The 72,089-nt window shown below is 39.9% G+C and overlaps 1 long non-coding RNA gene across 6 annotated transcripts; it reads left to right on the top strand.

Annotated features, from left to right (window-relative positions):
* The first annotated feature begins 30,458 nt into the window (after positions 1-30,458).
* Positions 30,459-50,578, top strand: LOC124711299. 6 transcript variants are annotated; one of them, XR_007005457.1, is made up of 6 exons: positions 30,472-30,512; positions 36,100-36,241; positions 36,509-36,620; positions 37,343-37,446; positions 48,285-48,428; positions 48,536-50,578. It is a non-coding gene; the product is annotated as an uncharacterized LOC124711299 (long non-coding RNA). The 6 variants fall into 6 exon arrangements; XR_007005455.1 differs by lacking the exon at positions 30,472-30,512 and adding an exon at positions 30,519-31,075; XR_007005454.1 differs by lacking the exon at positions 30,472-30,512 and having other exon boundaries at positions 32,987-36,241.
* The last annotated feature ends 21,511 nt before the right edge of the window (positions 50,579-72,089 follow it).

The following is a 72,089-nucleotide window of genomic DNA, read 5'->3' as shown; positions in this document are numbered from 1 at the left end:
CAAATAGATACCCTACTCATACAATTATAGTTGGCAGTGACTTCAATCTACTTTCAGTATGTTGACAAAAAGACATTTTCAGACCCTATTGTAGATAGAAAACAACTTCCGTAATTGTTCTAAATGCTTTTTTAAAATTATTTTGAACAATTAGTTCATGAGGCCATTCAAATTGTAAATGGTTACGAAAACACACTTGACATTTTAGCCTGAGCATCACGACGGGTACAAGGATTACAGTCAATTCCGTAACAAAGAAATTCACCAAAACTAAACGCAAAATATACCTATTTATAAAAGCAACTAAAAATTCGTTTGACGTCTTTCTCAGAGACAGTCTCCAATCCTTCCAAACTATGTGAGTGAAGACCATATATGGCTTAAGTTCAAAGAAATAGTATCAACAGCACTCGAGAGATTCATACCAAATAAATTAATAAGAGACGGAACTGATCCCCCTGGTACACAAAACACGACAGAAAGCTGCTGCAGGAGCACCGAAAAAGGCACGTATAATTTAGACGAACGCAAAATCTCCAAGACTGGCGAAGTTTTACTGAGGTTCCAAATTTGCTGCGGATTTCAATGCGAGATGCATTTAATCGTTTCCACAACGAAACTCTGTCTAGAAATGTGGCGGAAAATCCAAAGAGATTATGGTTCTATGTTACGTAAACCAGCGGAAAGGCTCAGTAAGCGATGAGGAGGAGGAGGAGGGAGAGGCAAGGGACCCAACCCTTCGGAGCAGGTAAAATCGTGGCAAATGTCCGCACGCCACTGTGGTCATGCTCTTGCCTCCTTCATAGTTCTACAAAGTGAAGAGCGACCACACTACTCCATAAAAGCAACAAAAGGATATCTCACAAAGTTATACTGACCCTTCTGGATCTCCCATTATGAATCACTAGCGACTAATTGTGCAGACATGCCCGGGGATGTTTATTTTTCGCAAATTACGTTAACATTACATGGGATACAGATATGAGTTGCTAAAAATACAAACGCAAGAAAGCATATAGAAAGATTCTACGTAAATCTCTGCACACTGTTCTACACTGCCTCAGGGGTAACTGACACTATCCTGTACGGCAGCTATAGTGTTCTTCCAGGTAAGGCGACTTTCTCCACAATGAGCGCTGCTCACTTTTCAGTTTACAAACAGGCTGCATCTCCCTAGTATGTCGCGTCCGGTTCACTTATCAACAAACCGGAAGGAATTCACAGAGCTACCTGTAAACTCAAAAGCGAGCAACATTAACTGTTCGCCTTACCCGGAAGAACACTACAGCTGCCGTACAGAATAGTGTCAGGTACCCCGAGGCAGTGAACAGTGTGCAGAGATTTACGTAGAATCTTTCTACATACTTTCTTGCGTTTGTATTATTAGCATCTCATATCTGTATGTAGCGTTAATGCACTTTGTGAAGGCGCTTCAGTCTGGATCCGCGCGACCGCTACGTCACAGGTTCGAATCCTGCCTCGGGCATGGATGTGTGTGATGTCCTTAGGTTAGTTAGGTTTAAGTAGTTCTAAGTTCTAGGGGATTGATGACTCCAGATGTGAAGTCCCATAGTGCTCAGAGCCATTTGAACCATTTTACACTTAGTGAAAAATAAACACTTCCTGGCATGCCTGCATAATTACTCGCCACTGATTCATAAGGAGATCTGCAGAAGGGTCGGTATAGCTTTGTGAGACAACCTGTTGTTGCTTTTTATGACATAGTGGAGAGATCGGGGAATTGGCCTGCTCGCTCTTCACTTTGTAGAACTATGAAGGAGGCAAGTGCACGACCCCATTCCGGCGATCTACCTTCCCTCACACTTCTAACCTCCATCCCCACTTTTCCACCCTGTTGCAACCCACCCCCCTCCCTGTTACACCCCACATCCCACGAATCATGGACCTTGCCGATGGTGGGGAGGCTTGCGTCCCTCAGCGATGCAGACAGTCGTACGGTAGGTGCGGCCACAACGGAGGGGTAGCTGTTGAGAGGCCAGACAAACGTGTGGTTCCTGAAGAGGGGTAGCAGCCTTTCCAGTAGTTTCAAGGGCAGCAGTCTGGATGACTGACTGATCACGCATTTTAACATCAAGCAAAACAGCATTGCTGTGCTGATTCTGCGAACGGATGAAAGCAAGAGCAAACTACAGCTGTAAATTTTTCCGAAGGCATGCAGCATTACTGAATGGTCATATGATGATAGTGTCCTCTTGGGTAAAATATTCAGATCTCCAGGCAGGCACTACTCGGGAAGACGTCGTTATCAGGAGAAAAAAACTGTCATTTTACGGATCGGAGCGTGGAATGTCAGCTCCCTTAATTGGGCAGGTAAGTTAGAAAATTTAAAAAGGGAAATGGATAGGTTAAAGTTAGATATAGTGGGAATTAGTGAAGTTCGGTGACAGGAGGAATAAGACTTCTGGTCAGGTGAATACAGTTACAAATACAAAATCAAATAGGGGTAATGCAGGAGTAGGTTTCATAATGAATAAAAAAGTAGGAACGCGGATAAGCTACGACAACAACGTAATGAACGCATTATTGTAGCCAAGATAGACGCGAAGTCCACGCCTACCACCCCAGTACAAGTGTATATGCCAACCAGCTCCGCAGACGATTAAGAAATTGATGAAATGTGTGATGAGATAAAGTATTCAAATGGTTAAACGAGACGAAAATTTAGTAGTCACGGGGGACTGAATTCGATCGTAGGAAAAGGAAGAGAAAGAAAAGTAGTAGGTGAATATGGACTGGGGTTAGGAATGAATTTTGCACAGAGCATAAACTTATTTTAAGAATAATGAAAGAAGGTTATATACGTGCAAGAGACACCAGAAGGTTTCAGTCTGATTATATAATGTTAAGACAAAGATTTAGGAACCATGTTTTAAATTGTAAGACATTTCCAGGGGCAGATGTAAGACTCTGATCACAATTTATTGGTTATTAACTGTACATTAAAACTGGAGAAAACGCAGAAAGGTAGGGATTTAAGCAGATGGGACCTGGATAAATTGAAAGAACTAAAGGTTGTAGAGAGTTTCAGAGGGAGCACTGACAAGAACAAAGGAAAATAATGCAGTAGAAGAAGAATGGGTAGCTTTCAGAGATGAAATAGTGAAGGCAGCAGAGGATCAAGTAGGTAAGAAAGACGAGGGCTAGTGAAAAATCCTTGGTTAACACAAGGGATATTGAATTTAATTGATGAAAGGAGAAAGTATAAGAAGCAGGCGAAAAGGAATAAAAACGTCTCAAAAATGAGATCGACAGAAAGTGCAAAACGCCTAAGCGGGAATGGCTAGAGGACAAATGTAAGGATGTAGAAGCATATATCACTAGGAGTAAAATAGATGCCGCCTACAGAAAAATTAAATAGACCTGTGGAGAAAAGATAACCACCTGTATATACATCAAGAGCTCAGATGGTAAACCAGTCCTAAGCAAAAAAGGGAAAACCGAAAGGTGGAATGAGTCTATAGAGGATCTATACAAGGGCAATGTACTTGACGGTAATATTACGGAAATGGAAGAGGACGTAGATGAAGATGAGATGGGAGATATGATACTGCATCAAGAATTTGACAGAATACTGAAGGACCGAAGCCGAAATAGGGCACCGGGAGTAGACAACATTCCTTTAGAGCTACTGATAGCCCTCAGAGGGCCAGCTATGACAAAACTCTTCCACCTGGTGGGCAAGCTGTATGAGACGGACGAAATACCTCAAACTTCAAGAAAAATATAATAATTCCAGTTCCAAAGAAAGCAGGTGCTGACAGGTGTGAAAATTACCGAACTATCAGTTTAACGAGTCACGGTTGCAATATACTAACACGAATTCTTTACAGAGGAATGGAAAGACTGGTAGAAGCAAACCTCGGGGAAGATCAGTTTGGAACATGCGAGGCAATACTGGCCCTACGACTTATCTTAGAAGATGGGTTAAGGAAAGGCAAACCTACGTTTCTAGCATCTGTAAACTTAGAGAAAGCTTTTGACGATAATGACTGGAATACTCTCTTTCAAATTCTGCAGGTGGCTGGGTAAAATACAGGGAGCGGAAGGCTATTTACGATTTGCACAGAGCCGGCCGAAGTGGCCGAGCGGTTCTAGGCGCTACAGTCTGGAACCGCGCGACCGCTACGGTCGTAGATTCGAATCCTGCCTCGGGCATGGATGTGTATGTTGTCCTTAGGTTAGTTAGGTTTAAGTAGTTCTAAGTTCTAGGGGACTGATGACCACAGCAGTTAAGTCCCATAGTGCTCAGTCATTTGAACCATTTGATTTGCACAGAAACCAAAAGGCATTTATAAGAGTCGAGGGGCATGAAAGGGAAGCAGTGGTTGAGAAGGGAATGAGACAGGGTTGTAGCCTATCCCCGATGTTGTTCAATCTGTACACTGAACAAGCAGTAAAGGAAACCAAAGAAAAATTTGGATTAGGAATTAAAGTCCAGGGAGAAGAGATATAAACCTTGAGGTTTGCCGATGACATAGTAATTCTGTCAGAGACAGCAAAGGACTTGGAAGAACAGTTGAACGGAATGGACAGTGTCTTGAAAGGAGGATGTAATGTGAACATCAACAAAAGCAAAACGACGATAATGGAATGTAGTCGAATTAAATCGTGTGATGCTGAGGGAATTAGATTAGGAAATGAGACACACAAAGTAGTAGGTGAGTTTTCTATTTGGGCAGCAAAATAACTGAGGATGGTCGAAGTAGAGACGATATAAAATGTAGACTGGGATGATAAGGAAAGCGTTTCTGAAGAAGAGAAATTTGTAAACATCGAGTACAGATTTAAGTGTCAGGAAGTGTTTTCTGAAAGTATTGTATGGCGTGTAGCCATGTGTGGATGTGAAACATGGACGATAAATAGTTTAGACAAGAAGAGAATAGAAGCTTTCGAAATGTGCTTCTACAGAAGAATGCTGAAGATTAGGTGGGTAGATCACGTAACTAATGGGGAGGTGCTGAATAGAATTGGGGAGAAGAGCAATTTGTGGCACAACTTGATTAGAAGAAGGGATCGGTTGGTAGAACGCGTTCTGAGGCATCAAGTGATCACCAATTTAATACTGGAGCGAAGCGTGGAGGGTAAAAATCGTAGGTGGAGACCAAGAGCAGTGGTTGAGAAGGGAATGAGACAGGGTTGTAGCCTATCCCCGATGTTGTTCAATCTGTACACTGAACAAGCAGTAAAGGAAACCAAAGAAAAATTTGGATTAGGAATTAAAGTCCAGATTCACAAGGATGTAGGTTGCAGTAGTTACTCGGAGATGAAGAGGCTTGCATATGATAGAGTACCACAGGGAGCTGCATCAAACCAGTCTTTGGACTGAAGACCACAACAACAACATCCCCAGAACACAATTCTCCCCTTAATACGGTTCTTCTGCACTTATATGTGGTACACACATTTAATATTTGTTCTTAATCCACATCATTTAACAATGAATATGTGGTACACACATTTAATATTTGTTCTTAATCCACATCATTTAACAATGAACGTAAATTTTATGCCATTAAAGCACTATTTTTAATTATCTGTGAGATTTTTCCATCTCCTGCAACAAAGCAACTATTAGTGCTAGAGATAAAATGAATAGTAGATTTTTTTGTAGAAAATTTAATGTAGTTTAATAGTGTATTGGAATACATTTTCTCACGCTGACATCCCACCGTTCAGGACTTTTAGTATGTTGTTCATGACACTCCCCCTTAGTACTGTACAAAAGTATGTTGCTTTGCTACACGACTTTTCTGGTCTTCGTTGACTGGGTTGCCGCCTCTGGTCTTCGCACGGCAGCTGCAGCGCCCCCCCCCCCCCCCCCCCACACACACACACACACGCGCGCACCCCCCCCCCCCCCCCACACACACACACACACACACACACACACGCAGCCCGTTATCGGTCTGCGCTTTGCTGTCGCTTCTAGGAAGACGCTGGGCGCGACACACTGCTGTTTGCGCACCGCCGCTGCGCAGTTTGCCTTTGTCGGCAGGCGCCACGCCGTAGCTCTCCTCACCGATCCATTTCTTAGAACTGTGCCCAAATATATCCACTCCGCCAACTGTCGCAGTTTCTCGGTTCCCACGGTAGCGTTTTCACAACAGCTTTCCCTAACGGCTTGGACTTCGTGCAAGCTAAAGGAAACTTTGACAATATCCGGGGAGGGGTATTAATAATTGCATCGTCTACTTTCGAGCCTATAAAGTTGGCAAAACAGAAGGCCTCTATGTAGTAGAAAATTTGAGTGCAGTCCATGCTGCAGTCAGCGTATTTTTCCTATCGTAACCAAATAGGAGATGGTTTCCTTCCTCCCCCCTCCCCTGACTCTTTTTAAGAACTACCAGGTGTAGAAGTGTGAAACTGGAATTTCCCTATAGATGGTGCTAGCCTAGGGTGACCAAACGTCCCGGAAAACCGGGATTGTCCCGGTTTTCATCACTGTGTGCCGGTGTCCCGAAAATTTGTTTCGCGACGCTCAAAAGTCCCGGAATTCAGTTTTTAAATACATTTCGTGAAACCTTCTCAAATTTTTGGGATTTCGCTATATTAAAGGAAATACAATACAAGAAATTAATATATTTTAGCTTATTTGTCTAAAACCTCCATTGTCCCATACTAGTAATCACAACATCAGTATTGATACACTCAGGCAATAACTTACTTTGAGCGGTACTTTGGCCAACAAGTAGTAAGTTGTATTATTGTTAACAGAGCTATGAAACCGTCCGATTGTCGCGCCACTTACTCACACACTCATTGTCAGAACAGTGTAGTAGTTGATGTTTTGTCAGACAAACTGCAATAGTTTTTTCTCATATTAGTGGTATTATTGCTGCAGTACTGTGAAACGCAATGCCGAAACGTGCCTGCAAGTTCAGTGACTGTTGTTCCAAGGAATGGAATTTCATTAAGAAATGTCGTTTTGATTACGAAGCAGAGTGTTACGTATGTAACTGTTGTAGTAGTTTAAGTCATGGTGGACGTTCCGACATAGTCGATCACATCAGGCCAAAGAAACACATTAACAGATACAGTGCACCGAGCTGCAGTAAAACTCTACAAAATTATTTTGTGAAACATCAGTCAAGTGAAGAGAGGAAAGTTCGAGCAGCCGAGCTTACATTAGCCTACCACACGGTAAAACATCACCAAACTTATAGATCTAGTGATTTTACTAATAAGCTTACCAGCATTATGTTTGATGATTCTGCCATTGCAAAAAAGTTTAGTTCAGCAAGAACTAAAGTGTCAGCCTTAGTGAAAGGAGTTATTGGTCCACAAAGTGTAAAGGAAAGCCTTGAATACATCAAAAAGTCTTCTTTCTACGGGATATCCAGTGATGCCAGCAATCATAAGGCCACTAAAATATTTCCGTTTGTTGTTCAGTTTTTCGATATTAATCAGAGAATTCAGACCAAACTTTTGAACGTGAGTGCCCCCCTACCTAATGAAACATCTGACGAAATTTCAAGATTTTGTATGAATACTGTCGAAATGTTTGATCCTGAGAAAAATAAATGTGTGGCATTTTGTGGAGACAACACCAACACAGACTTTGGTGGTTTAAAAAGACAAGGCAAATGCAACGTATTTACCAAATTAAAGGTTCAAATGGCTCTGAGCACTATGGGACTTAACATCTATGGTCATCAGTCTCCTAGAACTTAGAATTACTTAAACCTAACTAACCTAAGGACAGCACACAACACCCAGCCATCACGAGGCAGAGAAAATCCCTGACCCCGCCGGGAATTTTTTTTTTTGTAACCATATATATTTATTTAAATATTTTAACAACGATACATTTAAAAAAAAGACATTTTATTCTATTAATCTATTATCCTAGTGATGGTTAACATTATTGTCATTTTATATGTTTTCGTTTTTCTCTTATTGTTTGTTCCTTAAACCCTTTTACATGGCCATTTGTCGTCTTTTTTTTGAGGGGGGTAGACATTGCAGGACAGGCATAACAGTTTATATTTGGCATCGTTGCATTGATTTGAGTTTATGTTTCTGTATGTGATGCACTTGTGATGACACAGGCACATTGTGTATCCTGGTTTGATCTCTTCCTCTAGTTACACTGTTTAGTGGGACAGTATGAAGGACCGTCACCATGATAGGTGGAGCAGAAGTGGAAGAAACTTTTTTTTTTTACATATACTACAGAATATACCTAATTGAAGAAGAGAGAAAATTTTGTCATATTACATAAGAGAAGCAGAAAGGATAGTGTGAGTAATCAATAGAATTTTATAGGCACAAAGTAAAGGAAATCAAAATATCTAATAATAATGAGTAGTTGGCACTTTCCACTAAGGAGCACTTTGTGTCACTGATTCCACTAGGAAGAAACACTTTATACTACTATACTTCACTATTTGATGCGAGAAGAGAAAGCTCTTTATCTTTTGTGTTGCACTTGTTCACTATCACTGCACACATTATTCTTGTGGTGAGTGTGGTGAGGTGGCTGGTGGCGGTGCTGAGGGTCACAGGCTGGGGAGGACTCTGGCGATCGCTGTCTGCAGTGGAATCTGCAGGAAGTTTTTGAAGTTCTCGTGGTATCGCCTGTGCTGCTGGGCCGTCTTGTTCTCCTCCCAGAGGTCCATCAGGAAGGCCAGCCGGTCGGTCTGCCTCCGCGCTACGATGGCATGTGCCGTCATGGCGAGGATCCAGAGAGTCGCCAGTCGCTTGGGTCGTGGAAATGGGTTACAGTCTGGGGCGGTGATTTCTTCCACTGTGATGCTTCCCGGCGCCGTTCTGTTGATGTGGGCCACCATCTGCTGGCACGCTTCCCAGATGTTGATGGCATTCCCGCACGTGAATCGGTGTTCGAGGGTGTCAGTCATGCCACATACGTCACACTTGTCACTTGCGACGAGTTTTATCTCTGCCAGTCTTTGGTTGGAATCGAACCCGGGAACCCGGGCGTGGGAAGCGAGAACGCTACCGCACGACCACGAGATGCGGGCACCAAATTAAAGGCAACATTTCATGAAAACATTGAAGGCATAGGGTGCCCTGCACATGTTTTACATAATAGCGTGCAGACATCTGCTGACAGTTTAAGCTGTGATGTTGAAACTATCGTCATGAAGGTATACTCACACTTTTACATATATACTGTTAGAACAGAGAGGCTTAAGGAGTTCTGTGATTATGTGGGAACTCAATATATGAATGTAATGTGTCACTCTGGAAACTGTTACTAAGATGAGAGAACAGCAGTTCATTTCTTTTAATGTTAAATCTGTCCTTAAAAGAGCAGAAGTATCAGAAGCAGCGGAAAGGAGTTTTAGAGAAGAAGTTAACAAGTTTTATGACACTTGTGTAGAATATCTCAGCAAGTGGAGCGCATCATATTTACCCTCATCGCCGGTGTTTGATTGGATGTTACTGAAGAGAGTGCCAAAATGGGAAAGTGTTGGAGAGACAGTTTCTTATTTGAAGAGTAAAGAGATTGAAATCGATGATTCCATTCTCTTTGATCAGTTCGGCATACTGACAAATTTTGTTGAAGGAAGTCTTCACAAGTGGAATGATGAAAAAAAAAACACCATTGGAATGTCATGAGAAGTGGGTGAGTTTTTTTAAAAGCTGTGACTGTCTTCAGCATTACTCTGAGTTGGTAATAATTGCAAGGTATTTATTTGCAATCCCAGCCCATAATGCCAATGTGGAAAGAATATTTTCGTTCATGAATATCCAGTGGACTGATGAAAGAAACAGAATGGAGGTGGACTCTCTTGAAGCAATCCTACAGATCCTGTACAACTACAAAATGGATTGTCCCGAGTTTTATCACTGTGTCTCAAAGAACAAAGACATGATCAAGAAGGTTGGAGGCAGTGAAAAATACCCTTTTCTCCAAGGACAGTCAATTCCATCTACAAGTGCTCAGTAATATTAAAGCTCATGTTAATAGTAATTGATTAAAAGTTGAATGGCTGTAAAATCGTAATACATTTCTTTATTACTGTATACGTTTATTAAATGTCATTAATTATACAGATAATCTAGATTATATCAATCTTTTGTATCCTCTTATTAGCGATAATAATCGGGTTAACAAAATGTATCAACATAACATTAATATTCAAAATTAATAAACCTGGGTACATGTGGAATGAGGTGTCCATTGGCACCCGGGTGAATGTGTCCCGGTTTTCACCGAAAATAATTTAGTCACCCTATGCTAGTCGTCAGTGTAGGGCCCGTGAGACTGCGTCTGCAATTCCATCTGCTTCGTCTACCGGCTGACGACAAATGTCAACACATAGTTCTACAAAGTGAAGAGCGACCACACTACTCCATAAAAGCAACAAAAGGATATCTCACAAAGTTATACTGACCCTTCTGGATCTCCCATTATGAATCACTAGCGACTAATTGTGCAGACATGCCCGGGGATGTTTATTTTTCGCAAATTACGTTAACATTACATGGGATACAGATATGAGTTGCTAAAAATACAAACGCAAGAAAGCATATAGAAAGATTCTACGTAAATCTCTGCACACTGTTCTACACTGCCTCAGGGGTAACTGACACTCTCCTGTACGGCAGCTATAGTGTTCTTCCAGGTAAGGCGACTTTCTCCACAATGAGCGCTGCTCACTTTTCAGTTTACAAACAGGCTGCATCTCCCTAGTATGTCGCGTCCGGTTCACTTATCAACAAACCGGAAGGAATTCACAGAGCTACCTGTAAACTCAAAAGCGAGCAACATTAACTGTTCGCCTTACCCGGAAGAACACTACAGCTGCCGTACAGAATAGTGTCAGGTACCCCGAGGCAGTGAACAGTGTGCAGAGATTTACGTAGAATCTTTCTACATACTTTCTTGCGTTTGTATTATTAGCATCTCATATCTGTATGTAGCGTTAATGCACTTTGTGAAGGCGCTTCAGTCTGGATCCGCGCGACCGCTACGTCACAGGTTCGAATCCTGCCTCGGGCATGGATGTGTGTGATGTCCTTAGGTTAGTTAGGTTTAAGTAGTTCTAAGTTCTAGGGGATTGATGACTCCAGATGTGAAGTCCCATAGTGCTCAGAGCCATTTGAACCATTTTACACTTAGTGAAAAATAAACACTTCCTGGCATGCCTGCATAATTACTCGCCACTGATTCATAAGGAGATCTGCAGAAGGGTCGGTATAGCTTTGTGAGACAACCTGTTGTTGCTTTTTATGACATAGTGGAGAGATCGGGGAATTGGCCTGCTCGCTCTTCACTTTGTAGAACTATGAAGGAGGCAAGTGCACGACCCCATTCCGGCGATCTACCTTCCCTCACACTTCTAACCTCCATCCCCACTTTTCCACCCTGTTGCAACCCACCCCCCCTCCCTGTTACACCCCACATCCCACGAATCATGGACCTTGCCGATGGTGGGGAGGCTTGCGTCCCTCAGCGATGCAGACAGTCGTACGGTAGGTGCGGCCACAACGGAGGGGTAGCTGTTGAGAGGCCAGACAAACGTGTGGTTCCTGAAGAGGGGTAGCAGCCTTTCCAGTAGTTTCAAGGGCAGCAGTCTGGATGACTGACTGATCACGCATTTTAACATCAAGCAAAACAGCATTGCTGTGCTGATTCTGCGAACGGATGAAAGCAAGAGCAAACTACAGCTGTAAATTTTTCCGAGGGCATGCAGCACTACTGAATGGTCATATGATGATAGTGTCCTCTTGGGTAAAATATTCAGATCTCCAGGCAGGCACTACTCGGGAAGACGTCGTTATCAGGAGAAAAAAACTGTCATTTTACGGATCGGAGCGTGGAATGTCAGATCCCTTAATTGGGCAGGTAAGTTAGAAAATTTAAAAAGGGAAATGGATAGGTTAAAGTTAGATATAGTGGGAATTAGTGAAGTTCGGTGACAGGAGGAATAAGACTTCTGGTCAGGTGAATACAGTTACAAATACAAAATCAAATAGGGGTAATGCAGGAGTAGGTTTCATAATGAATAAAAAAGTAGGAACGCGGATAAGCTACGACAACAACGTAATGAACGCATTATTGTAGCCAAGATAGACGCGAAGTCCACGCCTACCACCCCAGTACAAGTGTATATGCCAACCAGCTCCGCAGACGATTAAGAAATTGATGAAATGTGTGATGAGATAAAGTATTCAAATGGTTAAACGAGACGAAAATTTAGTAGTCACGGGGGACTGAATTCGATCGTAGGAAAAGGAAGAGAAAGAAAAGTAGTAGGTGAATATGGACTGGGGTTAGGAATGAATTTTGCACAGAGCATAAACTTATTTTAAGAATAATGAAAGAAGGTTATATACGTGCAAGAGACACCAGAAGGTTTCAGTCTGATTATATAATGTTAAGACAAAGATTTAGGAACCATGTTTTAAATTGTAAGACATTTCCAGGGGCAGATGTAAGACTCTGATCACAATTTATTGGTTATTAACTGTACATTAAAACTGGAGAAAACGCAGAAAGGTAGGGATTTAAGCAGATGGGACCTGGATAAATTGAAAGAACTAAAGGTTGTAGAGAGTTTCAGAGGGAGCACTGACAAGAACAAAGGAAAATAATGCAGTAGAAGAAGAATGGGTAGCTTTCAGAGATGAAATAGTGAAGGCAGCAGAGGATCAAGTAGGTAAGAAAGACGAGGGCTAGTGAAAAATCCTTGGTTAACACAAGGGATATTGAATTTAATTGATGAAAGGAGAAAGTATAAGAAGCAGGCGAAAAGGAATAAAAACGTCTCAAAAATGAGATCGACAGAAAGTGCAAAACGCCTAAGCGGGAATGGCTAGAGGACAAATGTAAGGATGTAGAAGCATATATCACTAGGAGTAAAATAGATGCCGCCTACAGAAAAATTAAATAGACCTGTGGAGAAAAGATAACCACCTGTATATACATCAAGAGCTCAGATGGTAAACCAGTCCTAAGCAAAAAAGGGAAAACCGAAAGGTGGAATGAGTCTATAGAGGATCTATACAAGGGCAATGTACTTGACGGTAATATTACGGAAATGGAAGAGGACGTAGATGAAGATGAGATGGGAGATATGATACTGCATCAAGAATTTGACAGAATACTGAAGGACCGAAGCCGAAATAGGGCACCGGGAGTAGACAACATTCCTTTAGAGCTACTGATAGCCCTCAGAGGGCCAGCTATGACAAAACTCTTCCACCTGGTGGGCAAGCTGTATGAGACGGACGAAATACCTCAAACTTCAAGAAAAATATAATAATTCCAGTTCCAAAGAAAGCAGGTGCTGACAGGTGTGAAAATTACCGAACTATCAGTTTAACGAGTCACGGTTGCAATATACTAACACGAATTCTTTACAGAGGAATGGAAAGACTGGTAGAAGCAAACCTCGGGGAAGATCAGTTTGGAACATGCGAGGCAATACTGGCCCTACGACTTATCTTAGAAGATGGGTTAAGGAAAGGCAAACCTACGTTTCTAGCATCTGTAAACTTAGAGAAAGCTTTTGACGATAATGACTGGAATACTCTCTTTCAAATTCTGCAGGTGGCTGGGTAAAATACAGGGAGCGGAAGGCTATTTACGATTTGCACAGAGCCGGCCGAAGTGGCCGAGCGGTTCTAGGCGCTACAGTCTGGAACCGCGCGACCGCTACGGTCGTAGATTCGAATCCTGCCTCGGGCATGGATGTGTATGTTGTCCTTAGGTTAGTTAGGTTTAAGTAGTTCTAAGTTCTAGGGGACTGATGACCACAGCAGTTAAGTCCCATAGTGCTCAGTCATTTGAACCATTTGATTTGCACAGAAACCAAAAGGCATTTATAAGAGTCGAGGGGCATGAAAGGGAAGCAGTGGTTGAGAAGGGAATGAGACAGGGTTGTAGCCTATCCCCGATGTTGTTCAATCTGTACACTGAACAAGCAGTAAAGGAAACCAAAGAAAAATTTGGATTAGGAATTAAAGTCCAGGGAGAAGAGATATAAACCTTGAGGTTTGCCGATGACATAGTAATTCTGTCAGAGACAGCAAAGGACTTGGAAGAACAGTTGAACGGAATGGACAGTGTCTTGAAAGGAGGATGTAATGTGAACATCAACAAAAGCAAAACGACGATAATGGAATGTAGTCGAATTAAATCGTGTGATGCTGAGGGAATTAGATTAGGAAATGAGACACACAAAGTAGTAGGTGAGTTTTCTATTTGGGCAGCAAAATAACTGAGGATGGTCGAAGTAGAGACGATATAAAATGTAGACTGGGATGATAAGGAAAGCGTTTCTGAAGAAGAGAAATTTGTAAACATCGAGTACAGATTTAAGTGTCAGGAAGTGTTTTCTGAAAGTATTGTATGGCGTGTAGCCATGTGTGGATGTGAAACATGGACGATAAATAGTTTAGACAAGAAGAGAATAGAAGCTTTCGAAATGTGCTTCTACAGAAGAATGCTGAAGATTAGGTGGGTAGATCACGTAACTAATGGGGAGGTGCTGAATAGAATTGGGGAGAAGAGCAATTTGTGGCACAACTTGATTAGAAGAAGGGATCGGTTGGTAGAACGCGTTCTGAGGCATCAAGTGATCACCAATTTAATACTGGAGCGAAGCGTGGAGGGTAAAAATCGTAGGTGGAGACCAAGAGCAGTGGTTGAGAAGGGAATGAGACAGGGTTGTAGCCTATCCCCGATGTTGTTCAATCTGTACACTGAACAAGCAGTAAAGGAAACCAAAGAAAAATTTGGATTAGGAATTAAAGTCCAGATTCACAAGGATGTAGGTTGCAGTAGTTACTCGGAGATGAAGAGGCTTGCATATGATAGAGTACCACAGGGAGCTGCATCAAACCAGTCTTTGGACTGAAGACCACAACAACAACATCCCCAGAACACAATTCTCCCCTTAATACGGTTCTTCTGCACTTATATGTGGTACACACATTTAATATTTGTTCTTAATCCACATCATTTAACAATGAATATGTGGTACACACATTTAATATTTGTTCTTAATCCACATCATTTAACAATGAACGTAAATTTTATGCCATTAAAGCACTATTTTTAATTATCTGTGAGATTTTTCCATCTCCTGCAACAAAGCAACTATTAGTGCTAGAGATAAAATGAATAGTAGATTTTTTTGTAGAAAATTTAATGTAGTTTAATAGTGTATTGGAATACATTTTCTCACGCTGACATCCCACCGTTCAGGACTTTTAGTATGTTGTTCATGACACTCCCCCTTAGTACTGTACAAAAGTATGTTGCTTTGCTACACGACTTTTCTGGTCTTCGTTGACTGGGTTGCCGCCTCTGGTCTTCGCACGGCAGTTGCAGCGCCCCCCCCCCCCCCCCCACACACACACACACACACACACACACGCGCGCACCCCCCCCCCCCCCCACACACACACACACACGCAGCCCGTTATCGGTCTGCGCTTTGCTGTCGCTTCTAGGAAGACGCTGGGCGCGACACACTGCTGTTTGCGCACCGCCGCTGCGCAGTTTGCCTTTGTCGGCAGGCGCCACGCCGTAGCTCTCCTCACCGATCCATTTCTTAGAACTGTGCCCAAATATATCCACTCCGCCAACTGTCGCAGTTTCTCGGTTCCCACGGTAGCGTTTTCACAACAGCTTTCCCTAACGGCTTGGACTTCGTGCAAGCTAAAGGAAACTTTGACAATATCCGGGGAGGGGTATTAATAATTGCATCGTCTACTTTCGAGCCTATAAAGTTGGCAAAACAGAAGGCCTCTATGTAGTAGAAAATTTGAGTGCAGTCCATGCTGCAGTCAGCGTATTTTTCCTATCGTAACCAAATAGGAGATGGTTTCCTTCCTCCCCCCTCCCCTGACTCTTTTTAAGAACTACCAGGTGTAGAAGTGTGAAACTGGAATTTCCCTATAGATGGTGCTAGCCTAGGGTGACCAAACGTCCCGGAAAACCGGGATTGTCCCGGTTTTCATCACTGTGTGCCGGTGTCCCGAAAATTTGTTTCACGACGCTCAAAAGTCCCGGAATTCAGTTTTTAAATACATTTCGTGAAACCTTCTCAAATTTTTGGGATTTCGCTATATTAAAGGAAATACAATACAAGAAATTAATATATTTTAGCTTATTTGTCTAAAACCTCCATTGTCCCATACTAGTAATCACAACATCAGTATTGATACACTCAGGCAATAACTTACTTTGAGCGGTACTTTGGCCAACAAGTAGTAAGTTGTATTATTGTTAACAGAGCTATGAAACCGTCCGATTGTCGCGCCACTTACTCACACACTCATTGTCAGAACAGTGTAGTAGTTGATGTTTTGTCAGACAAACTGCAATAGTTTTTTCTCATATTAGTGGTATTATTGCTGCAGTACTGTGAAACGCAATGCCGAAACGTGCCTGCAAGTTCAGTGACTGTTGTTCCAAGGAATGGAATTTCATTAAGAAATGTCGTTTTGATTACGAAGCAGAGTGTTACGTATGTAACTGTTGTAGTAGTTTAAGTCATGGTGGACGTTCCGACATAGTCGATCACATCAGGCCAAAGAAACACATTAACAGATACAGTGCACCGAGCTGCAGTAAAACTCTACAAAATTATTTTGTGAAACATCAGTCAAGTGAAGAGAGGAAAGTTCGAGCAGCCGAGCTTACATTAGCCTACCACACGGTAAAACATCACCAAACTTATAGATCTAGTGATTTTACTAATAAGCTTACCAGCATTATGTTTGATGATTCTGCCATTGCAAAAAAGTTTAGTTCAGCAAGAACTAAAGTGTCAGCCTTAGTGAAAGGAGTTATTGGTCCACAAAGTGTAAAGGAAAGCCTTGAATACATCAAAAAGTCTTCTTTCTACGGGATATCCAGTGATGCCAGCAATCATAAGGCCACTAAAATATTTCCGTTTGTTGTTCAGTTTTTCGATATTAATCAGAGAATTCAGACCAAACTTTTGAACGTGAGTGCCCCCCTACCTAATGAAACATCTGACGAAATTTCAAGATTTTGTATGAATACTGTCGAAATGTTTGATCCTGAGAAAAATAAATGTGTGGCATTTTGTGGAGACAACACCAACACAGACTTTGGTGGTTTAAAAAGACAAGGCAAATGCAACGTATTTACCAAATTAAAGGTTCAAATGGCTCTGAGCACTATGGGACTTAACATCTATGGTCATCAGTCTCCTAGAACTTAGAATTACTTAAACCTAACTAACCTAAGGACAGCACACAACACCCAGCCATCACGAGGCAGAGAAAATCCCTGACCCCGCCGGGAATTTTTTTTTTTGTAACCATATATATTTATTTAAATATTTTAACAACGATACATTTAAAAAAAAGACATTTTATTCTATTAATCTATTATCCTAGTGATGGTTAACATTATTGTCATTTTATATGTTTTCGTTTTTCTCTTATTGTTTGTTCCTTAAACCCTTTTACATGGCCATTTGTCGTCTTTTTTTTGAGGGGGGTAGACATTGCAGGACAGGCATAACAGTTTATATTTGGCATCGTTGCATTGATTTGAGTTTATGTTTCTGTATGTGATGCACTTGTGATGACACAGGCACATTGTGTATCCTGGTTTGATCTCTTCCTCTAGTTACACTGTTTAGTGGGACAGTATGAAGGACCGTCACCATGATAGGTGGAGCAGAAGTGGAAGAAACTTTTTTTTTTACATATACTACAGAATATACCTAATTGAAGAAGAGAGAAAATTTTGTCATATTACATAAGAGAAGCAGAAAGGATAGTGTGAGTAATCAATAGAATTTTATAGGCACAAAGTAAAGGAAATCAAAATATCTAATAATAATGAGTAGTTGGCACTTTCCACTAAGGAGCACTTTGTGTCACTGATTCCACTAGGAAGAAACACTTTATACTACTATACTTCACTATTTGATGCGAGAAGAGAAAGCTCTTTATCTTTTGTGTTGCACTTGTTCACTATCACTGCACACATTATTCTTGTGGTGAGTGTGGTGAGGTGGCTGGTGGCGGTGCTGAGGGTCACAGGCTGGGGAGGACTCTGGCGATCGCTGTCTGCAGTGGAATCTGCAGGAAGTTTTTGAAGTTCTCGTGGTATCGCCTGTGCTGCTGGGCCGTCTTGTTCTCCTCCCAGAGGTCCATCAGGAAGGCCAGCCGGTCGGTCTGCCTCCGCGCTACGATGGCATGTGCCGTCATGGCGAGGATCCAGAGAGTCGCCAGTCGCTTGGGTCGTGGAAATGGGTTACAGTCTGGGGCGGTGATTTCTTCCACTGTGATGCTTCCCGGCGCCGTTCTGTTGATGTGGGCCACCATCTGCTGGCACGCTTCCCAGATGTTGATGGCATTCCCGCACGTGAATCGGTGTTCGAGGGTGTCAGTCATGCCACATACGTCACACTTGTCACTTGCGACGAGTTTTATCTCTGCCAGTCTTTGGTTGGAATCGAACCCGGGAACCCGGGCGTGGGAAGCGAGAACGCTACCGCACGACCACGAGATGCGGGCACCAAATTAAAGGCAACATTTCATGAAAACATTGAAGGCATAGGGTGCCCTGCACATGTTTTACATAATAGCGTGCAGACATCTGCTGACAGTTTAAGCTGTGATGTTGAAACTATCGTCATGAAGGTATACTCACACTTTTACATATATACTGTTAGAACAGAGAGGCTTAAGGAGTTCTGTGATTATGTGGGAACTCAATATATGAATGTAATGTGTCACTCTGGAAACTGTTACTAAGATGAGAGAACAGCAGTTCATTTCTTTTAATGTTAAATCTGTCCTTAAAAGAGCAGAAGTATCAGAAGCAGCGGAAAGGAGTTTTAGAGAAGAAGTTAACAAGTTTTATGACACTTGTGTAGAATATCTCAGCAAGTGCAGCGCCTCATATTTACCCTCATCGTCGGTGTTTGATTGGATGTTACTGAAGAGAGTGCCAAAATGGGAAAGTGTTGAAGAGACAGTTTCTTATTTGAAGAGTAAAGAGATTGAAATCGATGATTCCATTCTCTTTGATCAGTTCGGCATACTGACAAATTTTGTTGAAGGAAGTCTTCACAAGTGGAATGATGAAAAAAAAAACACCATTGGAATGTCATGAGAAGTGGGTGAGTTTTTTTAAAAGCTGTGACTGTCTTCAGCATTACTCTGAGTTGGTAATAATTGCAAGGTATTTATTTGCAATCCCAGCCCATAATGCCAATGTGGAAAGAATATTTTCGTTCATGAATATCCAGTGGACTGATGAAAGAAACAGAATGGAGGTGGACTCTCTTGAAGCAATCCTACAGATCCTGTACAACTACAAAATGGATTGTCCCGAGTTTTATCACTGTGTCTCAAAGAACAAAGACATGATCAAGAAGGTTGGAGGCAGTGAAAAATACCCTTTTCTCCAAGGACAGTCAATTCCATCTACAAGTGCTCAGTAATATTAAAGCTCATGTTAATAGTAATTGATTAAAAGTTGAATGGCTGTAAAATCGTAATACATTTCTTTATTACTGTATACGTTTATTAAATGTCATTAATTATACAGATAATCTAGATTATATCAATCTTTTGTATCCTCTTATTAGCGATAATAATCGGGTTAACAAAATGTATCAACATAACATTAATATTCAAAATTAATAAACCTGGGTACATGTGGAATGAGGTGTCCATTGGCACCCGGGTGAATGTGTCCCGGTTTTCACCGAAAATAATTTGGTCACCCTATGCTAGTCGTCAGTGTAGGGCCCGTGAGACTGCGTCTGCAATTCCATCTGCTTCGTCTACCGGCTGACGACAAATGTCAACACACAGTAACCCAAGTTCCATACATCAATCAGTATCTGTTTCAAACCCGTAAACCTGTCGAGTTTTGTGCCTACGAACTACGATTTGCGGACAGCATTGGTTTTCTGTTATCATTTGAAGAACACTGCTACAGAATCGCATCGAATGCTTGTCGAAGCTTCCGGCGAACACGGTCTTGGGAAAACACAGTTTTCAAGTGGTTCAAAAAATTCAGAAGTGGTGATTTTGACATGAGGAACGACGAGCGCGGGAAACCACTGAAAAAGTTCGAAAACAACGAATTGCAGGCCTTACTGGATGAAGATGATACTCAAACTCAACAGGAACTCGCGGAACAATTAAATGTGACGAAGAAAGCCGTTTCTCTCCAGTTCAAAGCTACGGGAAAGGTGCAGAAAGTGGGAAATGGGTTCCGCATGGACTGAATGAAAGACAGCAAGCAGATAGAAAGACCACTTGTGAAAAGCTGCTCGCCAAGTACAAAAGAAAGTCGTTTCTCCATCGAACAGTGACATGTGATGAAAAATGGACATATTTTGAGAATCCTAAGCGTCATAAATCATGGGTGAGTCCAGGCAAACCACCGAGATCCACTGCAAGGCCAAATCGCTTTGGAAAGAAGACAATGCTCTGTGTTTGGTGAGATTAGAAGGGTCTCATCTATTATGAGCTGCTAAAAATTGGCGCAACCGTTAACACTGATCGATTTAAATCGAGCATTATGCGAAAAACTATCTGAGTATGGAAAAAGGCAACACAGAGTCATATTGCTCCATGATAACGCCCCATCATACACAGCAAAACGAGTCAGGGAAACGATCGACGCATTCAGTTGGGAAATATTAGGGCATGCGGCTTATTCTCCAGACTTGGCTCCGTCCGATTATCATCTATGTATATGCATTACTTGGGCACGCTCTCGCTGAAAAACGCTTCTATTCGTATGAAAATGTACGAAAATGGCTCGTTGACTGGTTCACTTCTAACGATGAACTGTTTTCTTGGCGTGACATTCATAACCTGCCGGAGAGGTGGGAGAAATGTATGAACAGCAGTGGACATTATTTCGAATAAAATATTATCAGTTTCAAACGACAGGCGTGTAATTATTGCAACCAAATTCCGGTTTCATACTTTTACACCTAGCATATAAGTTCGTAGCGTTGCTGTTTTGCAAATTGGTATCCCGGTTGTTACGAGTTTATTTATCGACTGTAACTTTTTTTGTAGTTCACTGTTGCTATTTGAGTTTACGTATTGTCATCTTGTCATTTAGAGACAGTAAGGGAAGCTGTGAATGCTAAAAAAAATAGTGCCAAGTGGAGAAATCGGAACCTTTCCGACGTATTCTTCTATTTGAGTTCAATTGGCGCAACCGTTAACACTGATCGATTTAAATCGAGCATTATGCGAAAAACTATCTGAGTATGGAAAAAGGCAACACAGAGTCATATTGCTCCATGATAACGCCCCATCATACACAGCAAAACGAGTCAGGAGGCAGCCCACAAACATTTGCGCCGCGTATGGGGCTACCGCTGGACAGAGCACCGTAAGAAAATGGTTTTCTCGTTTTACGGAGGAACGTTTTGTCATTAGTGGCTCTTCGCGTTCGAAGTTTCGTGAAGATCGTTTAAACGCGTTAATCCACAATGATGCAGCGTACTCGAGAGCTGACAAATGTGATCATTCCATCATCGTGAGACATTTGCAGGCAAAGGGGAGGCTTCAAAAATCGGGTGTATTGGTACCGCACGCTCCAAGTTAAAATCAGTGTGTGGCCAGATGTGCATCTCTGTTTGCTCGTCATCAAATGGCCCTTGAACAACACCGACCATTCGTGTCCTGTGTCGTTGCCAGTGACGAGGAATAGTGTCTTTAAGCTAACAAAAGGAAAAGAAAGGAATGGTTGAGCCCAAAACAAAGCACCAACTCTCCGTACAGAAACCTAAGCGCGTCCTCGAAAGATAATGTTACGCATCTGGCGTAACAGCGACGGTGTGGTGTAGTACGAATTGCTTCCATGAGGTGTAACTCTCACTGTTGACATTTATTGTCGACAACTGAGACGTCTAGCATACGCAGACCATGAGCAACGATCGGAAAGACCATGTGATGTGACGCTACTCGACGATAACGCAGTCTGTTAGACTGACAAAAAACTCTATAGGCCTACAGGAGTTGGACTGTAAAGTCATTCCGCACCCCTCTTGTTCACCTGATCTTGCACCCTCAGATTTCCACCTTTCCCGCTCTCTATCAAACAGCCTTCGAGGATGAAAGCGAGCTCCGAAAATGGCTCAACGAGTTCTTCGCCTCAAACCACGTGATTTCTACAGTCGCTGACTCGAAAAGTTACCTCAGCGTTGGCAGACTGTTGTAAATAGTGATGATTAAAATCTTGGTTATGTATGTCTGTTGTGTTTATGAAACAAATGGAAAAACGCTACGAACTTATGCACCAATCCAATATTTACGAAAGTACTGAGCGAAGTGGCGCAGTACTTAGGACACTGGCTCGTGTTCAGAAGTGCAGTAGTTCAAATTCCCATCCAACCGTCCAGATTTAGGTTGTACGCGATTTCCCGAAATAACTAAAGCGAGTGCTTGGATGGTTCCTTTGAAGGTTGCTGTCGATTTCCAGCCTCATCCTTCTCTAATCGGAACACGTGTTTCATCACTAGTTCAAGATGCACGTGTTGCATCCCTAGTGCGAGTTCTTCGCTGTCAAACTCCAACTCATACTGGTAGACATTCCTCCTTAAACGAAGCATAACACTATCCTCGCACAATCAACCAACATTCGAATGCGATTCTGAATGAAAAACTCACTGTGCAATCTTTTCTTATGTACAGAGTGTAGCTGGCGCTACTCCTACTTCCTTTGTGCGTTTGCGCTGAAATGCTGTAGTGGCTTCGAACCACTTTGACCTTCGTTGCATGGCGCCCTCATCAGGCCTAGAACCTGTAAGCAGTATGATATTGTATGTACGCAGAATACTACAATACACAACTACAACAAAATTTTCTCCTCAAATCAGATTTCAACTTCACACACTTGTAATTCGCACTACGTTTGTAGTATATTGAACAGTATGGTTAATAACTAAAATACGAGAAATTCCTTAAAATTAATTTCCTCTCGAAGGTGTGATTCCTGTCGCAATGATTTAAAAATTAAAGACTGTTTTTCTCTTGGAGTAGCTCTTTGTTCCATGAACAGGTCCGTTGCCAAATGTTCAAATGGTTCAAATGGCTCTAAGCACTATGGGACTTAACATCTGAGGCCATCAGTCCCTAGACTTAGAACTACTTAAACCAAACTAACCTAAGGGACATCACACACATCCATGCCCGAGGCAGAATTCGAACCTGCGACCGTAGCAGCAGCGCGGTGCCGGATTGAAGCGCCTAGAATCCCTCGGCCACAGCGACCGGCCGTTGCCAATGTACTTTCCATTTCACCCGTCTTTGTAAAAGGAAAATCTGCTCGTAAAATTTGAGGATCGTTTCTAGATCGAGATCTACGTGATTAGTATGCATTCACAATTAAGTGCCTGACACAGGGTTCATCGAACCATCTTCAAGCTATTTCTCTACCGTTCCATGTAGAACAGCGAGCGGGAAAAATTAACACTTAAATTTTTCTACGCGAGCTCTGGTTTTTATTATTTTGTTGTGATGATCGATCCTCCCTATGTAGGAGGGCGCAAACAAAATATTTCCACTCTCTGGAGAGAAAGTCGGTGACTGAAATTTCATGAGAAGATCCTACCCCAACGAAAAACGCCTTTGTTTTAATGATTGCCACCCCAATTCGCGTATCATATCCGTTGCACTCTCTCCCCTATTTCGAGATAGTACAAAACGCCCTTTTTCGAGATAGTACAAAACGAGCTGCCCTTCTTCGAACATTTTCGACGTCCTCCGTCGATCCTGTCTGATTTGGATCCCACATCGCACAGCGACACTCCAGAAGCGGACGTGCAAGCGTAGTATAGCCTGCCTCTTTAGTAGACCTGTTGCATTTTCTCAGCGTTCTACCGATAAATCGTGGTCATTGATTTGCCTTACCCACAATATTGTCTATGTGATCCTTCCAATTTAATTTATTCGTAATCGTAATCTAATCCCCATGAACCATGGACCTTGCCGTTGGTGGGGAGGCTTACGTGCCTCAGCGATACAGATAGCCGTACCGTAGGTGCAACCACAACGGAGGGGTATCTGTTGAGAGGCCAGACAAACGTGTGGTTCCTGAAGAGGGGCAGCAGCCTTTTCAGTAGTTGCAAGGGCAACAGTCTGGATGATTGACTGATCTGGCCTTGTAACAATAACCAAAACGGCCTTGCTGTGCTGGTACTGCGAACGGCTGAAAGCAAGGGGAAACTACAGCTGTAATTTTTCCCGAGGGCATGCAGCTTTACTGTATGATTACATGATGATGGCGTCCTCTTGGGTAAAATATTCCGGAGGTAAAATAGTCCCCCATTCGGATCTCCGGGCGGGGACTACTCAAGAGGATGTCGTTATCAGGAGAAAGAAAACTGGCGTTCTACGGATCGGAGCGTGGAATGTCAGATCCCTTAATCGGGCAGGTAGGTTAGAAAATTTAAAAAGGGAAATGGATAGGTAGAAGTTAGATATAGTGGGAATTAGTGAAGTTCGGTGGCAGGAGGAACAAGACTTCTGGTCAGGTGACTACAGGGTTATAAACACAAAATCAAATAGGGGTAATGCAGGAGTAGGTTTAATAATGAGTAGGAAAATAGGAATGCGGGTAAGCTACTACAAACAGCATAGTGAACGCATTATTGTGGCCAAGATAGATACGAAGCCCACACCTACTACAGTAGTACAAGTTTATATGCCAACTAGCTCTGCAGATGACGAAGAAATTGAAGAAATGTATGATGAAATAAAAGAAATTATTCAGATTGTGTAGGGAGACGAAAATTTAATAGTCATGGGTGACTGGAATTCAAGTGTAGGAAAAGGGAGAGAAGGAAACATAGTAGGTGAATATGGATTGGGGGACAGAAATGAAAGAGGAAGCCGCCTGGTAGAATTTTGCACAGAGCACAACATAATCATAACTAACACTTGGTTTAAGAATCATGAAAGAAGGTTGTATACATGGAAGAACCCTGGAGATACTAAAAGGTATCAGATAGATTATATAATGGTAAGACAGAGATTTAGGAACCAGGTTTTAAATTGTAAGACATTTCTAGGGGCAGATGTGGACTCTGACCACAATCTATTGGTTATGACCTGTAGATTAAAACTGAAGAAACTGCAAAAAGGTGGGAATTTAAGGAGATGGGACCTGGATAAACTAAAAGAACCAGAGGTTGTACAGAGATTCAGGGAGAGCATAAGGGAGCAATCGACAGGAATGGGGGAAATAAATACAGTAGAAGAAGAATGGGTAGCTTTGAGGGATGAAGTAGTGAAGGCAGCAGAGGATCAAGTAGGTAAAAAGACGAGGGCTAGTAGAAATCCTTGGGTAACAGAAGAAATATTGAATTTAATTGATGAAAGGAGAAAATATAAAAATGCAGTAAGTGAAACAGGCAAAAAGGAATACAAACGTCTCAAAAATGAGATCGACAGGAAGTGCAAAATGGCTAAGCAGGGATGGCTAGAGGACAAATGTAAGGATGTAGAGGCCTATCTCACTAAAGGTAAGATAGATACCGCCTACAGGAAAATTAAAGAGACCTTTGGAGATAAGAGAACGACTTGTATGAATATCAAGAGCTCAGATGGAAACCCAGTTCTAAGCAAAGAAGGGAAAGCAGAAAGGTGGAAGGAGTATATAGAGGGTCTATACAAGGGCGATGTACTTGAGGACAATATTATGGAAATGGAAGAGCATGTAGATGAAGATGAAATGGGAGATATGATACTGCGTGAAGAGTTTGACAGAGCACTGAAAGACCTGAGTCGAAACAAGGCCCCCGGAGTAGACAATATTCCATTGGAACTACTGACGGCCGTGGGAGAGCCAGTCCTGACAAAACTCTACCATCTGGTGAGCAAGATGTATGAAACAGGCGAAATACCCTCAGACTTCAAGAAGAATATAATAATTCCAATCCCTAAGAAAGCAGGTGTTGACAGATGTGAAAATTACCGAACTATCAGTTTAATAAGTCACAGCTGCAAAATACTAACACGAATTCTTTACAGACGAATGGAAAAACTAGTAGAAGCCAACCTCGGGGAAGATCAGTTTGGATTCCGTAGAAACACTGGAACACGTGAGGCAATACTGACCTTACCACTTATCTTAGAAGAAAGATTAAGGAAAGGCAAACCTACGTTTCTAGCATTTGTAGACTTAGAGAAAGCTTTTGGCAATGTTGACTGGAATACTCTCCTTCAAATTCTAAAGGTGGCAGGGGTAAAATACAGGGAGCGAAAGGCTATTTACAATTTGTACAGAAACCAGATGGCAGTTATAAGAGTCGAGGGACATGAAAGGGAAGCAGTGGTTGGGAAGGGAGTAAGACAGGGTTGTAGCCTCTCCCCGATGTTGTTCAATCTGTATATTGAGCAAGCAGTAAAGGAAACAAAAGAAAAATTCGGAGTAGGCATTAAAATTCATGGAGAAGAAATAAAAACTTTGAGGTTCGCCGATGACATTGTAATTCTGTCAGAGACAGCAAAGGACTTGGAAGAGCAGTTGAATGGAATGGACAGTGTCTTGAAAGGAGGATATAAGATGAACATCAACAAAAGCAAAACAAGGATAATGGAATGTAGTCTAATTGAGTCGGGTGATGCTGAGGGAATTAGATTAGGAAATGAGGCACTTAAAGTAGTAAAGGAGTTTTGCTATTTGGGGAGCAAAATAACTGATGATGGTCGAAGTAGAGAGGATATAAAATGTAGGCTGGCAATGGCAAGGAAAGCGTTTCTGAAGAAGAGAAATTTGTTAACATCCAGTATTGATTTAAGTGTCAGGAAGTCGTTTCTGAAAGTATTTGTATGGAGTGTAGCCATGTATGGAAGTGAAACATGGACGATAAATAGTTTGGACAAGAAGAGAATAGAAGCTTCTGAAATGTGGTGCTACAGAAGAATGCTGAAGATTAGATGGGTAGATCACATAACTAATGAGGAAGTATTGAATAGGATTGGGGAGAAGAGAAGTTTGTGGCACAATTTGACCAGAAGAAGGGATCGGTTGGTAGGACATGTTCTGAGGCATCAAGGGATCACCAATTTAGTATTGGAGTGCAGCGTGGAGGGTAAAAATCGTAGAGGGAGACCAAGAGATGAATACACTAAGCAGATTCAGAAGTATGTAGGTTGCAGTAGGTACTGGGAGATGAAAAAGCTTGCACAGGATAGAGTAGCATGGAGAGCTGCATCAAACCAGTCTCAGGACTGAAGACCACAACAACAACAATCTCAAAGTATTTAATTGAATTTACAACTTTTAGATTTGTGTGATTTGTCGTGTAACCGAAGTTTAGAGGGTTCCTTTTGGGCCGGCCGTGGTGGCCGAGCGGTTCTAGGCGCTACAGTCTGGAACTGCGTGACCGCTACGGTCGAAGGTTCGAATCCTGCCTCGGGCATGGATGTGTGTGATGTCCTTAGGTTAGTTAGGTTTAAGTAGTTCTAAGTTCTAGGGGACTGATGTCCTCAGTAGTTAAGGCCCATAGTGCTCAGAGCCATTTGAACCATTCTCTGAGAGGAACCTGATTAGTATTCAATCTGGACCAGAGGTCTTGCCTTTGCTAAGTGATCTGAGCTGCTTTGCTACACTGAGGGTATCTACTTCTCAGTTACTCGTGTTGGCAGTTGTTCTTGGTTTGAATTCCGGAATATTTACTACGCCATCTTTGGTGAAGGAATTTCAGAAAACCGTATTTTGTAACTCTGCTTTAGTGGCACTGTCATCAGTAACATTAGCACTGTTCTCGCACAGTGAAGGTATTGATTGTGTCTTTCCGCTGGTATACTTAATATACGACCAGAATCTCTTTGGATTTTCTTCTAGATTTCGAGGTAGAGTTTCGTTGTGGAAAGTATTAAAAGCATCTCACATTGCCGTTCGCTCTGCATTTCGAGCTTCTGGAAAACTTCGCCAATCTTGACGGTGTCGGGTTCCCTTAAATTTGGCGCGATTTTTTCGTTGCTTCTGCATCAGTGTTCCGACCTCTTTAGTGTACCATGTGGTTTTATCTGCTTTTTATAAACAGATGTATATTGCGTTTATTTTTGGTGGGCTTGGATATTACGGTATTCAGTCTCCCTGCAACCTTGTGGTTACTAATCCCTGTATCCATGTTTCATTATCTGTACAGGGAGGGGTAACCAAGACAGGTCACCCCAAAATATCCAGAATGAATAAATATATCGAAGTGTGGCTTCCAGCATGCTATAGCGCCAGTATGGCGAATTTCATGACGTTCACAAGTAATTTCTATCGCTTATAGTCGCCGAATTACGAAACCGACTTTGGTTTTTTCTAATGGAACTATATACTTCTTTCTGTGGCGTTTGAAACAAGCTTCTAAGAGAAATTCTGTGACATAACATGCATGAAACTTGATCAACTAGTATCAAAATAACAGCGCAGGAAACCATTCTCCCGTCGTCAGGAGAAGAGATTCCATAAACGTCTGCCCCTTTATATCAAATGAAAGCAGAAACGTAACTCAGGTATCGTTCTTCTGTTAACCTGTGCGCTTGAAACCCATCAATCTGCGTTTTGCTGTTGTAGCATCAGATAACTTGCCCGAAAAGCTATTGAGGCATTCATAATGTATGCGACAGTCGTAAAAGTGAATATCGTTTATGGCGAACGTCGACAAACTATCGCGGTTGTATGCTGTAGGGTATCCAGATTGTGCTAAAGCACTCGCACTCTGTCTTTATAAAGATTACAAAAAAATTTCTAGAAACTGGAAGTGTTTAGAATAAAATACGCCAAGAGAAAAGATTAGCAACTGATGAAAGAAATGAAACTAACATTTCTCATCCTATATAAGCACATTTCATTGTCACTGTATTATGGGCTATGTTCGGTAAATAGGACGTCGATTCGATGAACCCTCTGCGAGGCACTTAATTTTGAAATGCAAAGTAATCATGTAGATGTAGGTAGACAACCACGAAAAATAGGGCCAAAAAAAAGAAAAATTTTCAGTAGATGCTCGTCACATCACCTGCAATTGGGGCCTCGCATTCGATCTCCGTCCGATAATCCTGAATAAAGTATTCTGTTTTTTAGGAAATCACTTCATTTGAATGTCGAAATTATTCCCTAAACAAGTCACCGTCGATTTCTTATCCCATCCTTCGACAGTCCCATCCATTATCTCGTCTCCATGATTTCCGTGTCTAACAGGCATTAAACTGTAACTTCTTTTCGTCTTTGCTACCTTCGTGATACGCAAGGGCGCCCATACTGCAGTTTATGGAAGGGGGATGGAGGGGGTGATAAGCCCTGTGGGTATGCAGTATGTTTAATATTGTGGAAGACGAATGGCGACTTGCAAACAAGCGGAATAAATAGTTCTAGTTCTGATCCTGCTAAACCCGTGTAATACCGACTTCTAAATAATTTTCTTAACTAAAATTCACTATATGTTTTCTTTCCCTAAGAGCTAGGGAGGACCACGCCCCCTCGCCCTCCCATCCTTGCCCTCACCCTCCCATCCTTGCCCACGGGTATTAGTGCTCATGTCGAGAGCCGGTTGGCCTCTGTAATAAAAAACTGAGTGGAAGGATCAACCACCGAACTTGAGCAGGATGTCTTGCGACATGCGCAACGACCAAACACAACGATCAATAACGAAAAAAAAAGGTTGGTAGAGCAGTTGCCCGCGAAAGGCAAAGGTCCCGAGTTCGAGTCTCGGTCCGGCACACAGTTTTAATCTGCCACAAAGTTTCAATAGAACTAGACTTTTTCAGGTCGATTCATAAGTACTCTAGATTTTGCTCATTACCGCAGCGAGTGCTAGGATATTGTTTAACCTATGTGATCCAGTGTTGAGTTGTTATACTTGTTCAAAATTTCTACATAGATTTTACAATTTGTAAGATGAAGAAAAATAGGGAGGCTTCTGAAAAGAAACGAAAGAGAGTGGAGTGTTCTTGATTTTAAAGTTCAATGAAATAACCGAACACGTTGGACGGTTCGAAACATTTGCACTGTCGGTGGTGAGAATATCACTAACAAGGGCCTGGCTTTATTTAGTAACCTTGGGCCTGGCTAAACATCTGTTCTGCCATTTGACGTTGACATAAGAAATTCGCTACATTCGGGAAGACTATGAGGCTTTGATGAACACTTCTGAAAACTTCGGTTTATGGTTTATCAGTTTATTCAACCTGACAAATATGAAGGTCTAGATGCGACGAATCGTGACGAGATGTCCATCTACGCTTCGTGGGTGGGATTAAAAAATGCAGTTTGTAAGTGACAGACGCCTTAACACCTTGAAAACTTAAGACAAAGCTTGGTTTGTGCCGATACTTTGTGCTAGAAAGGCTACGCCCGAATATAGATTGGGCCGCGATTTCCTCGAAGTGGGAGCCATCTATCGCTCAAAACTGGATTCATTTCGTATGGGAACAATGTACGGAAGTCTCACGACCTGCCCTATGGCTGGTGCTGCCTTCTGTTGTCGATTTCTAGAAATATTTCTAAAGAACTTGCGAAGTTTAAGAGCTGCTGTCCTGGAAGCGTGAGTCAATATGATCGCATTGGTGTAGTTTCATGCGCGTACTCGTTAAGTCTCGCGTTTTGCTGTAATTCTGCTACAAATATGCCACGTTTGTTGAGTGAACAAGAAATTTTGGAACCTGAAGAGGAATAAGTTATACAATAACTTATCTCGCACTTATTTCTTGGAAGGATAGTTGTACTTTCTGTCATTATTATTTTAAAAAAATAGTGTAACAAAGGACTATAGTAAATATGAAAAATAAATAATGAAGCTTGTCCCTTTTTCAATATGTATTACCCGTGAAGATACATCAGTTACATATGTTCCAGAAATGCTGTAAATAATGACATAAATGACCACTTTCCTAGGTTCGCAATATTCTTCTAAGTGGCCGTTCACAAAAGTCTTAAGTGAAAACAAATCAAGCCCAAAGAGTGCCTTGACTATGGACACTACAAACAAGCAAACAACATTAAAAAATGGAAGATTGTTTAAGTTTTAACACATGCAGCCTTTAACATTGTGTGTAAATCCAACATACACATAAGAATACCTATCCAACACATTTAGTGACTGCAGAAGTAAGTCAACCGGATTTCACACTGGTACACATGTCCAGCATATAACCACAGATGGTTTAAGGCCTAGGTGACACAAGGTGCCACTTAGGGTGCCAAGGTGAGAGGGGAACCAGAGGTGCCATAGTTGTGAGATTGTTTTGTGAGACATATAACAATTAGTAGCGGTTACGTGGGGCGCCAAGCCGAGGACGGTGCCCAATTGCAAGATTTGTATACTGGTACAGTGCATATCACAACTAGTAACGAAATCTGTCACAGGTGAAAGTGTAGGAGGAAAAACGGATGCAGAGTAGGAGGGTGGGAGGAGGAGGAGGGGTGCCAAATAGTAAGCCACTTGTGTGCAAAAATGTTCTCGAACCGACCCTGTCTATCACTGTTTCTAAGAAGGAAAGATGAAACAACCTAACTGAACAAAAAACTCTTATCTTGATTAGAAATCTTACCTACCAACAACCTCTTGTCTTGATGCAAACAAGAATGTTAAAGTGACCAATGAGTGTCCAGCTAATCCCTCGCCGCATAATATCAGTAAAGTTGTGTAGCTACTACTTTTGTATAGCTAGAGGATTTCGCAAGACTATTAGGACATAGTGCAACAGGTGTTGAAAGTTTGATTTTAGACCCAACAACTGCAGTGATTTGGCTGTAAAGTCAACTGTCAATGGTTTGCCTGACCTCGATAGTTAAATGACAACAATAAAATTCACTTACCAGTTAGGTACCAATCATAGAAGAAAACTATTTTGTAGCAGACTCACAAAAAATTACTCAGTCACAGTGTTTAAGCATAATTTATGGGAAGAATGATGAGGAGAAATTTATAAATCAGTGTTAATGGAAGATTTAACTCTTTCTTAAATATAATCCTACAGCAGTTTGAGTCTCGTTTTCCCCCTAAAAAAATAGGGCAAAACTGAACAGAAGCAAGGATAAGGGATGGATAACTTCTTGGATTAAAGTATCTGAGCTAGGAAGAGAGAGCTGTATGTAATTGTCAGAACAAGTACGGTACTGCAGTAGTCAAGAGTTGAAACACTGTTACCACCAGTCATTAAAAAAAGAGTAATTCATGTACTACAGACAAAAAATAACATTGCAGAAATAATGCCAGAACTACTTGGAACAATACTAAACAAACAAACAAAACCTGTAGTCCAAGTGAAACTGATCCTCCACAAAATAGCTCTGGCTGAAATGATGACACTTTCAAATAATTACCTACCAAATTCAATGAGTATTTCCTCACAGTGGCTGCAAACACTGCACCTGGTAATAATCAAACACAAATATGATAATTTATGATCCGGTTGGTCTGCGGTGTAGAAGATATCTCTTAGAGACATTATGTAATAAAATGCAGATTGCTGCTATAGTAGTGTAATGATATATTTATTGTGATGGATCCATTTTGGCTAGGTTACTATCTTCAGACTATGTCCACGTATCATGAGCGCTTGCTGTCATTCTGCATTGTTCATTTATTAGCCATTCAGCACATTTACCACGCAATTGGCTTCATCAAAATACATTTTACATATTTATAAAACTATCATTGTTACTAATTTTACATTATACATTATGCATATATATACATACATATTTTTAGTAGTTAGTATGTTTTACATTTTACACACGTCATCATTTTACATATACATAAATACATATGAATACATAAACTTCTTACTAATCAGAAGATTTCAGTAATAATCATTATACAGTTTACATTCAAGAATTAATTATGCAGCTTTACACATTTGGTTAATGATAGCTACACTATTTCATTGCTTATTTCATTCAAGAATTAATTGTACAGTTTTAAACATTTAGTTACTTATAATTACATTATTTCATTGTTTATACATTCCTTTTAAATAACTTCCAAGATATTCTTCAATTGAGTAGTATGCTTTATTTTTAAACCATGTGTCTAATACCTCCTTAAATTTAAAGAAGGTGAGGGTTTTGACTGATTGTGGCAGTTGGTTATATAACTTTAGACTTAGGTGTTTGTGATTGTTGTGTGTCAGTGACAGCCTAGAATACGGTTGTATTACAACTTGTAGTTTTAGGACTCTTATGCTGTTGTCACTGACAATCTGTGAAATCTGATGATAAAATGCCAAATTATAAAAGTTACAAGAAAGGGCCATTAACAACAGGAGCAAATCAGAAAACAGCTTACAGCATAACAATGCTAAACCTATGCCATGTTGTAATAAAATACAAATTGACACTGACCACTGGGGATTAGACCATGGACCTTTAGCTTGAAACTTATTCTTTCCCTGAGATCCTAGTTGCAAATAAACTTGTACTTAAGCACTTCATGACTAATGAAACTCAAAACTATTAACTTTGTAGCACCCAAAACAGTCTATATTGACATTAATGCCTATTTTTGCCTATTTCAGCTTTAAAATCCTAATAGGTATATATTTCTTTAAGGTAACATTAAATTATTGTGCTATTTGCAAAAGATTAGAAATGTTTGCAAGAACTGAAGGGGATATTTGAAAAAAAAATCTGTAGGTCATAGAATCCTGGCCATAGCTTATTTCCACAAAGAAAGATATTTGTAGGTTTTGAATTGACATCAGATGCACAAAATACATAGACAAGGGGAGAGTTAAAGCTGCCTAGCAATTTTAATAAAAGAACAACTCCTCTCTCCCTGACTGTATGGTTTTCTGTTGATGAAACTACTGACAGTATTGGCAGGCACATTGCAAATCTGATTGTTGGCAAGCTCAACCCAGATGGACCATACAAGGCTTCTTTTATTTGTTCGAAACAACTCCCAAAGACTAATTAGTAAAACAATTGCACACTTTGTCAACAATAGGTTGAAGGGAATACATCCAAATGGAATGGATGAAAACGAGATGCTTTTGACCTTCACAGCTGTCACTGCACATATCATTGCAGCATTTCAGTTGCTTGGTGCTGCATGTAAATTCCATAGCATATGGTATCAAATGTAGAGCAAAGCAAATAAGACTAGAATTTGCTCACAAATAATTACTCTCCATGGTACAGAAAGTTTTTGTTAAGGCACCGTCAAGTATAGGGGCACCCAAAGAACAACTTCCAGATGTCCCATTGACCTCTGAACCTGTTGTTATATGCTGGGGTGCTTGGTTGGCAGTAGGATACTACAGTAAACATCTCCCAGCAGTCCTGAAAGCAACTGAAAGTCTACTGGAGGATACCACCTCTGTAACTTTGACAAAGCAATTACTCAAAGAGCCCTCAGTCCAATGGGACTTGGCTTATATTAACCTGCAGCAAAGAAGATATCTTTTAGAGATTTTATGTAATAATGCTGCTATAATAGTGTAAAGAATTATTTTCCAAATTGTCTCAGTGAAGCTTATCTATGAGAACATTTCTTTACTGGAGAAAGTTAAAAAGAAAATTAATGAATTACCAGGTGAAGTGATAGTAAAAGTACAGATAAAAATGCAATAGGTTTTGCTGAAGAACACTGATGTGAATGACATCCACAAAGCGGCATACTTACTTAGTAGAAAATCCAGCTCCCATGATTACAGCATTCCTATCCAACATGTTCCAAAAGTGAAGTATGCCCCTTTCACATCCATTGATGTAGAATGTTCTTTTTCAGCATATAAATTGATGTTGACTGACAAACATCATAGTTTTTCTCTTGAAAACCTAGAAAATGTTTCGTTTATTTACTGTGAAGTACTGTATGGTCTGAAAGGCTGCTTAGCCGGCATTTACTAAATTACATATTACACATATTTCAACATATTGCTATATGTGTTTTATGCTGTATTTTTATCTTGAATAAACTAATAAGGTCTGGGTTCAGTTTGAATATTACAATAGTATAATGTTTGCTGCATTTTACAGCTGTGCATATTTTCATTTTACTTGTTTTAAATGAATAACAATATGCTCATACATCAACACTGTATATTTTACATTATGTTTAATTTTCTGTATAATATATTTTAGAGCCTCTTTTGGGTTTTATGTAACCTAAATGAGGCACTGAAAGAGCCTATTTTAAGTGCTTGAAATGCACTTTTCATGACCTAAAAATCTGCAGTCTATTTATGATACATGTTCATGGTCTGTAGATGGCAGTGCGACTGAAATGGATCCACCACAATAAATACATCATCAAACTACTATAGCAGCAATCTGTATTTTATTACAGATGTGGTAGATTTATTGTGCAGACACTGCATTCACCACTAATCGACATTAATATAAAAAATTACAACTACTAAAGGGATTATACAATTCATTAGGTCACTAGAAAGTGGCAATTCTGCTGGCTGTGATAGTGTTTTTAGCAGACTGTTATAATCTTGTACTGGCTTGATAAGATTACCCTTAATTATCTTTGTAATCCATCAATGAGTTGGTGTTTATTTCCTGACAGGCTTAAATATGTTGAATAACACCCATCCACAAAACTGGAGATAAAAAAAAAACCACTGCTAATTACAGACTCATATCATTCCTTCCAGTCTTTCCAAAAGTATTTGAGCAAGTGGTCTATGATACATAATGTTTATTTATTAAACATCCACTTCATCAAATCTTTGATTTAGGATAGGGTTTATTTTGTACATTAATACACTGTTTTAAATACAGTGTACATTAGAGTAAAATTAATTCAATACCATTAATAATTTTAAGAATATAGTACAGTACAATAAACAAGTCCACTATAATACCACTACATTAAAATATATAATGTATAGTACTGTGAATAACAAAAGCAATTTTCAATGCCTAAAAGAAAGAGGGAAACAATTTACCTCACAAATGTGTTTTTAGAACCATTTTGAATTTTTGTGTTTATCGTATTGGACATATGTGGAGGGAAGTTTATTGTACAGTTTTCTCCATCTGCAGTGGTCCATTTTGTCTGAGAGTTGTGTTGGTATACCCACTGTGAAGATTCAGTTTTTGCTTCGTGTCATATATGTGGACTAATTGATCTGTAGATACTAAGTTGTTTTTTTTCTGAAATTTTCTTTATGTAGGTAACTACCTCAAGAGTATACAGACATGGCAATGGTAGTATCTGGAGTGCTTTAAATAGGGGTTTGCAAGAGTTTCTGAGTGCTGCATTTTCAGTTGTTCTTATCATCCTCCTTTGTGCTATGAAATAGCTTTTGCTTATTGGTGAGTTAGCCCAAAAAATTACCTCATATTGCAGCAGTGATTCTGCTTGGTCATAATACACATTTTTAATGTTTCTTTTCTTTTGTACACATACCAAGTATATTTATGGCTTAGGATAGCATCTTAGCTTCTTGCTGATATGTGTGCTGCATTTCATATTTTCCTGAATCCGTATTACTAGAAATTTTGTTGAGTTTACATTTTATAGTTGTTTATTAAGAGATGTACAGTGGGAATTAATGGATAGTTGTTTTGTTTGGTATGAAGGTGCATTGCGACAGTTTTCTCAGTGTCAACAACAAGATTATTATTGGTGAATGACTCTGCAATGTGTGAGATGCAATTTTGTGTTTCATGCTGTTCAAGGTGTCCTTTTTAAGTAAGTACGATTTTGCAATAAAAATAAAACAAGTAGACTTTTCTTAGCAATTTTATTATTACATGAAAGCATGTACTTTAATCTACTTTGCTATTTAATTCCCACCATTATTAAGGCACTTACCGTATCATACAACCAGCTCTGAATATCATCCTCATAGAAATATGCCATCTGAGTGTAACTTTCAGTGCCATAATATAGACATTCTGTAACAATTGTGTGAAGCACACCACTTGACTCTTGAGGAAACTCATTACATAACACAGAAATCATAAAGTGTCTGTTATCTCTCACTTTTTCATCAACTTTATGCACCAAATTGTCAGCAATGAATGGAGGCAACCACTTTGTTTCTCATCAGGGACATTCGTACAGCCATCTTTGAAATCTCTCTCTCATTTCCGTATCATCTCATCAGTCACAAGTGTGAAGAAGTGTGCTTTATGCAATTGTTACAGAATGTTTAAAGTATCAAAAGCTATGCTCATGTAACAAATTTCTATGAGGATGGTATTCAAAAGCTGATTGTACGATTCAATAAGAACCTTAATATTGGTGGGAATTATGTAGAACAGTAGAGACTTACATTTAAACCTACTTGTTTTATTTTTATTTCAGAATGGTAGGCCTACTTATTTGAAAAAAATATGCCTTTTAGTTCTGTAGCACTGTTGCCTTTTATTAATAAATTTGTGTCATCCTCTAATTTTATATATTTCCAGGAGTTACTGGATGACTCTAGGTCTTTGATAAATATGAAGAAAGACACTTGGACCAAAATGGAAACTTAGGGCATACTGTACATATCTTCTTTTCTCTTATAATGGTAAGTATACATTATGTTTTCTTCCCGATGTGTGATTTCTAATCCCATTCTCTGCTTTCCAGATATGATGTCACCTATGCATGTGCCAACTTGCTAATTCCTACATATTCCAATTTTTGATGCAGTAAGTTATGATCTATCACATCAAAGGCTATTGTGAGGTCCAGAAATATGGTTGATGCATGTTCCTTCCAGTGTGTTGCAGTCAAGGCATCATCAACAAAAACAAGAATGGCAATTCTTGACAACTTGTGTTATCTGAATCCATGTTGGGTACTTGATGCAAAATTCTTTTCCTCTACAAATGCAATGAATTTCCTGTAAAGCACTTTCACCAATATTTTAAAAGAACCAGACAACAGAGGCATTCTTATAATTGAAATAAATGGCCGTAGCTCCATTATAAGTTGCACTGAGAAGTGTCTATTTTCTATTTCTTGATTGTGACTACTTTTGGACACCTGTGTCCATTTTAAAACAGTCCTACAAAGAAAATTATAGCTGGAATGACAGTTTTATACAAATGAGGCACATGTGTGTAATACAATTATGGTACACTAATATCCGTGTGAGGTATACAAATTTGTCATGGTTCTATTTTACAAGTTGCCTTACTGATTACATACTGTGCTGTTTACAGGGGATAGCCCATGTACAGAAACTGCCTCTGCATTAATCAAAGTGATATATTGCTGACTTAACAACAGCAAAATATACCATGTAGGACATATATTAGAGAGTTGGTGTGCAGAAACACCGGTGGTTACCAGATAGAACTGTAGAGGCCACTAACTGTGACGTGCATTGAAGGTAAAATGTTTACTGACTTAACAATACATTCTTTTCTTTTTATTAACTTAATATAACTTTAACAACCCTACAATGCCAATTTTTTGTTTCTAAGACCACTGGAAATGATGTCATGTAATAATGTAAATCATAGCAGTTTGGTGTAATTTGACCTACTGGAGACCAAGGAGTGGTTTAGAAAAAGAATTTTTGGCATTATAGGATTTTTAAATCTATATTAAGTTAATAAGAAAAGAATGTATTATTTAGTCAGTAAATATTTTATCTTTGACACACACCGCTGTCAGTGGCCTCTTTTACCTGGTAACCACCAGTACCTCTGCACACCAATTTTCTAATGTCCATCCAGTGTGGTGTATTTTGTTGTTGTTAAGTCAGCCATATATCACTTTGGTTATTGCAGGACAGTTTCTGTGCAAGGGCTATTGCCTATATTTGTCATACTTACAGCACAATATGTAGCTAGTAAGGCAAGTTGTAAAATAGAACCATCACAAATTTGTATACCTTACACATATATTAGTGTACTATAACTGTATTACAAATCTGTTCCTCATTTGTATAAAATTTTCATGTCAAGTGTAATATTTTTTTTAGGATGGCTTGAAAATGGACACAGGTGTCCAAAACTAGTCACCATCGAGAAATAAAAAATAGGTGCTTCTCAGTGCAACTTATGACGGAGCTACAACCATTTATTTTCATTTTTCTAGTCTCCGTTCTTGAACAGTGGCCTTATGGCCTTACCATTGCCATTTTTAATTTCCCCTGAAAAAAAAAAAAAAAAAAGAAACACCAGCACACAATGGGGAATTGCAAAGATGATTTGTGAGCTTAGTCAGTACTGTTGCATTTTTTTTTTAATATGTGATCAGGCACATTATCTACACCAGAAGAAAATTTTTATTTTCATTCATTTATAATACTCAATATTTCATTTTCATCTGTTGGAAACAAAAAAAGTTTTTTTTTGTTTTTGCTGTCTTTCTATCACACTGTTCGCTGTTTCTGTGAAACAGACATTAAAAACATCAGTTATTTTACATGGATGAATAAGCAGCAATTTTCATTGAGGGATATCTGGGGAGGGGGCAGGTACAACCCTCAGAGAGGCAGCTTAAATGTCTTGACAACAAACTGGATGCTGAAACAATCATACCGAATCTTGAGAATAAAATGCCTACCTAGGTAAAGCAAATGGTAGTTGCAGCACCTAGAGATAAGGTTGAGGCAGTCATTAATTTCCTGGAAAGAATTCAGAGACTTTAAGCCAACAATGAGTCAAGGAACTGTGGTACATTCAATAGACCTGATGGGAGAGAGCAATATGTAGTAAATGGAATGGGAGTGAATAACAGAAATGATGGGCATAGGATGTCATACAGGTGAGATAACAATTACGGCAGGGGATGGACACAAAATGTGGACAGGAATTTTGGATTGCCTGACAGAAATGAGACACAACTTAAGAAAGCAGGCCAAGGGAACAGGGATTAGCTCCTGCTGGGGCTCGAGCAGGAGCAAGACTGGAGGGAGAACCACAAGAAAATGGAAACTGGGAGGACCATATGGGGAGCAGGATACTGGTTGAAAAGGCAACAGAGATAAAAAGGAGAGTTCTTTTAATTGAAAAAGGGGAGGAGGGATCTGGGTAATTAGAAAATAGGAAAAACTAGATAGCTGAAAGTGTATTTTAGATGAAGGTTGGGAATTCTGATCTTGACAGAGACAGGTGGATGAAATGGAACAAGTTGCTGAAAGCAGCATGCAGGGAGGGGTTGAGGGGGGGGGGGGGGAGGGGAGGGTCAACAGAGGTTTCAATATGACATTAGTTACTTAAAGTAAAATAGAAGGTGCAAAGACGTTGTTGTTGTTGTTGTGGTCTTCAGTCCTGAGACTGGTTTGATGCAGCTCTCCATGCTACTCTATCCTGTGCAAGCTTTTTCATCTCCCAGTACCTACTGCAACCTACATCCTTCTGAATCTGCTTAGTGTATTCATCTCTTGGTCTCCCTCTACGATTTTTACCCTCCACGCTACCCTCCAATACTAAATTGGTGATCCCTTGATGCCTCAGAACATGTCCTACCAACCGATCCCTTCTTCTGGTCAAGTTGTGCCACAAACTTCTCTTCTCCCCAATCCTATTCAATACTTCCTCATTAGTTATGTGATCTACCCATCTAATCTTCAGCATTCTTGTGTAGCACCACATTTCGAAAGCTTCTATTCTCTTCTTGTCCAAACTATTTATCGTCCATGTTTCACTTCCATACATGGCTACACTCCATACGAATACTTTCAGAAATGACTTCCTGACACTTAAATCAATACTGGATGTTAACAAATTTCTCTTCTTCAGAAACGCTTTCCTTGCCATTGCCAGCCTACATTTTATATCCTCTGTACTTCGGCCATCATCAGTTATTTTGCTCCCCAAATAGCAAAACTCCTTTACTACTTTAAGTGCCTCATTTCCTAATCTAATTCCCTCAGCATCACCCGACTTAATTAGACTACATTCCATTATCCTTGTTTTGCTTTTGTTGATGTTCATCTTATATCCTCCTTTCAAGACACTGTCCATTCCATTCAACTGCTCTTCCAAGTCCTTTGCTGTCTCTGACAGAATTACAATGTCATCGGCGAACCTCAAAGTTTTTATTTCTTCTCCATGAATTTTAATACCTACTCCGAATTTTTCTTTTGTTTCCTTTACTGCTTGCTCAATAGACAGATTGAACAACATCGGGGAGAGGCTACAACCCTGTCTTACTCCCTTCCCAACCACTGCTTCCCTTTCATGTCCCTCGACTTTATAACTGCCATCTGGTTTCTGTACAAATTGTAAATAGCCTTTCGCTCCCTGTATTTTACCCCTGTCACCTTTAGAATTTGAAAGAGAGTATTCCAGTCAACATTGTCAAAAGATTTCTCTAAGTCTACAAATGCTAGAAACGTAGGTTTGCCTTTCCTTAATCTTTCTTCTAAGATAAGTGGTAAGGTCAGTATTGCCTCACGTGTTCCAGTGTTTCTACGGAATCCAAACTGATCTTCCCCGAGGTTGGCTTCTACTAGTTTTTCCATTCGTCTGTAAAGAATTCGTGTTAGTATTTTGCAGCTGTGACTTATTAAACTGATAGTTCGGTAATTTTCACATCTGTCAACACCTGCTTTCTTTGGGATTGGAATTATTATATTCTTCTTGAAGTCTGAGGGTATTTCGCCTGTTTCATACATCTTGCTCACCAGATGGTAGAGTTTTGTCAGGACTGGCTCTCCCAAGGCCGTCAGTAGTTCCAATGGAATGTTGTCTACTCCAGGGGCCTTGTTTCGACTCAGGTCTTTCAGTGCTCTGTCAAACTCTTCACGCAGTATCATATCTCCCATTTCATCATCATCTACATCCTCTTCCATTTCCATAATATTGTCCTCATGTACATCACCCTTGTATAGACCCTCTATATACTCCTTCCACCTTTCTGCTTTCCCTTCTTTGCTTAGAACTGGGTTTCCATCTGAGCTCTTGATATTCATACAAGTCGTTCTCTTATCTCCAAAGGTCTCTTTAATTTTCCTATAGGCAGTATCTATCTTACCCCTAATGAGATAGGCCTCTACATCCTTACATTTGTCCTCTAGCCATCCCTGCTTAGCCATTTTGCACTTCCTGTCGATCTCATTTTTGAGACGTTTGTATTCCTTTTTGCCTGCTACATTTACTGCATTTTTATATTTTCTCCTTTCATCAATTAAATTCAATATTTCTTCTGTTACCCAAGGATTTCTACTAGCCCTCATCTTTTTACCCACTTGATCCTCTGCTGCCTTCGCTACTTCATCCCTCAAAGCTACCCATTCTTCTTCTACTGTATTTCTTTCCCCCATTCCTGTCAATTGTTCCCTTATGCTCTCCCTGAAACTCTGTACAACCTCAGGTTCTTTCTGTTTATCCAGGTTCCATCTCCTTAAATTCCCACCTTTTTGCAGTTTCTTCAGTTTTAATCTACAGGTCATAACCAACAGATTGTGGTCAGAGTCCACATCTGCCCCTGGAAATGTCTTACAATTTAAAACCTGGTTCCTAAATCTCTGTCTTACCATTATATAATCTATCTGATACCTTTTAGTATCTCCAGGGTTCTTCCATGTATACAACCTTCTTTCATGATTCTTAAACCAAGTGTTAGTTATGATTATGTTGTGCTCTGTGCAAAATTCTACCAGGCGGCTTCCTCTTTCATTTCTTAGCCCCAATCCATATTCACCTACTATGTTTCCTTCTCTTCCTTTTCCTACACTCGAATTCCAGTCACCCATGACTATTAAATTTTCGTCTCCCTTCACAATCTGAATAATTTCTTTTATTTCATCATACAATTCTTCAATTTCTTCGTCATCTGCAGAGCCAGTTGGCATATAAACTTGTACTACTGTAGTAGGTGTGGGCTTCGTATCTATCTTGGCCACAATAATGCGTTCACTATGCTGTTTGTAGTAGCTTACCCGCATTCCTATTTTCCTATTCATTATTAAACCTACTCCTGCATTACCCCTATTTGATTTTGTGTTTATAACCCTGTAGTGACCTAACCAGAAGTCTTGTTCCTCCTGCCACCGAACTTCACTAATTCCCACTATATCTAACTTCAACCTATCCATTTCCCTTTTTAAATTTTCTAACCTACCTGCCCGATTAAGGGATCTGACATTCCACGCTCCGATCCGTAGAACGCCAGTTTTCTTTCTCCTGATAACGACATCCTCTTGAGTAGTCCCCGCCCGGAGATCCGAATGGGGGACTATTTTACCTCCGGAATATTTTACCCAAGAGGACGCCATCATCATGTAATCATACAGTAAAGCTGCATGCCCTCGGGAAAAATTATGGCTGTAGTTTCCCCTTGCTTTCAGCCGTTCGCAGTACCAGCACAGCAAGGCTGTTTTGGTTATTGTTACAAGGCCAGATCAGTCAATCATCCAGACTGTTGCCCTTGCAACTACTGAAAAGGCTGCTGCCCCTCTTCAGGAACCACACGTTTGTCTGGCCTCTCAACAGATACCCCTCCGTTGTGGTTGCACCTACGGTACGGCTATCTGTATCGCTGAGGCACGCAAGCCTCCCCACCAACGGCAAGGTCCATGGTTCATGGGGGGGGGGGGGGGGGGCAAAGACATTAGTTGGCTGAAATTGGGGTCCAATGAGAACAGAATGGAAGAGTATTTGGACAAGAATATAAGAAGGAAGAGAAGAAGATGTTGGGCAAGGGGGGGGGGGGGGGGGGGGGGAGGAGAGAGTAGGAGGTGTAACACCCCACCCGTCACTTATCTGGTTTTGGTGTGTGTTCACCCCAGGTAATTGACTAACAGATCAACAGAGAGTGCAAAACTGCCGCAATGTCGGATAATGCAAAGAAAGTAAGAAGGCCCTGTGACTCCTGATTGAACTGCGGTGGCAGCGTTGACATTAATTGATTTAGAATTGATCCCTTTTAATTAAAAAGGGGTGTACATTGATGTTATATTCAGCTATTCAACAGCAGATGCAAATGTTGGACATAAGATTAATTAATAAAGTGACGTGGGATTTCAACTACTTGATTGAAAACAGATGCAGTCAATTAGCACAGATTTATTTTAAATCATGACCTTCAGTCATCACATTACATGATTCTCCTAACAGGCAGTGGTAATAAATTACGTTTGCGCGGAGTAAAGTGCAATAAAACAAAAGTAATTCCTATCGACTGACCCAGGCGTAATCCGAAGTGCGAAAAGAATTCTACAATACATGGCCCATGAAACCCTTGTGGGAACTTTGCCGACTTGATCCAACAAATTAATCAGTGGCTGGAGCGGGCGCAATATCACCGAATTCAGTGTGGCGGGGCGACGTCGTTATGCGGACGTCGGCTGACCTCGTGGTGCTGCAAAGCTGCGCTCGTCTGTTCACTTCTAGCTATCTTGCTCAGTACATAGCTGAATGAAAACTTTCTATCTCCAAGCTCAATCGTTCTGTTGCTAAGTCCTTAACTGCAGAGATGCTCACTCTCTCTCAGGCAAGTTGAGTAAAGAATGCTACGTCCACACTCTAGGCAAGCTGGGAACGGAAGACCACTACTGAGACTTCTCCCATTCCGCTCTTCACCTCGGTTTCCCCTCCAGAAAAATCACTTACGCCAATTGCAGTGCAAGTCACGTTAATTATGCGTCACTTCCCAGTGCCGAACAATGCCTGCTCTGGGAAGTGAACGAATTCCCACAAAATTTCCCTTCCTCTCAACTTCTGCTATTTAGCTCCTCCCAGTCCACCCACCAAGGTTAGCATCTGCACAAAACACCAATTTTTCTGGAATTCTGACTCCCAGGAGAGTACTTCAAACTCCTTGGTGTTATGTTCCCATCGGAGGCTGGCGTATTTCATTCTGTCGCTCTTCACCTGATTTACTTCACTCTGCAGACCGTGAATTCAGCATGAAGTTGCTATAGTCATGAACATGCATATTTTGGCCTCTGTTGACCGCTCCACCGTAGCTTTGCGCAGCTTTCTCGCATGTTTCACTGAAAACGGGACGACGGACATTTATCAACAGGCGTACAAGTTCTCCGTCTGCTTCCCGGTACACCAGCATGGGGCCAACCACCCACTCACTGTCACTCATCTTTAGGCAGCTGGAGGCCGCGCCCCGTTACCACTTTCTCAGAGCTTGAGCCGCCCTAAGCTGCCTATTGTCACTTCCCTTCATCGCTCCCCAGCTCGGCACGGTCACTCGAATACTTCCCTGGGATAAACTAGCCTCCAGTAAATTGACGCATTTCCAAAAAGTTTTCATGTTGTGTGAATTACTTTAAAACCATCACCCGACATTAATTATTCCAATACGTCCATACTATACCCTCTATAAGATGCATTGTGCCTTGTCAGTCATTTTTGTTCAGCGCTCCTGTTCGCTCAACGTGAGTTAGGTGATTTTTAATGACTTCTTGCCATCTTACAGAGGAAATGGAAAGTGACAGTGTGATTTTATGCATGAATTTGTTTTTAATGAGGAAAATGGGTTAGTAAGTCTGAATACGCTGATAATGAGTCAGTCCTGGATAAACTAACCGTGGCAGCACAACTAAAACCATGTTGCAAACTGTATCTGTTGGGCAGATAATAGAATCTGTATATGATTCATAAAAGTGGACACGAAGACAAATCGGAAGTACTAGACTGTGGTGTGAGATAGCAGATTAGTGCAAAATTATTAGACAGAGAACAGTTCTTGGATGAAGTAAAAGAAAACCACCCACTCATTTGATTTGGAATAGAGGGTGAACTATGAAGACTTTACTAGACACAGGGAATAGAATTAAGGCTACATCAGATGTTTAGTACAACCACAGCAAAAAGAAAAATGAGACTATATGATTGCCGCCTCAGAGATCGGGACTAGATTAATTCAGTGCTCTTTGGTAGATGTTTTTGTGACAAATATAGTAGTGTATTGGTTTTAGTTTTCTACATTGCCTTCTACTCTCCTGCAATTCTATGTATCTGTCTTCTGCTATCGTTCTACCATAGCATCAGAAAGAAAGAAAGAGCTATATGTTATAGAAGAGCATGAATATGTCAGTGTCTGGCTGGAAAGAAGCCAGTGAAACTGTTCAAGAATTAGAAGACACAGTGCAAGTTGACAGATCTACATGGCATTGAATAGTTTAGATTAATTAGATGTGAAGGCAATATGTGGTGCATAATGTTGGAAGTAACAACTTAATCTTTCAATCTTAAGATTTTTATTTGCCACTTATCACTTCTTTCACCTCGATGAATGTTTGTTGATGTGAAAAGTCCCAAATTGCATCATAGTTCAGAATCAACATTTAACTGTAGGTCCCTCTATAAGCAGCTGGGTAAGTAAACAAATCATTGCAGTTCAGTGATATTGGAGATGCAATCACATCACAGAATATTAACTTCCCATTAGTGTCTTACTTATCTATGTTAATTTCAGTTCTCTTCTGTTAAAAAATAAGAATCTGACATTCTGTAGTAATCCTCCGTCATCTTTCAACCTCACTGCTAGAAGGCTGTATTATTTTGGAATGTGAATTCTGTTGTAAAATAATAATCTTTTTAAATTTATTTACAGTTTTATTTGGTAATGGAGCATATAATCCTATATTCCTGTTAATGAAATATTTTGTAAATATTTTTCAGCCTTTTAAATCAGTTATAAGTTGTCAGTTTTGTGATGCAGTATAAGCACACTATTCTTTCCGTGTTTCAACATTTGTCAGTTGAACCAAGTGTGTATGTTTTTTTATTTTTTTTAAATGAAATCCAGTTGTGATTGCTTTTATAATGTGAACTATTTCCTTGCATTGAAAATTAACAATAACACAGTCTTATGTCACCAAACTTCCTACATTACAATGATGACTTCCGAGCCTGAACTTGGATTTATATGACGAAAGAAGTAATTCCTAATAAAATCAGTGACGCAACAAGAAAATTGTTTGAATTTCAATGCATCATATCTAAATTTTATGACTTTATGCATTCTTTTTCTTTTTGGAAATGTGATATATCTTTCCTTCACCATCATTTTACTTCCTTATTTCAAAAATCAACACAGAAAGGAAGAGGGCACATTACAGTGTCAGCCATCTTCCAGGATGATTTGACAAGTATTCTGTTTATGAAATTTTATTATCATTGTATTGTTATAAACTGCACATATCTGTTTCATGTGCAAGAGAACAATAAACTATTGATGAAAAACAGGTTGAAGCTGAAGAATAATAATCCAAAATGAAGGGAATACTGTCAACAAAGGGAATTATAGGAAATATATGAACTAACACCTAAAATAAAATTTTTGGAAATTAAGTGTTAGCCATCTCCATTATGATGCAACATATAAAGTTATGGACAACATTATTTATTTTTATTTGCCTGTGAATATCATATTTCTTGCCTTTCAAGTCAATTGTTCACAGCCCATTTTCTATTTGTAATTTGGTTGTTAGAATTTTTTGTAATTATTTGTAATTTTCATGAAGTTAAATTGTACAAGATGGTTGACTTAACATCATAAGCATGGAGCATGGCATAATGCTGCTACATTGTTCCAGTGGATTAACATTTTCTCGCTGAGAAGCTCATGTTCACCCGTATTGTTATTTGTATGTTTTATTAAGATAAAATCTGTAATTTACTCAGGTAATTTCAGCCTTATCTTATGCCAGAATGAAATCTGAAACATGTGATGAAGTAGACTCATATCGTCGCTAGGCAATGAAAACCTCATAACTCCATCTGACAATGAAATCCACGTAACTCCATTACCAAATGTAGACAATTATGCCACATAGCCTGTTGAAACCTTCCTTCTTCGAGTTGTATGGTGTCGCCATCTAGCGGCAATAATGAAAAAATCACATCTCCAGCGATATGTAGTTTGTGCTGTAAACCTCGCATCTCCGGTAACCACCATTGTTAGTGTGCAGGGCGGACACATGCTCCAAGATTAAAATGTTTTTTGATGTGATAGTAACCTTTTTGACTGACAGACCCAACACTGCTTTATTGCTACAGGTATGTATTAGTATTTCTAGGTATTTATGTATTGTATTTTAATGTTGTTGTTGTTGTGGTCTTCAGTCCTGAGACTGGTTTGATGCAGCTCTCCATGCTACTCTATCCTGTGCAAGCTTCTTCATCTCCCAGTAACTACTGCAACCTACATCCTTCTGAATCTGCTTAATGTGTTCATCTCTTGGTCTCCCTCTATGATTTTTACCCTCCACGCTGCCCTCCAGTACTAAATTGGTGATCCCTTGATGCCCCAGAACATGTCCTACCAACCAATCCCTTCTTGTATTTTAATATACAGAATTAATAATGACCTCGTTAAATACAATGTTGATTTACGAGTTTTTCATCGCGTTTAAAGCAGACTGCACTTGGTACATACGAGGTTTTAATTTTAGAACTTAACAGAATCCTATACATTCTGCAGTGACTACTTTGTTTTCAGCTATGGGTAAAAAGAGTAAATTCACTCTTCACCTTGTGAAACAAGCCGACAACGGGTCATATCATTTAAAATCACCAGAAGAAGATTCTAGTCAGGTTCCTCCTTGTCCTGCACCAAAAGAAAGAGTAGACCTACAAAATAAAGGTAAACCATAGTTTATACTGTTGTAACTTCAAGTAAGATCCTTGTTTGAAAGTCGAGGTGATTAAATTATTTAAATATTATTGATGACATTATTGTTTGCACTACAGATAATACGGAAAAAGAAGCCAATACAGAGGCGAATTCCACTTCTGAGTTTGAAAGTCTTTTCGAACACAGCAGCAAGGATGATATCTCCAGTGGCAGTAGTGATGTGTATGATCCAGATAAAAACAAAAATGACCATAGCAGTAACAACAGCACAGAAGACGATGACGACAAAGTCGATGTGGGAGTAAAAAGTGCTAAGCAGTGCCATAAAAGGAAAAGCAATCAATCTCTCAATATTTGCAGAAAGAAAAACTTATGAGGGGACAGGATTATTTAGGAATGCAAAAAGATGAGTTTGGCAAAAAGAGACCAACAATGAGCAGAAGTAGGAGGGAAATGAAACCACGATGTACTTGTAGACTTCTTGCTTAAATCAGAACAGGAATTGCAAGGATATTACGGAAGAGCAGAGAGAGCTAATATTTAATCATTTCTGGCAGGATATGTCTTGGGGTGAAAGAAAAATTTTTGTTAGAAGCCTTGTCTACTATGTTCCAGTTAAAAGACGCAGAAATAATTCAGACTCTAATAAATCTCACCGTTCTAACACACTATATTACAATTTTGTAATAGAAGGACAGAGAAAAACTGTCTGCAAGACTATGTTTCTGAATACTTTGTGCTTAGGCGAATGGAGTGTCAGAACATGGGCATCTAGTGCATCAGGAAGAGTGCTTGCAGAAGGGCCTCAAATGCAGGAGAGACCAACGAAAGTTTCAGGTGGACAACAACCAGCATCAGACGTTTACAGTGTTTCCGAAACTGGAATGGCATTACTGTCGTCGTTCTTCCACAAAACTCTACTTGGAACCTAACTGGCAGAGTAAATCAGAACTACATGGGGAATATGTAGAACTTTGCAAGAAAAGAGGACAAATCCCAGCTGCTTACAAACAGTTCTGCAAGGTATTCGATGAAAATAATCTTAACTTATTTACACCTAAAAAGCACCAGTGTGATCTTTGTTGTTCTCACCAGACAGGCAATCTCTCAGACAATGAATACTCTTGGCATATGGCCCGAAAAACTGAATCAAGGGAAGCGAAAAACAGTGATAAATTAGGACCAGCTAGAGTGTTTACTACGGACCTTAAAGCACTTCTGCTTTCTCCCAGACTAAAAGTATCTGCACTGTACTATAAAAGCAAACTAAAGGTCCACAACTTTGCTGTCTATGATTTAAAAAGTAATGATGGTTATTGATACCTTTGGCGCAAGAGTGAAGGTCGACTAACAGCTTCAGAATTTGCCAGTATACTCGTGCATTTATAGAAATGTACGTCCAAAATGATTCAGAAGCTATTTTCTATAGTGACAGATGCATGTACCAGAATCGAAACTCAGTCATGAGTAATGTACTGGCTCATCTCGCCAATCAGAAAGGCATTACAATAGTGCAAAAATTTTATGGAGAAAGGTCACACTCAAATGGAGTGTGATTCTATGCACTCCACCGTAGAAAGGAAGTTAAAAAACAGACACATTTATACTCCTGCTGGCTATGTAGAAGTTTGTACTACCGCAAGACAAAGTCCTAGACCTTATGTTGTCAATTATTTGGACCACACGTTTTTCAAGTCCTATGATAAACTCTTGTTGTATTAGTCTATTCGGCCAGGATCCAAAATTGGGGATCCAACAGTGACTGATATCCGGTGTCTCAAGTATGATCCCTCTGGAAAAATGGAATATAAATTGAAATTCAGCGATACATGGGAACCACTTCCAAGAAGGATGTCAAACATATCCAGCTCATTTACAGTGCCCCCTCTCTACAGTTCACATCTAAAGATCAGTGCAGAAAAGTTTACGCTTTTGAACAACTGAAGCTAGTCCTTCCTAAGGATGTGCATTCATTTTATGACACACTGCCTCACATTTGTAATGAGAGAGCATGTCCGTGCCTAAAAAAATGCAGCCGAAAATAAACTTGTTTAGAGCCACCTATGACTGTGATTGTGATAGTAGCAGTAACAGTAACAATAATAAATGTTAATAAACTGCACAAGTGTTTACAGTATTAAAAGTTTAATTAAAGCTAACAACATTGTTTCTGTGTTTTTTAAACACTGTAATTTATTAACATCCAGATTCCAATATTTTGGTCAATATGAAATTATTCATTTCACTTTATATCTGTAACAATGTATCCTTGCAGATGTTTCATAATACACAAATAATGCAAAGTTTAAGTAAGTATTTTTTAAAACAAATTATTCATTCATTTCAATTCTTAACTGTGAACTCATTACACACCTCTTATCTCCATCACTACCAAAAAAATAACTGTGAAAGCCTCGTAACTCCAAAAACTGGCAGACAGTTTGAAGCAAATAACAAAGTCTTATGTACCAATGACCGGATCCATATTGTGTAGCAGAAACCACTACATTTGAGTAGTCAGGTCCCCATGTGATTTCTATAATTAGTTTTTTGTTTCTCCTGTAAAATTTGACCAATTTGAGTTACGAGGTTTTCATTGCCTAGCGACAATATGTCAAAGCTAGTTAAAACACTGATACAACTACCAAAAATATTGACTCTTCAGCGTGCAAAATGGAGTTGCAGGCTGAGAGCAAAGAGATTATTCCAACAACTAGTCCCACTAAAGACCTGTTTACAGCATTAGAGGCAATGATGAAAGCGAAGTTTGAACACTTATCATTACACCTAAATGAAATGTTGACTAAGCACCATAAAATGTCATCTAAGCAAGATACAATGTCATCTACATTGACAAACTTGTCAATAGATGTAACAAATTTATCATTACAACAATATGAAATGTTGGTTAAATTGACAAATCTGTCTTTGCAGTAGGATGCCAAAACAAATGAAATTTCAGAACTGAAAACTGCATACCAGGACATTTCCGATGCCAAATGAAAATTATCTGATGAACAAATTTGTATCAAACAATCTGTTCGTAAGCTAAGTGCAAAAGTAGATAATTTTACTGCTGAACAAGAGATTAAGATAAGAGAACAGTTTGACGCCAGAGGGGGGGAAAGCTTTTCATAGGATTTTTCGAAGGGTATTTTGCATAAGGACACCCAAATTAATGAAAAATTTGATTCAGAATTACCACATGTTACATAGCACTTTAGAAGAATTAGTTGAACAGAATTAAATCAGATCAAAATTGCTTTAAGTAAAGATTTCCCAAACTGGCATAATAGTGTCGTATCTCAGATTAGTAGTGTGCAACAGGATATGTCCACTGTTAAACAAAGTACACAACATGGCACCCTCTGTTCCTAGGGGAATTGGTGAATGTAATAGTCCTGCATCGTATGACAGAATGTGTAGAGATAAAATAGATCATGCTGGTCTGTCACCTAACCACATGTCATCCATTTTCCTAGAGAAAAGTTTATTGAGGCATCGACAGTTCCAAGTGTTCACACCTGACAAGAAAAAATATTCATCCTGTTGTGTCCATAAAATCTTTTAACAGAGTGTTACCTAGGTCTTGGTCAGAACAACAAAAAATACATTTCACTAAATGTTGCTTTCAAAGGATTAGTCCTTTGAGCGAATGAAATGGTCAAAAACTGTCAAACATATGAGCAGTTTGAGAAAGTGTTCTTGTTAGGAAAGGCTCTGCAAGGAAGTGTTTAACCAGAGTTAACCAGAGCCATTCCACAGTAGACAAACCAGTCTTCAGTAATATTTCAAAAAGTAATTAAGTAAAACCAGATATTGGGATGAACCTAATTCACAAGAGAATACTAAAAGTGAAGTTGCCCCTGGATATAAGAGAAAAATTGGGCCACATTTCAGAGACAAACTTAGAACACTTCATATCAATACTAGATTCTGTCAATTTAATATATGAAGATTCTGAGGTGGATAATAGCAGTAATGATAATGGTGGCATGGGGCTGTCCACTCCACCACACACACAGTTCTGCAATCACAGCAGATTGAAGAACTGTTGTGTCAACTTTGTGGCACAGTTAGCAGCACCTACGCCACACAGAGCTCAGCGTGCTGACTGGGGTCCGCTGAACTATAACAAAAGGAGAAGAGCTGATAACAGGTACCATCCAGGATACTGTAGTAACAGAGAAGGTCAATGACAATACAGCAACAATAATTATAAGTGGTACTCCCACATGGGGAGCCAATTAAGCACAAACATTATTCACCAGCAAAGTGGTACAAAATCATGCTCTTGACATGGGATGGCAATCACAGACTCCAACAGAAAGCAAAGAGTTAGCATTTCTTCAACTGGTACATATTATTTTTCTGACTGGAAAAAAAATATCTCAGGGTGTTCCACAAGGCTCCATATTCGGCCCAGTCTTATTTCTCTTTTATGTTAATGACTTACCATTAAATATCAGCTCTCCGTCAGTTCTGTTCACAGATGATACTTCTGTCTTAGTTGAAGATCAGGACTCAGAAAAAATTCCCAAATCGTTGATCAGTACCCTCAGTACCTTAGAAACTTGGTTTCAGCTAAATGGGTTGAATCTAAACATATCTAAGATTCACGTGATGCAATTCAGAACCAAACAGCCAAAATGTGAGCAGATTAAGATTGTACACAACGACCAAGGTATAGAAGAAGTTGACTCAGTCAAATTCTTCGATTTAAATGTAGATAAAAATTTGAGCTGGCAGGCACACATTGAATACCTGGCAAACAAACTGAGCAGCTTTGCATTTGCATTGCAAATACTGTCAACTGCAACTGACATGGACACACAAAAATGAGCATATACAAGCTACTTCCAATCCATTATTAGGTATGGTATTGTTTTTTCGGGTAACTTGACAAACATAGTGCAGATACTAAAAATACAGAAAAGAATCATACGAAATATGTGCACTTACAAATCACAAAGAACCATGTCGACCATTATTTAGAAAACTTAAAATATTAACTCTGCCATCCTTATACACATATGAGATTATTATATTTTTTTACACCAGACATGAATTATTTGACGGAAACCATTTTGTCCATTCTCATGATACCAGAAACAAAGAAAATTTTATGCTCCCCACCCACCGCCTCAGACTGTATGCCCAGGGACCTCAATACATGGGAATGAAATTTTGTAATAAATTAAAAGGGAACAAGTTGATGCAGATGAATTTAGGTTTGCTTAAAAGAAAGCTATATGAGGTACTGAAGTGTTATTACTCAATGGATGAATTTATGCGGGACAAACTGGAAATTTGAGCTGGGTACAATGTGTTATCCTTATAGTGATGTTATTTATTATAGTGCTATTACTTTAATGTAAAAATCATTGTAATTGTTTCATAAATTTTTGACATGTCTCCTGTACGCAAACCAAATAGATTGCATATGTAAACCATGAGATGAATAAAACACAATTCACAATTTAGTGAGGTGACAGAAGATCTCACCTGGCTACGGCTAGTTCAACAGACAAAATCCAGCCACATTGCACCCTTGGGGGATGGTCATGGGCTGGAGTGGGCATAGAGAACATGATTAAATGAACCTGTTGAGATATAATGAAGACCTGGACATTATAGAAGAGTTAGATACTGAATGCTATAAACCCATGATCAATGTAAAGATATGGTTCAAGCCATTATTAATTTTATTACAGGAAAAGTTATGACTGCAGTTGTTATTGAAACAGATGATACTGTGAACATGATGTCAGTGAATTTATTTAATAAGAAAGTGAGATTACGAGGGTACCTTCTTACCCAGTACACAACTGCAAAATTATTGGAGCAGTCGGTGTCAGGTCATGATACATCAAAGTGCAGATGCAGGTTAAGGTAGTTATAGAAAATGGAACCATAGTTTTCCCATTTCTGATGGTAAGTAGATTGATTGTAGAATGATCCTACTTGCCATATAGCGGAGATGCTGGGTTGCAGATAGGCACAACAAAAAGACTGTCACAAAGAAAGCACACTGTAGTGTGGTTACAGTTGCCTGAGACTGCAATCGTGTATGTGAGTAGCGTTTGTGTGAGTGTGTGTGTGCATGTGTGCCTGTTGTCTATTTTTGATGAAGGCCGTACTGGCCGAAAGCTTTATTTGTGACAGACTTTTTGTTGTGCCTATCTGTGACTCAGCAACTTTCCTTTTCATAACATTGTTACTTTTCATCCTGGATTTTCCATTGTTTGATTGTAGAATGCTTTTTTGACAGGGAATTTCTGAGTGAGAGGGATGCAAAAATAGACTTCTCCCTGGGCAAGCACTATCTGAGTATCAATTGTGAAAATATCAAACAATGGAAAATCAAGGTTGGAATGAAATGATATTATGAAAAGGATAGTTGCTATTTGCCATACAGCGGAGATGTTGAGTTGTAGATAGGCACAACAAAGAGACTGTTAGAAAGAGAGCTTTCAGCCAATAATGCCTCTGTTGAAAATAGACAAAACACACACACACACACACACACACACAAACGGAACTTATACACACATGACCACAGTTTCCGGCAGCTGAAGATTTGATAAAAACAAATGGCATACATGGTAAATACTGCCAAGACTTGAGTTAAGTTTATTAAAACAAAAGCTGCACAAATCAGTAGCCAACCTCCTCATTGTAGTTCAGTGAAGAATGACAATGATCACATAGATGACAGGGTGGCAGATTCTTCAACTATTAACTCCCAGCAGCAGGCCAAATGAGAAGATTTGCTGTTGAAGTACATATACATCTTCAATAAGAAGCCAAGTATCATACACACTTGTCAATACCCCATGAAAGTAATTCCACACGAGGTTTACTGCCAAAACTCATGCTCCATCCCATGGACAGTTACAAAAGAAATCCAGCATATGTTAGAGTGAAAAATTATACAGCCATGACTGTCACCTCATTGCAGCCCTTTATTATCAGTAGGTAAACCCATTGGTAATATCTGCCTACTACAAGATGTGAGGGTTATTAATCAAATGACTTTTTCATTTCATACTAGACCAGAAAATCTGGACAAACAGCTATAAAAAAAATTCATAGTGCTAAGCTCCCTACAAGCACTGACCTGAGACTTTGTATTGGCAAGTGAGCCTCTCAGAAGAATATAGAAAATATACAGCATTCAAATTTGCAGTAATAAGCGATCAATTTTGTGTGTTACCATTTAGATTGAATGTAAGTTCAGGCATCTTTATGACTGCATTCAACACTATATTAGGACCTGACATACTGAACACAGTAACCTCATATTTAGATGAATTACTAATGGCTACCCCTTCTTATAAAGAACGTATTGATTTATTAGAGAAGACATTACAAAAGATTTCCAGTGCAGGAGTCACTGCAAATCTCCAGAAATCAAAGATTGGGGGAGACAAAATCATATTTCTGAGCCCTGTGATTCCACACAAGATTAGTACAATTAAATTTTTTCCAAGTCCAAGAACTAGAAAATAGCTTAAGATATTCCTGGTATAATTTTGATTTTTCAAATGTTTTGTGCCCGATCAGCTTTTAAATAGTATAGCATTATCAAACTTATTAAAGAAAAGTGCACCCTAGAATTAGACAAAGAACTCTCAAGAGGACTTTGATGCAATCAAATATGCTCTAGTGATGAGCCTATTCTGCCACAGAACTGGAAACCTTGCCCATAGTCTGGGCATTTAAAGGGTCTAATTTTTTATTTATGGCAGAAATATTAAAGTTTTCTGTGATCACCAAGCTTTAAGCTTTGATATAAAATGTAAACTGAATGTTGAATGCCTGGACCTTTGATCATTATTCTTACAGGAATACAGTTTTGAAATAGCACATTTTTGTGGAATGAACAATGTAGTAGTAGGGATGCTTTGTCTTGTTTACCACAAGATTTACCACAATTTTGAGAACTGGCAGAACAAACCTCAAATTAAAGATTGATGAAACATAGTAATTACTGACAATATTTCTTGGACATGTGTAGGAATATGACAGCTTTACAGAATGTAGATGATCAGTGAAAGAAAGTTAAAATACTTATTTCACAAAATCTCACTGAAATACTAACCCACCACTACAAAATCTTCAACAATATAGTGTTCTAAAGGCAGAATGTGCAGGCTGACACTTGCATTTTTATTCCCACTGCATGTTAAGACACTTTGATTTCGTTTACATGTCAGGCATTGGGACATTACAATGCAGTAAAATGTTCAAAACAGATAAATCTCTACTGCTATGCTGTCACACAGAACTGCACCCTATGCTGCTAACAAAACCGTTGCAATTTGTATCTATTGATATTGTTGGACCTCTTCCTTCAGCTGGAGATGGAGAAAAAAACTAATAGCATTTAATGATTTTTTTTCAAAATATATCAGATCATGTGCAATAAAATCTACCACAGCAATTCCAATTATCAAAACAATTCTAAATGACTACATACTAACTGTTGGCAAGCCTGCTGCCTCACTCTCTTACAACATACAAAAATTTAAGTACCAATTTCAGTATCATAGCTAAACCACCCCATCTCGAGTATCATTGCTAATGTGGATAGATGACTGTGTAGTATGTCCATTCATTGTTAATTCTCGAACACATACATCATCAAAATATATCAGACAGCGCTCTACATATTTCTAACACCTCGAGCATAGTGCTGAATTTACGATCTGTCTCCATGCTGGTGGGAGACACAGAGCATTCTTGCAGTCTTAGGGTAAAATTAGAGACTGCAAGACCCCCCTCAGACAGACACTGATCAACCCACCCTGCAGCACTGTTATCAATTTAATCTGCAATCGACCAGACGTAGACTACTACATTTCACGTCTCATGAATGGACGGAGCTGCTGATTCCTGGCACACCCAAGTGCACAAGATTTCTTGAGATGTGCCCATGTCGAGGAGGTTAGCACTCCGAATCGATGTATAGCAAGAGATTTGAAAGTGTTGTGATGTAATTGCAGACGGTTAAGAAGATCAAGAAATGGGTGATTTTTATACATGATGGAGCTCCAGATGGATGGAGTTCAAAGCATTTTTACGTAAATCAACCAAGCTATCAATTTTAAAGTGTTATTCCAGAGTCTAGTTTCTGTCGCTGGTTTTGAGTGGTATAATTTTTTTTCTCCAACAGGATAAGACTGATTGTAAGTTTTTGCGAAGTATTGGCGTTCTTGTGCAGTGCTATGCTTGTAACTGTGTAATTAGGGTGGATATTTGTGATTAATTACGTAATTAGGATAGATATTTGCGTAAGTTTGGTGTGGTATTGCGATTTTTTTTCCCCAGCATAAAAACATGAGTTGTATGGTATAGTTAATTTTTGCGATTTTAAGCCGTCCTTGTGCAGCGCTGTGCATATAGTTGTGTAATTAGGACTGATCTTTGTGATTAATTATGTAATTAGGATGGATATTTGTGTCAGTTTCAGGTAGTATTGGGAAATTTTATTTTGCAAGCAGGATAAGGCCAGTTGTATGGTACAGTTGGTTTTTACGATTTTAAGCCATTCTAGTGCAGCGCTATGCATTTCTTTCTTTCTTTCTTGGGGCCTTTGTCCTGCTCCAATGCAGGGTTGGCTTTGCTAGTACGGATTTGGCAGTGTTAATGGCAGAGGGTGGCCGGATGCCCTTCCTGCCACCAACCCTAACCCCCCCGGAATGGAAGTAGTGTACCCAAGCCGTCTGTGTCTAGTGTAAGTCATGAAACAGTGTGAACGTTTTCAAATGTCTGTGAGTCGTGTAACTGAGGCGGAACTTGGGGACCAGCCTGGTATTCACCTAGAGGGATGTGGAAAACCGCCTAAAAACCACATCCAGGCTGGCCAGCATACCGGCCCTCATCGTTAATCCGCCAGGTGGATTCGATCCGGGGCGGGCGCGCCTACCCGAATCCAGGAAGTAGCGCATTAGCGCTCTCGACTATCCTGGCAGGTTAGTGCAGCGCTATGCATATAGTTGTGAAATTAGGAATGAGATTTGTGACTAATTAATTAATGAGGATGAATAATTGAGTCAGTTTCCCAAGCAAAATAAATAAAGTACACTAATTTAACCTTCCTCTACCGCATGTGAAGTTTCCATGTGTTAAGGGGTGGACTTAGGGTTTCCACCCAGTAGATTCAGGGTTCGAGTGGCTGATAAGTTATGTCTTTTTACTTGCACTGAGTTTTTGTGGACTGAATTATTTTTGGTTGTTTAAGCATTGTGAGCATGTCTGAATGCATTATTTCGGTGACCTTCGGGTAGTTTGCACGTCTGCATGGTGTGTACTAGATTATTTGAGTTACTTACGAGTTATATGCATCTCTGCACATCAGCGTAATGCATTATTTAAGAGTAGTTTCCAGGTCTGTAAACTGCATATTGTGGCTCCAAGCACATCAGGGTGTGTGTAATAAATAAATAAATAAATAAGTTGAAATCCATGTCTAAATAAATTGTTCAAAAAATAAATAAAGTACACACCTTCCTCTCTACAGCAGCCCAGAACAGATTGATTCCTTTTTCACACCAATTTTGCTCCTCCAGACTGCTGGCATGGTGAGTGTTTTGTATCAGCGTAATAAAAATAATAGGTGACATCCGTCACTAGATGTATGTAGGAAATGTGGTTGGATGTCCTTGAAAAGTAGTTGAAACTAGGTATTTGAAAGTGTAGCGAACCCCTTTTCTTACCTACATGAAAAACTACAGCTGAATAAGCACTGATAGATCAGCCTCTTGGGGTAACTTTGAACTAAGTCGCTATTGCTGCAGGTAGATAATAAATTTAAACAAATTGTATTCGAACTGAATGAGCAGCCTCTAGTCTGGGCAACACAATACTAACTCCTGTCAGCTGCAGGAGTAAGCTCTTAGAGGAAAATTAATGTCCATTTTCCAAGAGGGTGGTGAACACACTTGATGGTGGTACTGCCTCTAATTGTTTAAATAGAGACTTATGTGTAGAGCTGAATGAGTGCATATAATACAGCTATTAAGATACGAACCACCTACATCTCAGCCTCTTGTGGAGGTAACACGACACTAATGCTGTTGGTAGATAATAAATTTAAACAAATTTAATCAAGTTTCAAAAAAAAATTAAATAATTTTATAGAAATTTAAGCAAATTTAAACAAATTCATAAAAATTATATTCGAATTGAATGAGAAGTCTCTAGTTGGGGCAACACCATACTAGGATGTCGAACACACTTGATGGTGGTACTGGTTCTAATTGTTTAAATAAATACTTATTTCCAGTTCCTAGGATGAGGTGACTTAGGTTAGTAGAGGTAGCCCAAATGCCCTTTCTTTCCTGCCATCTTCTTAGGTTAGTAGAGGTAGCCCAATTGACCTGTCTTCCCACCAAAATTCAAACTTCCCACCAGTTCCTATGAAGAGGTGGGAGTCAGGTGACTTGGGTTAGCGGAGGTAGCCCGCAGTTTTCTTAGGTTAGTGGAGGTAGCCCAAGTGCCCTTTCTTTCCTGCCATTTTCTTAGGTTAGTAGATGTACCCCAATTGAGCTATCTTCCCTCTGAAAATTCAAACTCCCCGCCATCTTGAATGACGTCAATCGCGTCATCAGCTGGCATCATGTGACGTCACATACTTGCATCATGTCCACCATCTTGGATAACAGTACTTTGGGGTGATGCCGCCCCTGGTGTGATGCCGCCCTTCCGCCATCTTGGATAACGGAAGTAACATAAACACACACACTCCCAAGACTACAAGGTTATAGGCTATAATGTTAGATCACTGCAGTTTCTGACCTATCAGTCATGTGGAATGCTGCGCTGTTAACATTCCAATGTAAGAAATATATTTCCAGTGCATGACATACATCCTTCTGCAGGTTTCTGTATGACAAACTATGGTAACAAATTGTAAAATGAAAAAACTACGTTCTCAGAATATTGATTCTGTGTGATAGGTGCACAATGTAGCTTTTCAGAGATGTATAGTGTCCACTGTTCACATCCGATCATGGTTCAGAAATTATACTGTGCTCGCATCAGTCCTATATAAAATGATAATTAGTAACGGAGAATACCTCTTGAAAAGAAACAGATAAACACTTAGCAGCAGTGTTGGACATGTGAGGTTACAAGTCATGCTGCCACTAACTCTGTAAACAGCACATCCTTCAAGCAGATGTATACACGGGGATTGCAGTGTCTCACAAACACCTATTGCTAACTTAATTATGAAAATGAAGTATCTATTTTACTCCCACGATATGGCAGGGGAAAGGAGCACATCACATAAATCTTTGTTCGTTTAGAGGAATGTGTCGAAACAGGACGGTCACATTTCATCACACATAAGATGGAAGTCCCCTGATGAAGGAGAAGTTTGCTGTTAACGATCACATGTAGACAGTGCTCTAAGTCAAATACATAACACGTAGTTGTATACGAGTCAAATGCAGGCTACGTCAAGCGAGTGATGCATCCTGACAGAACAGCAGAAAAAATGGTCAGATGGCCTGCGCCAACATCTCCCTCCCTCTCTAGAATGCATCATCAGTCTACCATTAAATCGTACCTCCTTACAGCTCCGTCTCAGTTGATCACCCCATCGACTCTCTGTTATCTTTTAATGCAGATGGAGGTAAGTTTAGAGGCAGATGGTTCTCTGGTTCCTTAAAACCGTCAAATACAGTAGTCAACTCGTGTGTCTCACTGTTACCTCAATAGACATATAGTAGAATGCTGCCTTGACAGAAAGACATTTTCTCGGATTCCTCCTGCTGTCACATACTTGTCCTCATGTACGAGAATTGTTCTGTGCCAACTGGAAGACATGCAATTACTTCCTCAATTTCCCTGCATTTCAGAGTATTTTCCCTCAATTTATACATATTTTCTATCATTTTTCGCAATTCTGTCGGCTTTTTACCTCACTTCTGCCCACACAATTATGACATAACCTCTCGTTCCATGTTCTAAAACTGCTTGTAAATGTAGTATAGCTGCCAGCACCTAGTGCAAATTCGCTATTTTTCTGATCGGGAGGCATAGTATAGCACTGTACTCGACTGCATCTTGTCACCTCCACCCTCATCTTCCACATTTGCAGTGCGTTTGGTCTTTTCTCTGTATGTATATCTATGTGCAGGTGTCATGGACAGCTCCCAGGACCCAGTCCTCCCACTGATGTACCCAACTTCGAAAACAGAACATGACTTTGGATGTAATGCGTGGTTGGTCCACCTGTGAGCCCCATCCTAGATGTGATGTGTGGTGGACCTGCCTCCAAACATCGGTCTAGATATATAGTGTGCGGCAGATCCACACTTGAATGCTAATTTGGATGTGGTATATAGTGGATCTGCATCCCAACACCCCTACATATATTTTGCGTGGCGGATCCACCTCCAAACCCTGTCCAAAAGTGGCATATTGTGGATCTGCATCCCAACATCGCTCTGGATATAATGCACAGTGGATCCACACTCAAACACTAACTCGGTTCTACTGTTGGTCCTGGGAGTCACCTGCAACACATGCAGATACACATACATAATGAAAAAAGATCAAACGCATTGCATATATAGAATATGTGGATGGTAGCGACTGGAAGCAATCGAGTTCAGCAGTTTTAGAATACGGAACGAGAGGTTATGGCATGATCATATGGGTAGAAGTGACATAACAAATCGATAGAATTGCGAAAAATGATGGAAAATATGTATAAATTGAGGGAAAACACGCTGAAATGGGGAGAAATTGAGGAAGTAATTGTGTGCCTTCTGGTTGGCGCTGAAAAATTCTTGTACATCGAGACACGTATGTGACAGCAGGAGGAATCCAAGAAAACATCGACATGGAAATGAAGGGAACCAGGGAAAAAGTTTTTTTTCTGTCATAGCAGCATTCTATTGTATGTCTATTGAGGTAACAGTGATACACATGAGTTGACTACTGTATTTGACGCTTTTAAGGAAAACACAACCATCTGCCTCTAAGCTTACCTGCATCTGTGTTAAAGGATAACAGAGAGTGGACGGGGTGATTGACTGAGACGGTGCTGTAACGAGGTACGATTTAATAGTAGACTGATGATTTGACCATTTTTTCTGCTGTTCTGTCAGGATGCATCACTCGCTGGACATAGCCTCTGTTCAACTCGTATACAACCACAAAATGGTTCAAATGGCTCTGAGCCCTATGGGACTTAACATCTGAGGTCATCAGTCCCCTAGAACTTAGAACTACTTAAACCTAACTAACCTAAGGACATCACACACATCCATGCCCGAGGCAGGATTCGAACCTGCGACCGTAGCAGTCGCGCAGTTCCGGACTGAGGCGCCTAGAACTGTTCAGCCACCGCAGTCAGCTACAACCACATGTTCTGTCTACTTGTGATTGTTAACGGCAAACCTCTCCATCATCAGAGGACTTCCATCTCATGAGTGTTGAAATGTGACCATCCTGTTTCGACACATTCCTCTAAACGTACGAAGATTTATGTGATTTATTCCATTCCCCTTCCGTATATTGGAGGTAAAATCGATAGCACTTCATTCAGAGGTAATGCCATACGTAGATTTATAAAGCCAGTATACTTGTATGCACCTGTAGAACCAAGACCGCTTGTGGTGGTAATATGGTTGTGTGTGTTTTAACATTTGAGGGTTTGTAACACAATTACACGTCTCTTTCTAAAGTACGGTGGTGGTGCCACTCGCAAGAAAACTTATGACACATGTCCACCCATCGTTGATTTTTGGTGTTTGAGCTTGGCCGTTATTTTCTCCCACGTAAATTGTTTGGTTGGTTGCTTCTGCACATTTCACGCCTTTATTTAGTTGAGGGAACATCGATTGTGGTATGTGCATCTAGCAGGTGAAATACAGGTGGAAGACACATTTGCTGATTTTCTAGACTTGAGAAACACCTTAGTTGACTTTGTAAATTATAGGGATGATTTGGAATCTGTTATATCACCGACATCGGTATTCATGAGTGGAAATATCAGTTTCCTCTATTTTTTTCGAGTTTTCACATAAAGGCCTTGACAGACAGGATAAGTTTCTAGTTACTCAATGGTTTACAGCACGCTCCACTCGCCAAAGTTTTGGGTTTCTAGAGAAATAATTTCCAGTATATATCTTTGGAACTATGTTGCACGAGAGATCGGTAGGATATTGCTATGTGCTTGATACCGAGAAGTATCGCGAAAATGGCATGATATTCAGACAAACCATGCAGAATTACATATGTTCTTGTCATCGCAGAGTCTGGAGATGGATGTAGAAAAGCAAGCAAGGAAGCAGGTCGGGACCAGAAACAGCAACGTTTTTGTGTTAAGGGGAACCGACCCAGCCTTTGTACAACAGTTCTGAGAGTGACTCTGGTCCACTCAGGGCACTCTAGTCATGTGTCTGGAGTGGATAACCGCCCGACCTCGCGGAAAATATCTAGTGCAGCGAGGAATATACCTACGATGCATTTACTTATGCTGTCTGCCTTTGCAGTGTCTGGCAGTCAATAGCTATATGAATGATGTAAAACGGGCGACTTTGTATGGCACAGGATACGAATTGTATGTTTACTACATCGACATGGTAGGCGGAGATATATTGTCGGGTTGGAGATTGTTTTCACACTCTAATATTCAAGCTACAGCCCTCAGTGGCAGAGCGGTGTAATTGAGTATGAGTCCTTCTGTGTTTGTCGATCTGTAGGCCACTTTACAGGGTTTAATTGTCGGTGCAATATGGTGATCTGTACAAAATAGTTCTTTTTGCCGCTGAAAGTCTCGTCTGCAGAAAAAAACAAAAACGCGGACAGTGGTTCCACACCGGCAGTATCAGCAATTTGGCAGATAATTTGAACAAGAGTCAATCATAGTGCTCCATTCATTCACAAGGCATCCTTTGTGATGGGGCATAGGAGTCTCTACAAACCAATTCGAATGAGATGGAGGCAAGGTATCTACAGAGCAAGTGTTCAAAGACAAGTTGAAGCAGACCATCCATCTCTGGTGGAGATGCTGTCACTCATGGCATTAGGACATCTCCCGATCAGTGACTGTAGTATAGTGAATACTCCCGCCATTTTTCTCTTCAGCTGGCTGGAGTGGCCAACTGGTTGTAGGCACTTCAGTCTGGAACCGCGAGACCGCTACGGTCGCAGGTTCGAATCCTGCCTCGGGCATGGATGTGTGTGATGTCTTTAGGTTAGTTAGGTGTAAGTAGTTCTAAGTTCTAGGGGACTAATGACCTCAGATGTTGAGTCCCATAGTGCTCAGACCCATTTGAACCAATTTCTCTTCAATAGGACAGTGCTTCAAATTCTGTTTGTGTAATTGTTCTGATTTCCCCTTGTCTGTGCTTAGACAATGCTCTCTTTCTGAACAACAAGAATTCTTTTATTATTAATGGTGTTTTCATGAGTGCACACAGCCATGATTAAGGCTTTTAGCAGTGAGAATGAGGGAACACGTGATGACTCGTTAGGACCATTGGGAAGAATGCAATCAGTATTAGTCTAGGCTACTTTCGTAAACAGGTCCTGGTCACTGCATGAACATTTCGCGGCAGTGCATCAGCCATTCTGGGCATGTAAGCATGCTTGCACAGCTAGATGTAACTTGCATGTCTCATTAGGATCCCTAGGAACAATGCAGCCTGTGCTATTCTGGAAGGATTTTTGCAGCATCTGCGAGGGTGAGTCGCTCAACAATAAGGTCTTTGCTGAACCGCAGATAGAGAGAGGGATTGCGCCAGCAATGGTGACCATGTGCACACGATCTAGAGGGTGACTTGGCACTTATTTAAACAGACATGTGACATCATTATAACACTTGAACTGTAGATGCGACTTTCACCTGCCATCAACAGTGGCGTGACAGTGCTCACTTGTGTCCATCTGGCCCAGCAAAGCACGTGCCAGCATCGTAACAGGTCACTGTAAGTCGCAGTTGACGATAGTTCGAAAGCGTTTTTCTATGTTCAACGAGTGTTTGTACGCTGCATTATTTTGCCAGTGGCTCTGTAGGCTGAACAACGCATGATTTCGACAGTTGATGATTAGCAAGCGTGTCTGCAGTGCGTTCCACATGCATTATTCTGACAATTTATTAGCTGTTTGCGTCTCTGCACATCAATGTACTGCATTATTTCGGTATTTAAGTGTCTGTATGCTGTGTATTGTGGCCCTAAGCATGTCAAGGCGTGTGTTTTGTCTCAGTGTAATAAATACACTATGTCAAATCCGTCCCTAAATAAATTGCTCGAAAATAAATAAAGTTCACTCCTCCCTCTCTCCAGCAGCCCGGCACAGGCTGAGCCATTTTCCTGCCATTTTTCCCCCTCCAAACCACTATGGGATGATAGCACACTCTGGTGGCAGTACTGTGTACTAGGTCAGTTGGAGTCCAGACCTCATGATGGACACAGTGGATGGAGCTACTGCTTCAAACTGTTTAAATAAAGAATGCATGCAAAATAGAGATTTACGTCCATTCTATCTAGCAGCCCAGCAAAGAATGAGTCCTTTTGCCGCCAATTCCTAAAAAGAGGTGGCGGATGGATGATTTAAGTTAGTGGTGGTATCCCAATTGACCTATATTCCCGCCAAAATTTTAGCTTCCCGCCATGATGTCATAGCGATGTTGACATATCTATCACCGTCATCTTGGATCCGCCATCTTGAATAAATTTGGCAACAATGCATCGTGGGGTGGCATGAACTTTGTCCTACTACTAATGTAATATCCAAGTATATATTTATTCAGAAAATACAACATTATGTGTGTGGAATATGAGTGAACATATTGATAAAAGTGGACTTCATCATTCCTAAAATAATGAATAATTATTGTCAGTGACATAATTTAATAATCTGTGAAAACCTGTACCTTAGACAATACCTAAGGAAAAAGATAATGAAAATCCCCATCTTTTGTTATCTATGATTCTTCTAGAATAATCTTTCTTCTTGTTCGAACTGTTGTAATAATCGGACTTGATTGATGTCTTGTAGCAATGTGGTCAATAAAAGACTGTATTTTGTTGTTAATTTACTATTTGAAAAATAGAGTTTATGTGTGTTTGAAAAGTATCTATATAAATGTTCTTATCGACTAAAAAGCAGTGCAGCCATTAGCACTAGTAGTAGTCGTAGATTTATTCATCCATAGATGTAGATCTCCTTTTACATACACATAGGACATATTAAAGTATTTACAAGTTTAGTCCAATTTAAAATAAGCTAATTCATAAACATAAATATTTACAGTCTTCTAGTTAGAGACAATCATTAGATTTACCCCTGGTATACTTTTTTTTTACAAATAACTTATTAAATAATGTAATACCACACTGTTCAGTCATATCTCACTATCAGTCACTGGACACACTATACACACATTGTTTCATAACACTTCACTCACTACACACACACACACACACACACACCCACACACACACACACACACTGCTGGTGATCTCTGGGCCATTTTCTGTATTGCAACTTTCCATTTGCTATCTTGAAAAACTGAGTCAGGATCCCTCTATAATGAGTGAGATGTTGAGCTCAGAAAGAGGAAGAGGTGTTTGTATTGTGCTATGCATAGCTTGGGGGTAAGTATTTCTAGAGAAGGAAAAAAAGAAGGAAAAATGTTGGATGTTTTAAAATCATTATTATTATTATTTATTTGTATAACTTTTTTTTTACCGAACCCCTACTCTGTTTTATCTAAGTAATCCTTCAACATACAAAATGTATTACATAACAGGTACTTTTTAGCTGCCGTTTTAAATAAGTGTATTTTTGCAATTTCTTTAATCTCTTTTGGTAATTTATTGTACAGTTTTATTACTTGGTAGAAAATGCTGTTTTGAGTTTTGTGTTTATTTTTTCTTGGTAAATATAAGTTGACTCTAGCTCCTGTTCGATGGTCATGGACGGAGGTGTTTGTGCAGTAATTACCAATTAATTTTGATGTGTACTACTGACTGATAAATGTATTCACATGGACCACTTGAAATCCCCAGTGTTTTGAACAGATCTTTACAATGAACTCGACTACTATTGTTGGTTATTATTCTTATGACTCTTTTCTGGAGTTGTGTTCATATTTCGTGCATTTGTTCCCCATAACGGAATGCCATAGCTAAGAATTGAGTGTACATATGAATAGTATGTAACTAAAAGATACTGCATGTTACACACTGATGATCAGATTCTAAGAGCTTAACATGCTGATGACATTCTGTTTGCGAGTACCTGTGTGTGTTCACACCACTTCAAATGAGAATTAGTATTCATCCCTAGAAATTTTGCATTTGTTACACAGTCGAGAGCTGCCATCTACATTTCATTTAACATTGTTGTTTTCCCTCTTCAAACTGAAATTCGTGGCATTGGTTTCCTTTATGTTCAATGTCACTTTATTGCTTATTGAGCAATCGTAAACTATCTTGAGAGTTTCATTCGCTTTCTCTGCAAGGAGTTCTCTTGTTTTCTCAATGACTATAATATTGATGTTGTGAGTTAATGAGCATTGGGCTCTCATTTAAATATATGGCCGAAAGAGTCAGCCTACAGGAATTGCAAAACAAACCCTGTCATCCAGGACCACGTGCCACAAAGGGCATAGATTCACCAGGAGATGGAGAAACTCACAGGCATCTATTGTCTATTGAGGCCTAAGTGCTGCAGTGTGTGAGTGAGAGAGACGAGAACCTACACCATAGGGAAACCCAATAGAAGCCTTTGTGGCCAAGGAGATGTAGCAGTGTTAAATATGGTGGACTTAAGATAGGCTATAAAGGGAAACATTTATGGAAACTATTTAATTCTGTAGTAACGCAGGGGATGAAGCCATAGTAATGTTAAGCTGCCATCCTTCATAAATTTTCATGGTGATCCCAATAAAACTTGAATATTGATCATATCTATAATAGTTTAGGAATTACTGTTAAAGTGATATTAACATGTTTCATAACAATGACCTGAATGCTAAAGTCTGAATGCTTTGGTCAATCTTAACGATTGATAATTCGTATAGAAGGGCATCATTAAAATAACAAACATTGTAAGTATCAACTTTGTAACTATATTTCTTTAAAATATATAGTAAATTTAAATTATCAGCATTTTCAGTTAAGTATCAGATCATCATTTCCTTCACACAAAACACATTGAACGATTACAGCATGACACCTTATTGAATCATTAGGTAACAGAATATTTGTTGATTTGTTGTAAAGTTTAGTGCATAATAGTTTTCTTTATTTATTTGTCAGAAAGCACATTGGTGCAAGACTACTGGCCATGTTGTTCAAAGTTAAGAAGGAAATTGTATTGGTTTTATGTAAAAGAATTTAACATTTATTATGTACTGGATATTATTGTTACTTTATTTAGAAGATGAAAGTGGTCAAGCTTTGATTATTTAAATGTGTTAAAATGTAAAGTAATGTAGAATAAGCTGTAGCCAATCTGATGGATGGCTTTAGGAAAGGTAACTGCACTAGTCAGTAGAGCAAAGATGTTCGGCACGCGGGAAACGGGGTCGGAGATGGGCAGAGGGCAGTTCTGGTCTAGACACCAAAAAGTTCAGCTGGAGACACCAAACGAGACAGTTCAGATGCAGACACAAAAGCAGACAGATGGTCTTTAGCCAGCTAGGAAGTGAAACGACTTAGAAAATGTTGCGTCATGTGGTATCGCAGGACTTAGTCTCTGAGCGGTGAGCAGCTGCGCATCTGGTGTGAACACTAACTTTTCATGTAGTTAAAGAGGTATTTCATGATGAGATTGAATGATTGAACTGTGTCATATGGATATGCGCTTGAGTGTAATAGTAATTCTAAATAAGACCACTTTTGCTATTAGTTTGCTTTCTGAATAAACATTATTCTAACCAAATCGCAACTGTATTGCCTACATCATTTACACGTCGTTAATTTAGTTCCCAATATTATTATTACTGTTATTATATCTTATATTAACTTCGTATTTCACAAACTTGCCATCAACCAGACAATTTAACCAAAGGGTCACAATTGTCTAATTTAGGACGTGTAATGCAACACGTGAGGTTCAGTTCATAGACGAGTTTGAGCCAAGACATTTTGATGTAAAGGAACCACATGTGAGCCCGAACATCTTTGGGATGTTAGCTCTCACTGTCATCACCGAAGAGAATTTTTTCACCATGAGTAACACTACTGGGAATGTCATTGAAGTATATCAGGAATATTATTGGTCCTAATATGCTACCTTGTGGAACCCCTGTATAACTGTATTTTAGTACTGATAAGTGTTTTAGTAAATGTTTAGCTCTATTTGAAGTGTGTGTTTCTCTGCTCTTTGTACCCTATCTGCTAGGTATGATTGAAACCAGTCATTAGCTACTCCTCTTTATTTGTAATGCTTCTAATTTATTTAATAGAATCTTGTGGTCAACTGTATCGAAGGCCTTAGAAAGATCCAAAAAGATGCGTGTGGCACACTCATCTTCATTAAGAGCATCAAGTACAACTTTTGTGAATTCTACTACGGCTGATTCCGTATTTTTGCCATTTCGGAAACCAAACAGTGATTCGCTTAAAAGATTGTATTTATTCAGGTAAGTCATTAGTCTGTCTTTCGTAATCACTTCTATTATTTTTGAGAATGGTGGCACCAGGGAAATGGGCTGGTAATTTTCTATGTCTTCTGCATTACCTTTCTTAAGCAACGGTACAACTCTTGCCTGTTTTAACTGCTCTGGAAATGTCTTAAGGGGCCTTGTATAATCCCTATGCATTGTTTCAGTACACACACTGGTACTTCATCTAAGCCTACTGACATTTTATTTTTTAGTTTTTGAACAGTTTTATTGACTTCATTCTCTGTGGTTGGAAGTAATATCATTGTATTTAGTGAAACATTATTTACAGGTGTTATATTTGTTTGGGGGAATTTTTGCTGTAACTTCTCTGCAATACTTCAAAAATGCTCATTTACATAGTTTGCTAAGTGTTCTGGATTATTTATTACCTTATCCCCCTCTCTGAGCAGTATGTTATTCTGCATTTCTTTGCCTCTCCCCGTTTCCTTTTTTACGAGGGCAGTTCAATAAGTAATGCAACACATTTTTTTTCTCGGCCAATTTTGGTTGAAAAAACCGGAAATTTCTTGTGGAATATTTTCAAACATTCCCGCTTCGTCTCGTATAGTTTCATTGACTTCCGACAGGTGGCAGCGCTGTACGAAGCTGTTAAAATGGCGTCTGTAACGGATGTGCGTTGCAAACAACGGGCAGTGATCGAGTTTCTTTTGGCAGAAAACCAGGGCATCTCAGATATTCATAGGCGCTTGCAGAATGTCTACGGAGATCTGGCAGTGGACAAAAGCACGGTGAGTCGTTGGGCAAAGCGTGTGTCATCATCGCCGCAAGGTCAAGCAAGACTGTCTGATCTCCCGCGTGCGGGCCGGCCGTGCACAGCTGTGACTCCCGCAATGGCGGAGCGTGCGAACACACTCGTTCGAGATGATCGACGGATCACCATCAAACAACTCAGTGCTCAACTTGACATCTCTGTTGGTAGTGCTGTCACAATTGTTCACCAGTTGGGATATTCAAAGGTTTGTTCCCGCTGGGTCCCTCGTTGTCTAACCGAACACCATAAAGAGCAAAGGAGAACCATCTGTGCGGAATTGCTTGCTCGTCATGTGGCTGAGGGTGACAATTTCTTGTCAAAGATTGTTACAGGCGATGAAACATGGGTTCATCACTTCGAACCTGAAGCAAAACGGCATTCAATGGAGTGGCGCCACACCCACTCCCCTACCAAGAAAAAGTTTAAAGCCATATTGTGGGACGCTGAAGGGGTTATTCTGTTCGATGTCCTTCCCCATGGTCAAACGATCAACTCTGAAGTGTATTGTGCTACTCTTCAGAAATTGAAGAAACGACTTCAGCGTGTTCGTAGGCACAAAAATCTGATCGAACTTCTCCTTCTTCATGACAACACAAGACCTCACACAAGTCTTCGCACCCGAGAGGAGCTCACAAAACTTCAGTGGACTGTTCTTCCTTATGCACCCTACAGCCCCGATCTCGCACCGTCGGATTTCCATATGTTTGGCCCAATGAAGGACGCAATCCGTGGGAGGCACTACGCGGATGATGAAGAAGTTATTGATTAAGTACGACGTTGGCTCCGACATCGACCAGTGGAATGGTACCGTGCAGGCATACAGGCCCTCATTTCAAGGTGGCGTAAGGCCGTAGCATTGAATGGAGATTACGTTGAAAAATAGTGTTGTGTAGCTAAAAGATTGGGGAATAACCTGGTGTATTTCAATGCTGAATAAAACAACCGCTGTTTCAGAAAAAAAATGTGTTGCATTACTTATTGAACTGCCCTCGTATAACATTCCAGACTGCTTTGCTTTTATTATCTGAATTATATATTTTGTCATTAAATGACTTTTTTGCGGCAGTCAGCACCTTCCTATATATCTTTTTGTATCTATGATAGAAATTTAAGGATTCTGGATCACTGCGACTCTTTTTGATAGAACTGAGGTATTTAAATATTTGGGAGGACTTCTTAATACCTGCTGTTATCCATCTGTTTTTGTGAGATGTTGATACAGACATGCGTACTTTTGGAAAGGCCTTTTCAA

The sequence above is a fragment of the Schistocerca piceifrons genome, chromosome 1, assembly GCF_021461385.2.
Source record: "Schistocerca piceifrons isolate TAMUIC-IGC-003096 chromosome 1, iqSchPice1.1, whole genome shotgun sequence".
NCBI lineage: Eukaryota > Metazoa > Arthropoda > Insecta > Orthoptera > Acrididae > Schistocerca > Schistocerca piceifrons.
Note: the sequence above shows the minus strand (reverse complement) of the source record. Positions and strands in the feature narration are given on the sequence as shown.